The following is a 72,089-nucleotide window of genomic DNA, read 5'->3' on the forward strand; positions in this document are numbered from 1 at the left end:
ACAGAGTGGTTGGGCAATGCTCTCCAGACAAGTAGGAAACACTTATTTTGCTAGAAATGATGAAAGGTTGCTTTGGTCCAAGCTAGCAACTGTGGCCCAGGCTTATGGTGGCTCAGTATTAGCTTGAGATGCCTTAAAAAGACTATGCAGCTCACCTCGCTGAACTTTGCATAGACCTCAGGCTGCCAGAGCTGGCTGGGACCTGGGAAATCTCCAGATGAAGATGGCTTTAGAGCCAGGAGACCTTATCTAGTTGCAGCTTGGTGAGACCCATGACACATCCTGCTCCTCCCTGGGCCCCAGTTTCCCATCTGTAAGAAAAAGAGATTGGAGTGGGTGTTAGCATTACATGAGAGCTTAGGAGATGCCAGGTGCTGTGCCAAGTTCTTTACATTCGATGATCTCATTTTACTCCCAGCAACTCAGCAAGGTAGGTACTGTTAGAAGAGGAGCCATGGTTCAAACGGATGAGAGAATTTCCCTGAATGCATCCAAATGATAAACACAGGGGCCAGGATTTGAACCTAGGATTGCCCAACTCCAGAGTCCAACCTCTTGATCCAATGGCCTAAGATTCCATGCCTTAAACTGACTTTCCCATAAAGACAGCCACCAAGGGGACTAGGAATGTGAATGTGACTTTAGTGGGCTTGGGTTTGACTTTCTCTGACATTGTGTTCCTCACAATCTTCTGATGCTCTTGATCTCTTGGAGACTAGGCTTTGGATCCTACTCATTCTTGCATCTCTAGCATCCTATGCATTGCCCTGTGCACAGAAGCACTCAAGAAATATTTGTGAAGTCATTTCTTCGAGCATCTTTTGAACTCCTCTTATATATTGGGCACTGCCCTAGGTGCTAGGGATAAACAATGAAAAATAATAGTGAGAAATAATAATAGTATTCTTTGTCTTGTGCCAGGTGGTTTGCTAAATGTACATAGGAATGCACACACAATGTCAACTTGTTTAGTGCAAACCTCAAAACAACCCTACTATGCCCTCAATCTTTATATGAGAAGAAAGTTCAGGGAGGTCAAGAACTTTGTTAAGGGCACACAACTGATAAACAGTAGTGCTGGGATTTAAATATGGGTCTGTCAAGCTCCAAAGTACTCTTTGTCACTAAATCGTATTCTTGGCCAGGCGTGGTGGCTCAAGCCTGTAATCCCAGCACTTTGGGAGGCCGAGACGGGTGGATCACGAGGTCAGGAGATTGAGACCATCCTGGCTAACACAGTGAAACCCCGTGTCTACTAAAAAAAATACAAAAAACTAGCTGGGCGAGGTGGCGAGCGCCTATAGTCTCAGCTACTTGGGAGGCTGAGGCAGGAGAATGGCATAAACCCGGGAGGTGGAACTTGCAGTGAGCTGAGATTCGGCCACTGCACTCCAGCCTGGGTGACAGAGCGAGACTCCATCTCAAAAAAAAAAAAAAATTGTATTCTTCCATCTTCCCAATCTCTGGCCTCAAGTTACTCACAGATTACTTCAGTAGATAGGATATAGGCACAAATAACTAGAATAAGAGCTAAGAGGGGGTAGGTACCTTCAGAGAACTGTAGAGAATGAATGAATGATGCAGGTTGTGTGAGCTTAGGAGATGGAGAACCTACTTGTGGTTGGGAAAACAAGAAAGGTTTTAGGAAAACACAGTGGTGTTTGCATTGGACATTGGGAAATAGGTAGGATTTGCAACTGCAGAAATTGCAAGGGAAGAGATCAAGGTGGAGTAAAAGTTCAGAAGTGAGAAATTGCAGAACAGGTGCAAGAAATGTAGGTTGTGAGTTTTTGTGGAGGAAAAGAAGAGGCAGGGAAGGAAACAATAATGATTTGGACACAATGTGTCTTATTAACTTAAATAGTTTGTCAGTTGCTTCTTTTGCACTTTGTAGGTAGACAATCATATCACATATATATGTCTCTACCTTTTCAAACATCATACTTCTGTTTTTTTTTTTTTCTTGTCTTATTGCATTGGTTAATACCTGAAGTACAATGTTGAATTGCAGTGGTGATCTTGGGTAACTTCATCCTCATCTTGTATTTAAATGAAAATATTTTAAATATTTCACCAATCTGTATGTTACTTGATGAGATTTCATTAGGAACTGGAGTTGAAACAAATTGTATCTGAGACACTTATGAGCCTCATCAGATTCTCTTGTCTCACCTGCTTCCCAGACCTTAGCTGTTTGCTCAGCCTTAGTCGCCAAAAACAGCCAACTCACTCCACATAGTCTCTTGCAATTCTGCTGTCTAGGGCTGATCAGCATATTAGCCCTGAGTCTCTAGCTTTTCTTGTCACTTTTGGACTTAGGAGAAATATCACAACACAGTGTATGGATTCCCAAGCAGCTGCCAGTGGGGGTGTACGACACAGCTGAGAAATGCAGGGCAGATTAACCCAGGGGAGAATCTTTGACCAAGAGGATCAGAAGATAGGAATGGAGATGATCTGATGAACTCCCTCCTTATTCCTCTGGTGGACTACTCAGAGGCACACCCACGTGGAGGTGCCCTGCAAGGCTGAGCAGCCCAGTGGCTAAACAACCTGCTTTCCTTTCCCAAGAAGCAGTGAGCAGCATAGCAATATACCACCTTGCCTTGCTCCCATCTGCTCCTGCCTTAATTCCTTCTTCTCTCACTCTCACTGCCTTGGGTTTTTACCTTCTAAAAAGCTACTGTTTTCTGGAACCTGGACAAGGATGTTTTCTATATTCCTATTCAGCATTTATTGAGATAATCATATCATTTTCCTTTAATCTGATAATGTTGTGAATGTCATTGACACTTTGTTCCAAAACATGCTTGTATTCCTGGGATAAACCCAACTTGGTGAGCAGATCTTTTTGCAGGTGTGGAAGAGTCTGTTTTCCATACTGTTGTATACCTTGTGAGTGTGGCTGTGTGTGCACACCTGGCCATACAAAGTACCACAGCTTCTCTCGTTTCCAGCCATGTTTCTCCTCTGCAGATGGAGTCAGGCAGGCTGGCAGCTGGAGATGATGGAGGTGGTGGCAGCAGCTCTGAGGAGAGTGGGAGGGGGAGAGAGTGCAGAAAGGGTGGTAATTAGAAACCAGGCAGTATCACAAATCTCCCAGCCACACTGACACCCGGGGAGAGTGATCACACACTGGGAGTCAGCCCAGACAAGTGTGAAAGCTCTTCACTCCATCTCTAGGCAGTAAGAGGAAGGGGAAGATGAGGGCTTGGGTATCTACAGCCCCACCCCCTGCACTCAACCCAAGAGAGCCATGAGGTCATCACTGCACTCCCCCTCCCTCAGCTGTGACCTGGGTCAGGGAACTGTGACTCAGAGGTGTGGAGGAGCAGCCCAGAACCCTGCAAAGATAAGGCAAAGGTCCTGGGATGATGTGGCCCAGAGAAGGAAAGGTGAGGAAAGACTTCATCGTGGCATCCAATCAAGGCTAGGTAGACTTTAACAAGCAAACTCAAACTGACCCTCATCAGAAGTGGCAAAGCATGCTTCCCAAGGTTGAAAAATTAGTCCCTGAGGAAATTGGAAATTAGTATGGGTTGAAAGGCTCCTGTGTGTGTGTACCACACACACACACGAGAGTTAGGTTATTTCTCAACAATCCTGCTGTTTGCTGGATGAGGAAGTGGCAGCTCAGAGAGACTGCTTCCTTGACCCAAGGACACACAGCTCTGCAGTGGTGGAGGGGAGATCTCCCTACTTTGGAAGCCATTCATCTCCATTTTCTCCTAATAAACAAGTGGAAGCTCTCCCTGTATGGGACAGGTGCTTGGAGGCTCAGGGTGTTTTCAGCAGCAGGGAGGTGCGCAGGTGGTCTTTTGATTCTAAAACAATAAACAAACAGGAATGTAATCCCCCACCCACTGGAGTTAGCTTCTTTTTGGGCCAGTGACTTTTGTTCCAAGGGAATTATAGAACTAGAGAGTCTTCCTCCTTCTCTGGTTGCAGCAATTCTCAACCTGGGAAGGTGGCCAAAGTGAGCAGTCTTCACTGGCCACAGTGTGAGGCTCTATGGGTGATTCAGGTGTGCCCTTTCCTTCCCTTCTCAGGCCGGCTTCCTCTCTACAGTGGACATCTGGTAAGGAGTAGAAAACTGGGGAGGTGGGGACAGCCCATGGAAGGTTCCCCAGATCAGCCCAAGAATTCACGCTGAGGATCTGTAGTGAGGTGCCCCAGCCTCTCACCGACCTGCTTGTCACTTGGCTCCTGGCTTGTTCTTTTTCCAGAACATTCCAGAATGGCTTCTGGCATGGTGTTACAGGAAAAGAGTCCCAGTCCAGACCCCAAGAGAGGGTTCTTGGATCTCATACAAGAAAGAATTCAGGCGGAGTCCATAGAGTAAAGTGAAAGCAAATTTATTAGGAAAGTAAAGGAATGAAAAATGACTACCCCATAGACAGAGCAGGCCCAAGGGCTGCTGATTGCCCATTTTTATGATTATGTCTTGATGATATGCTAAACAAGGGGTGGATTATTCATGCCTCCTCTTTTTTGGCCCTTTTGGGTAACTTCTTGACATTGCCATGGCATTTGTAAACTGTCATGGCACGGGTGGGAGTGTAGCAGTGAAGATGACCAGAGGTCACTCTCGTCACCATCTTGGTTTTGGTGGGTTTTGGCCAGCATGTGCCACCATGACTGGCTAATTTTTTTATTTTATTTTTTGTAGGGATGGGGTCTCGCCATGTGACCCAGGATGGTCACAAACTCCTGGGTTTAAGCAATCCTCTCACTTTGGCCTCCCAAAATGGTGGAATTACAGGCATGAGTCACCATGCTCTGCCTTTTTATGACTTAATATATTTCATAACAATAAAAAATTCCCTGAGAGAGGGGCAAAAACAGTGTGTTCTTCCTGCTTTTAAAGACAGACTCACCTCAGATCTGGGCTCCCCCTCTAACTAGCTTTATGATCTGGGCATGGTGATCAGTTTGTCTCAGTTTTACTCATCCATAAACTAGGTTCTTACCTCCTGTATTTGCCATTTAAAAATGCTGACAGGGTATGATGACTTACGCCTGCAATCCCAACACTTTGAGAGGCTGATCACTTGAGGCCAGGAGTTTGAGACCAACCTTGCCAACGTGGCGAAACCTGTCTCCACTAAAAATACAAAAATTAGCCAAGCGTGGTGGCACACAACTGTAATCCCAGATACCCAGGAGGCTGAGGCAGGAGAATTGCTTGAACCCAGGAGGCAGAGGTTGTAGTGAGCCGAGATTGCATCACTACACCACATCCTGAGCGACAGAGCAAGTCTCGGTCTCAAAAAAAAAAATTTTTTCTTAAATAGTGAGACTGTTTCAAAAAATAAAATAAAAGATGTAGTGCAGTGACGGGGAAAATACTTGGAAAGATCTGAGGAGGAGGTAGTATTAATTCCTTTGTTTCTGTGGCTCCCCCGACCCCTCCCCTTCATCATCCCTGAATCCCATGGCTCTATGTCTTTGAGGAGGGTCACCACTCAATCTTCAGTGGAGACGCAGCATGTGCATGGATGCTACATACATGTAATGGATTTGCAAAACTAAGGAAGAATTTTTTAAATTTTTGGACACAAGGCAGCCAGCACTGGGGGAGGGAGTTGGAGGCAAGCAGGGCTGTGCACATATGTGTGAATATAAAGACATGCACATGTGTACATGTGACTGTGAATGACTATATGTGTGTGAGCCTGTGTCTAGGCATGTATATAACTGTGTGTGCATGTGTATGGTCTATGAGCAGATATGTATCCATGTGCACATTTGATAAGTGTGTGTGTGTGTGTGTGTGTATGGTGTAGGCATCTTCGCATATGTGATTGTGTATATGTATGTGGTTCTGTGCCTGAAAATATAAGAGTGGATGAGAGAGGTGCACACAAGCACATACATAAGTAAATCTTCGTTCACACATACAGGCATCTGAGTGTGTACCAATGTATATGTATTTGTGATTATGTGCATGCAAGTGTCTATACCCTACTAAAGATATATGTCTGAGTCTCTCTGTCTTCCTCCTTCCCACTTCCCCCACTCCTTTTCCTTCTCCTTTTGCCCAGGTGTGCTGGCCTAAGAATGACCACCTCAGGTGAGCCTCCTGGATCTCTGGCTTTGGGCATTCCCAGTAGGTGGGAGGCAGCTCAAGGCAGGCTCTTAGCAGGTGAAAATCCAGCTCCAGCCCCTGCTGAGCCCCAATGAGAAAGGAATTGCCTGCAGGCTCTTCCTTAATCCTCCAACGGAACCTCCCTCACTTACCTCTCTGTGTGGTAACAAAGGATCTTTCTGCTCTGGTGGTCACATTCCTGACAGCTTAGTTCAGAATGGGGGAAGGGACGGCAGGATTTTGGGGGGCAGTTGGGCAATTTCTGTTGGCCTGAGTTTCCTCCTCTGAGGAACTGACACAGAGTGGGAAGAAGACATGCAGTGGAAGGGTCAGTGGGCAAAACTGTATTGCTGACGTGGTTAAGTATTACCAACCTCTGCACTTGCCCATTTCAGACTTAGATGTGCTCAGCAGGTGTTTACTGAAAACCTGGTACTGGGGGCCAAAAACCCAGAGATGAAAGGCATTTTTCTATTTTGGGGAGGTGGTGTTGAAAGTGGAGATGGGAAAGGAACCTACAGACACAGATTGCCAGAGTCCTGGTCAAACATGTTCCAGGAGGCAGGTGGGGATTTAAAACCTTTCTGCAGGCCGGGGGCGGTGGCTCACGCCTGTAATCCCAGCACTTTGGGAGGCTGAGGAGGGTGGATCACCTGAGACCAGAAGTTCGAGACCAGCCTGGCCACACTGGTGAAACCCCGTCTTTACTAAAATTACAAAAATTAGCTGGGCGTGGTGGCGGGTGCCTGTAGTCCCAGCTACTCAGGAGGCTGAGGCAGGAGAATCACTTGAACCCAGGAGGTGGAGGTTGCAGTGAGCTGAGATCATGCCATTGCATTCCAGCCTGGGCAACAGGGCAAGACTCTGTCTTAAAAAAACAAAAAACAAAAAAACAAAAACCTTTCTGCAGCTCCATTTCACTGGCCTAATTAACGTCCATATTCTTTGCTGTGGCTTTCAGTGTCCTCTGTTATGGGGGGAGGGATAACTGGAGAAGGTTTCTTGTAGGTGCTGGTATGTGAGAGAGAACTGGACCCTACAGAACAGGTAGAGTTTGGGGAAGTGAAGATATGAGGGAGGGGCCTTTGGAAGATTGCTCATGGCTTAAGAAAGGGCTCAGCTGCTGGACCTTGAGTCTGGTTGGTCGTCAACCAAAAAAATTAGGGTGGTGACAAGGCTGTGCTAGATTCCATGTATTGATACTGGTGCATGGTGGAGAGTGTTCCAGTTGGCAAGGTGACTTCATTCCTGTTACTTTACCTTTTCTTCTCAACCCAGTGAGGCTGATGTTATTATGTCCATTTGACATTTGAAGAAATGGAAGAAAAGGAAATAGTAATGACTCACTCCAAGTCTGCACAGGGCTCAGGCCAGTGCTCCTTTTTCTACAACACAGCTGCCTGCCCTGCCCCTCTGTGAGAAGAAAGTCCTTGAGATCCCAGGGTTGGGAGATCTCTTGGAGGATGGTGGATTCCTGTTTCTTTTGTTTATAACTGCTTACCTCTTGACTTTGTCATCAAACATCTGTTCCTTAATGTCGTCACCAGGAACATGCTTCTGTTCCTATAAGTTCTCCCATTTATCCGGCCACCCATCCATCCACTCCTCTATTCATCTACATTTTTAGCACTCCTATACATCCACTCATCCATTTATTCATCCTCTTATCTACCTACTCATCCATCCATTCACCCATCCATCCACTCCCCCAACCCACACATCCTACTTTCTCATTCATCTGCCTACTCACTATTCACCCATTCATTTCCCCATCAGTCCATGTATCCATACACCCAATTATCCATCTTTCATCTATCTATCTATCTATCTATCTATCTATCTATCTATCTATCATCTATCTACCTACCTATCTATGCGTCCATACGTTCATCTATCAATGCCCTCCTGTCTGTTCACTCACTTATCCACCCACATACCCACCAATCTATACTCCTATCCATCCATCCATCCATCCATCCATCCATCCATCCATCCATCCACTCACCATCCAAATACCACCCATTCACCCATCTACCCACTATCCATTCTTTTACTTTCCCACTCATCCATTTATACACCACTGCCCCCCAACCTCTTTGAAACAGAGCAAGACCCTGTTTCAAAAAAAAAAGTAGGGGGATGGGGAGAAAAAAATAAACATGTATGCAGAGAGAAACAGGAAATGGAACACAGGAGCAATGGAGAGAGACAAATAAATGATCATATATTATGCGGGCGGCGGTGGGTGGGGAGGAAGCGGAGGCTAGAGTGTCCCTAGCGTCACGACCTGTCGCCCTCCCCTGAGCTCCCGGAAGCCCACGGGGCCGCGGCTAAGTTTCCCCGCCTCCCGAGGAGAGACCGAGAAGCCACGAGTCGCTGGGTGGGCGCGGCGCTCCTGGGCTCACCGGGGCGCAGTGGCACTGGCGGCGGCTGCGCCGGCTCGGCCGGCCCCACCATCAATTAAGCGACCGCGGGGTCCGGCGAGCGGCAGCGTCTGTGGAAATTACCTTTTGATTTCTTAATTACATTGTCCTCACCTGCAGCTCAACCCGCCTAGGAGAGGCGCACGCCGAGCTCGATTCTCCGGGTGCCATAAATTAGGACGCCAGTCGCCGGCGAGCGCTGGGGGCTTCCAATACCTCTGAGCGCAGCCCGCAGGTTATTTTTATCTCCCTCGGCACCTCGGCACCTTGGCACCTCGGAGAAGCTTCTACTAATTCACTACCCCGACACCTCGTCTCCCCCGCAACTAAACCCAAGTCTATTCCCAGGCGCAGGGGAGCTGGGTTCTCACAGACCTGGGTTCCAAACCCAGCCTCTGCCAGGCCCTGACTGTGTGACCCTGGGCGAGCGCATACACCTCTTAGAGCCTCAGTTTCCCCATCTGTAACATGAGAATAAAACATAGCTCCCATTTGTCTGGAGGGTAAGGCTTAAAGGAACTGCGCCTTGTGAAGACTTAGTCCCACTAAGCACTCTGATTCATTCGTTTCGTGAGTACACCTTGAGTGCCTACTGTGGATTTAGTGCTATCTAGGCTTTGCAGATAAGGAGATGAACAAAACAGTGTCTGCCTTCTTGAAGTGAGCAATGGTTATGATTTATTATTATTATTATTATTTTATCATCAAAGAGTTCCAGGGTTTTTGAGACTCTTGGCGGTGGCTGCAGATGGGTGCAGGGAGACACGAAGGTGCTGCTGGGGAGGGCAGATGAGGATTTAGGGTGGAGGAATTGTCAGATTGGAGTGGAGCTAACCCACAGCACAGACACAAAGGCATCCCAGAGATCAAGGCATTTGACAGATGGGAGAGTGACTTCCCCACGCCCGCTCAGGCGCTGGTAGAGTTTGGGTCTGACCTTTCAGTGTCTTCTCTCTCTATAGCTTGGTGATGCGCAAAATGTAGTTCTAGACCAGCAGGATCAGCCTCATGAGAATTTGTTAGAAATGCAGATTCTCAGGCCATACCCCAAGACCTCTGAAATTAGAATCTCTAGGGGTGCATCCAAGGAATCTATGTTTTGGCAAACTCTCAAGGGGGTTTTTATGCCCAGGAAGGTTTGAAAAGCACAATGTGGCCAGGTGCGGTGGCTCACACCTGCAATCCTAGCACTTTGGGAGGCTGAGGTGGGCGGATCACTTGAGGTCAGGAGTTGGAGACCACCCTGGCCAACATGATGAATCGCCGTCTCTACCAAAAAAATGCAAAACTTAGCCAGGCATGGTGGTGCACGCCTGTAATCCCAGCTACTTGGGAGACTGAGGCAGGAGAATTGCTTGAACCCAGAGGCAGAGATTGCAGTGAGCCAAGATCATACCACTGCCCTCCAGCCTGGGACGACAGAAAAAGAAAAAGAAAAGAAAAGAAAAAAAAAAAGAAAAGAATTGAATTGCCCAAACAAATGCAGGGTTTCCCTTGTTCACTGCCTTGATCTTGGAAAATGGATCACTGTGGCTCCTTTTATAAGAATTCAAGTTGCATCCAGACTGAGACATCCCATAAGCTATAAACATGTACTTCAGGGGCTCCCAGACCCGCTGACGCCTGGGTTAGAGCCTGTGTCATAGCCCAGGCTCACATTGGGATTACCTGGGAAGTCTGAGAAAGTTCAGATACCTAGGCCCCTCCTCAGGCCAATTCAATCTGCATTGCTGGGAGAGGTCCTGAGTGTCAGTCTTCCAAAGCTGTGGGTGATTCTGATGTTCAGGGAGGATTGATAGCAACTGCCAATGCAGAAGCTGATCAGAGTGGGAAGTCAGGAGTCTCCATTTCCAAGCCCAGTCCTGCCACTGACTCACTATTTGGGGCCAAATGTGGTATCCCCTTCAGCAACCATCTAGGTCATATTCTGTCAGTTTATCAGGTCAGAAGCGATTGGAGGAACACGCAGGAAAGGCAGGTTCTAAATGGGGTCCCCCTCCTAGAATTTGAGTCCTGTGTAGGTTTGAGGTAAGGCCTGAGAACATGCTTTTTATTTTATTTATTCTTTTTTTGAGACAAAGTCTTGCTCTGCCACCCAGGCTGGAGTGCAGTGGTGTAATCATGGCTCACTGTAGCCTCAACTTCCCAGTTTCAATGTGGTCCTCCTGCCTCAGCCTCCTGAGTAGCTGGAACTACAGGTGTACCACCACACCTAGCTAATTTTTGTAGTTTTTGTAGAGACAGATTTGCCCAAGTTGGTCTTGAACTCCTGTGCTCAAGTGATACTCCCTGCCTTGGCCTCCCAAATGCTGAAATTATAGGTGTGAGCCACCCTGCCTGGTGAGAATATGCATTTTAAAAGAGCTGCCAGGTAAACTTTGCTACAAATGTCTACTCTTTGAGAGATTCCATGGGAGCAGCAGAGCAGGCAAGTTAAGGACCTGTTTGAACCCTAACTTCGTTTTACATCACAATCCTGGTTGTCTCCTTTCCAATCCCTTCTCTCATCTAATTTAGAGTTACACTTTCTTCCTCTTTTGAGCATGTTTATTTAAACTCCTTTAAATTCATGTTTCTTGATATTTTTAAAATACTAGTTGATAGGCTGGTGCAGTGGCTCATGCCTGAAACCCCAGCACTTTGGGAGGCTGAGTCAGGGGGATGGCTTGAGCTCTGAAGTTTGAGATCAGCCTGGGCAACATGGCGAAACCCTGCCTCTATTAAAAATATAAAAATTAGCTGGGTGTGGTGGCACCTGCCTGTAGTCCCAGCTGCTTGGGGGGCTGAGGCAGGAGGATTGCTTGAACCCAGGTAGTGGAGGCTGCAGTGAGTCAAGATGGTGCCACTGCACTCCAGCCTGGGTGACAAAGTGAGACCCTGTCTCAAATATATATATTAGTTGAGGGAGACACTTTTTTGGGGGGATATAGAGGAGAAGGTTCTCCTCCTCAGTATATGTTTATCAAATATTGATCAAAATTGTCAAAAATGCTTCTACTAAGCTCTTGCTTCCTAAGCTCCTGCTTCCAGAAAAGGTGGCGTAACGAAGACCAGATTCGTTATCCTGCCAACTGGTAAACCAGACCAAATATTTATTTATTTACTTTTACTTATTTAGTTTTTACTTATTACTTATTTAGTTTTAACTTTTAATTTAGGGTCAGGGGTACATGTACAGATTTGTCAAATAGGTAAACTTGTGTCATGGGGGTTTGATGTTCAGATTATGATGTTGTCACCCAGGTACTAAGCTTAGTAATCAATAGTTATTTTTTTCTGATCCTCTCCCTCCTCCCACTGTCCACTCTCAAGTAGGCAATGGTGTCTGTTGTTCCTCTTTCTGTGTCCATGTGTTCTCATCATCTAGCTCCCACTTATAAGTGAGAACATGTGGCATTTGGTTTTCTGTTCCTGTGTTAGTTTGCTAAAGATAATGGCTTCCATCCATGTTCCTGCAGAATACATGATCTTGTTCTTTTTATGGCTGTGTAGTATTCCATTGTATATGTGGACCACATCTTCTTTAATCCAGTCTATCACTGATGGGCATTTAGATTGATTCAATGTCTTTAATGTAATGAATAGTGCATGAATGTACATGTGCATCATGTGTCTTTATGGTAGAATTATATATATTCCTTCGGATTGCTGGGTTGAATGTTAGTCCTGTTTTCAGCTCTTTGAGGAATTGCCACACTGCTTTCCACAATGGTTGAACTAATTTACACTGTCACCAACAGTGCATGAGCATTCCCCTTTCTCTGGCAACCTTGCCAGCTCTGTTATTTTTTTGACTTTTTCACAATAGCCATTCTGACTGGTGTGAGATGGTATCTCATTGTGGTTTTGATTTGCATTTCTCTAGTGGTTAGTGATGTTGAGCTTTTTTCATGTACTTGTTGGCTCCATGTATGTTTTCTTTTTTTTTTTTTTTTTTTTTTTTTTGAGACGGAGTCTCGCTCTGTAGCCCAGGCTAGAGTGCAGTGGCCAGATCTCAGCTCACTGCAAGCTCCACCTCCTGGGTTCACGCCATTCTCCGGCCTCAGCCTCCCGAGTAGCTGGGACTACAGGCGCCCGCCACCTCGCCCGGCTAGTTTTTTGTATTTTTAGTAGAGACGGGGTTTCACCGTGTTAGCCAGGATGGTCTCGATCTCCTGACCTCGTGATCCGCCCATCTCGGCCTCCCAAAGTGCTGGGATTACAGGCTTGAGCCACCGCGCCCGGCCTCCATGTATGTTTTCTTTTGAAAAGTGTCTGTGCATGTCCTTTGACTATTTATTTATTTATTTATTTATTTTTGAGATGGAGTCTCGCTGTTGTTGCCCAGGTTGGAGTGCAATGGCATGATCTTGGCTCACTGCAACCTCTGCCTCTCAGTTTCAAGCAATTCTCAGCCTTCTGAGTAGTTGGGATTATAGGTTCGTGCCACCAGGCCTGGCTAATTTTTTTTTTGTATTCTTAGTAGAGACGGTGTTTCACCATCTTGGCCAGGCTGGTCTCAAACTCCTGACCTCAGGTGATCCGCCTGCCTCAGCCTCCCAAAGTCTGGGATTACAGGCATGAGTCACCACACCCACCCTTTGACCACTTTTTAATGACGCTGTTTGTTTTGTGCTGGTAAATTTCAGACAAAATATTTAAAGGCAACAGTTTTAGGCACTGAACAACAGGCAGTCTAGGTCTGTGTCCCTGAGAGAAGGAAAAAGAGGAGCCCTCTGGGTTTCCAACCCATAGCACAGGGAGGGGAAACCCAAAGAGCTTGAGAACTTCCTGAGTGAACTCAAGATAGAGCTGGGAGTTCAAGGCGTCGAAGTGGGCAGAATTTATGGGGCAGGGGGAACTGGAGACTAGAGGTCTTCCTGGGGAGATAACTCCAGAAATCAGGAGAGGGGTGCTGTTATGTCCTTGGTTCTGGGTTCTGTGCATGTGCCAGAGGAACTTCCTGAAGCCAAGGAGAGAACCACCAAAAGGAGTAGGTAAAACAATTCCTAGATCTCACATAGGGCTGGGAATAGATCATGTGATCATGGACAACGCTCATAAGAGACCAGCCATGGGGTAGGATCCTCAGAAGAGTACAGCTGTAGGAGTGGGGATAGGTTATCCCTAGATGAAAGGCTGCTGCTTTGACACTGCCCTAAGAAAGCATAAAAACAAGATTTGAAAGCTACAATTGGTTCTAAGTAACTTAACTGTTTGCTAGAAAAAAACTCAACACTATTTAAAGGACTACAACAAAACTGAGCAACCAAAAGTAAAACTGTTTTTCTTATAAGGTTAAATGTACATTTATCGGATCCAGCAGTCCCACACTGAGGTAGTTATCCAAGAGAAATGAAAATGATATTTACACAAGGACTTATGCTGAATTATTATTATTATTTTTTGAGATGGAGTTTCACTCTTGTCGCCAAGGCTGGAATGCAATGGCATGTTCTCGGCTCATTGCAACCTCTGCCTCTTGGGTTTAAGTGATTCTCCTGCCTCAGCCTCCCAAGTTGCTGGGATTACAAGTGCCCACCACCACGCCCGGCTATTTTTGTGTTTTTAGTAGAGATGGAGTTTTACCATGTTGACCAGGGTGGTCTCGAACTCCTGACCTCAGGTGATCCACCCGCCTCCACCTGCCAAAGTGCTGGGATTACAGGCCTGAGCCACTGTGCCTGGTCTATGCTGAATTTTTTTCTTTTTTTTTTTTGAGACGAAGTCTCGCTGTGTCCCCCAGGCTGGAGTGCAGCGGCGTGATCTCGGCTCACTGCAAGCTCCACCTCCCGGGTTCACGCCATTCTCCTGCCTCAGCCTCCTGAGTAGCTGGGACTACAGGCGCCCGCCACCACGCCCGGCTATATGCTGAATTTTTTTACAGTGGTTTTACTCAATGTACCTCCAAACTGGGAAGAATCCAAATGTCCACCAATTAGTGAGTGGATATCAAGCAGTGTTACTTCCACATACAAGGGAATGCTACTCAAGAGTAAAAATAAAGTTACTACCGATGTACACCACATCATAGATGAATTTCAAAACCACAGTGCTGAGTGAAATTAGTCAGGAATGAAAGGTTACATAGTATATGATCCCACTGATATAAAATTCTAAAAAAGGCAAAACTATAGTGATGGAAAGTAGAACTTGGTTGCAGGGGGCTGGAGTGGGGTTGGGTGTGGGGTGGGAGAGGGAATGACACCAAAGAAGCATGTTTTCAAGTGATGGAAATCTTCTATTTCATGATTGTAGTGGTGGTGTATAATTTGCCAAAACTCATTGACTTGCACACTTAGAATTGGTTCATTTTATTCTATGCAAATTATACCTCAATAAAGCAGATTAATAAAAATGCTCATGTCCTCTGGCTGCAGAATTTTACTTCTCAGAAGATATCCCAAGGAAATATTCAGAATGTGGACAAGGATTTATGAACAACGATGGCCTTCAAAGAATTGTTTCTTGTGGTGAACAATTATATACAAGCAAAATATCCAGTTGTAGAGGTGGGATGAAATAATGATGATATGTGCATAGGATGGATTGCCAGGCAAATTATTAAAATAATTTAATGACCTGGGAAAAATATGCATGATGCAATGCCTGCTGAAGGACAAAACGTGAGATAGGAGTGCAGATACCTGTGTTGAATCCTGGCTCTGCCACACATTTGCTGTGTGATGTTGTGAAAATGCTTAGCCTCTGTAAGCCTTGATTTTCTCATCCTTACAATGGAGATGCCATTAACACCTATTGTACAGGTTGCAGTTGGGATTAAATACAATAACACTAGTAAAATTCTTAGCACTTGGCACATGACAAACATGATAAATGCTGGTGAAGATTATTTGCTATGACCAAAGTCTATAAACGGCAGGACAGTTGTCTAAAATAACACAGAAATATACGAGCATATTTAGCACAGTCATCTTTGGGCTATGGAAATGTAGTTTATGTTCTTTTTTCTCCTTATACTTGTCTTTATTTTTCAACTGTTCTATAATAAGGATGTGTTACTTGGAGAATCAGAATCAAACCAATAAGCGTTCCTTCGCATTCCTGAAATTCTACAAATGTACATAGGAGCATCATTCTAGACACAGAGTATTGATTAGGGAGTATAAGGTGGAGATGAGAGGAATACAAGGATGGGAAAAATATGATTCTTGCTTTCAAAGTGTTAGGTGGGTGTGGTGGCTCATGCCTATAATCCCGGTACTTTGGGAGGGCCAAGTGGGCAGATCACTCGAAGTCAGAAGTTGAGACCAGCTTGTCCAACGTGGTGAAACCCTGTCTCTACTAAAAATTAGCCCAGCGTGGTGGTATGCACCTGTAATCCCAGCTAGTAGGTTCCCTAGTAGGGAGGCTGAGGCAGGAGAATCACTTGAACCCAGGAGGTGGAGGTTGCAGTGAGCTGAGATCGTGCCACTGCTTTCCAGCCTGGCTGACAGCGAGACTCTCTCTCAAAACAAACAAACAAACAAAAACAAACAAACAAAACAAACAAAAAACCCAAAGTGTTTGCAACATGTTTGGGTATATGCTATTGTAAAACATAGAAACAAAGAATCCTAACACAAAATGGAAAGGACAAGTGGCAAGATCGGCAGAGGTACAAAAAGTGCTGTGGCAATGCCCTAGAAGGAAATATTGGTGTTGCTTGGGAGCAACGGAGTGGCTTCCCAGAGAATGAGTGATCAAGCTCGGCTGGGAGATGAATGGCACTCCCTGTGGAGGGCACCATGTGAGCAAAGGTCTGGAGCTGAGAATGTGCAGACCATCTTCAGAGGATGATGAGTTGACTGTTGAGGCTCGATTGCAGGGTGTGTATGACGGAGGAGAGTGGGGAAGATAGAGGCAGACAAACTCATGAAAGTTCTCGGTTCTAGTTTTGGGGCAGTGACGACGTGTCAGCACTGTTCTGAGCACTTCACATGTGTTTACACTTCTAAACTTACAAAACCCTGAGTCAGGCACTATTTCAAACTCCGTTTTACAGAGAGCAAACCAAGGCATAGACATGGGAGCAGATTCAGTCACACTCCCTGCAGCTAGTAGGTGGCAAAACCAGGACTCAAATCCAGGCAGTGTGGCTCCTGGTCCCTGACTCCTTGACACAGCCCTGCACTGTGGAGATCAGGCTTGGATGTTTTCTCTTTGCAATAGGAAGCCATGGATGGTTTCATACAGGAACTAAAAAGTGACATTAGCAAAGACACAATCCTGTTCTTTACATCAGAGTAATTGCTTTCTCTTTCTTTCCTACACAAAAAGATGTTCGGGAAGAAACCAAAGGTGATCTGCTGGCCAGGGGATAGGAGACGTGGATTTAACCCTTCAACTCTGACCCTGAAGGAGAAGCAAGACGTTTCTATTCTGTGTATGGATTTCTTGTCTTAATAAAGATGGAACTGGAAGGAGGAGGAGAAGAAAAGGGAGTGCTTTTAAGTGGGGACAAAAAAAATCCCACAGAACCCTGAAATTTCATCTCAGCCTCAAGTGGAGATTAACCATGCCAAAATCTGTGTTATTGATAACAATAATGATGACGATTATTATATTTTATTTTTCAATCCTGGTAATTATTGTACATTAAATCATTAGCATTCATTATTCCTACAATGTGTAATTAGGACAATGGTGGATAGATTGCTCTTGACTGTAATGAAGTTTTTATAATTGTAATTTATTGGCATCAAATTACCTTTCTTAAAATGAATCTGAACATCACATTCTTAATTCTGGGGAGGGGGTGGCAATTATTTTTAATTAATGTTTCTTGTTTGTGCCACACAGGGGGAGCTGTCTGACCAAGCCAATTTTCTGTGTCTGCAAGGAAGTTAACCAAGAATAGCAAAGGCATTCTTGAATCAGTCATCTATCGCGAAACATTTTCCTTTTTCCTGTCTCCCACCCTGGCTCCATCTCCCCTCCTCCAAGGCAGTGGCCACAGGGAAAAAAAAACCCAACCACTTACCAATATGATTAGCGGTGGAGACGGGAGACGATGACGCAGATTGTTTAAGCCAATTTGTTGCTAGGTTTGAGAAGAATATTTTTTTCTTCCTTCAGAAATGGCTCAATCGGGCCGGGTGCAGTGGCTCACACCTGTAATTCTAGCACTGTGGGAGGCTGAGGTAGGTGGATGGCTTGAGCCTGGCAGTTCAAGACCAGCCTAGGCAACATGGAAAAACCCTGTCTCTACAAAAAATACAAAAATTAGCTGGGTGTGGTGGTGAGCACCTGTAGTGCCAGCTACTAGGGAGGCTGAGGTGGGAGGATGGCTTGAGCCTGGGAGGTAGATGTTGCAGTGAGCCGAGATCACATCATCGCATTCCAGCCTTGGTGACAGAGACAGACCCTGTTTAAAAAAAAAAAAAACCCAGAAAGAAATGACTCAATTGCCAGCTTCTGTCTTGGGGACTATGTGTGTGTGTGTCAGGTGGGGATGGTTAGGGAGTGGCTCTTGGTTTTGTTGTCTGTAAATTTTGTTGTGATGATTCATGTAAGATGGCAAGCTCTTCTCTCTCACCACCCCCATCCAACAATTGGCTAAGGTGGCCTCTCCACATGAATTTACCTCTTGTTTCTAGAAAGGCCAAGTGAGAAGTCTTCGGGCACGTGGTTCTACTGTTGTAATATGAAGTTGCCTGTATTTGACTGGGTTTGACCTACAAAAAGGGCAATTTAATGGTTCAAACAAATATATCCACCAGGATGGTAATCAATGAAATAACTCCTTTCCAAAGATGTTGATTAGGAGGGACAGAAAGGCCATTCGTTTTTAGGCAATTGAGTGAGCAAGAGGAGTGTTTGTAAATAAGGAGCATAAGGAGAGAGGAGGGGGCAGATTGAGGACTACAGAGAGAAGAAGTGGCCTGGAGAGATGGACTGACTTACTCATCACCCATCCTGCACCAAGCATAGGTCAGGTCCTTTCTGTGCACATGTTCAAGGTGATAAGTGGCACTACCCTGGGTCTCTCTGACTTCCAGACACCTGCATTTTCTATTGTTCCAGAAATAGAAATAGCTATCAGTCATTCACATCTTAGACTAGACACAAGACCAGCCCAATGTTTTACCTCCTAAACTTGATCTTGGTTTCCTGGTAAAGGAACATTAGGCTTTGTTGAGCTGAAAGGGAAGTAGTTCTAGATCCTGAAGACTAAGGTTCTACTGCCCCTATTGCCAGACCAAAGGGGCAGATGTCTATTTCATCTGTGATGGTGATGTTCTTCATCCTGGTTTGAACAGGGATAATTTTGCCTTGTTCAGGAGGGATCTGGTGTCATGTCTGTGCTGAGGTTCCAGGAGAACACACAGCCTTTGATACTCTGTATGTGTAAAGGGCTTGCGACATTTGCAGTTGCCTGGTGAATATCGTTAAGGAGGACTGAATTCAGGATAGACACTTCTGTGGTTGGTGGTGGCTGGGGTAGGGCTTGGATCTGTGGTCAGGAATCAAGGGATCCTGACAAGTTGCAACAACCAGCACTTTGGGTCCAAATTAGTTAGTTGACAGAACCCATGGATAAAGCCATGGGCTTCTAGGAGATGCTGAGGGCCCCCTGGCTCCATGGAGATGTGGTACTGAGGGTCTTGGCTGGGCGCAATTTTCAGCACCAAGGACAGAGGCTAAGCCAACCCAGAACCGGGACCTTCTAATGTGAGTTACACATAATCCTACAGTTTTTAGAGATCCTCTGATGTCATTTTGCTCAAGCCTCTTCAGTTGGGCTTTCCTCCTTCTTGCCTCTCAGGGCAAGAATCTTGATTCTTGGATTCTGATATCTTATTTTAGCTCTGTCACTTATGAGCTGGGAAAGTTTGTAGAATGGGTTAATAATTGGTTGGTTTGAAGATTAATGAAATCCTGCCTATAAAAAAGCATAGCACAGTACCTGGCAAAGCACTCAATAAGGGGCATTTGTGGCTATTATTCTGGAGGCGAAGTTAGTAGCTATGATTAATAATAATGATGATAGCAACCTCCACTTATTGAGTCCTAACTATATTCTAGGCTCTGTCTTAAATGCTGTAAATGCATTATGTTACTCATTATCTACAAAAATCCTGTTACAGATGAGAAACTGAGGCACAGAAGGCTTAGGAACTTGGCCAAGGTCACACAACTGGTAAGTGGTAGAAATGAGATTTGAATGAACCCAGGTGGGTAGAGAGAGCATAACACTTATATTATTATGCCAATGACCTCAATATCTCAGCTATGAGCATTCAACAACTGGAATAATAATAATAATTATTATTATCATCATCATCACCACCAGTACCGACGTCACTTATCTATTACCATTAACTATTAATTGATTATCTCCCTTCTCCCACCTCTTCAAGAAGTTTAATCAAGGGGCATGATGGGCTAAGGAGGAAGGTTCCATGAGAGAAGGAGGAGATTTCCAAGAAAAAGCATGAGGCACAGTGCTGGGCACTTTGGAGGATGTAAAGACAGGTCCCAAATTTGGGGGACCTCAAAACCTAGTAGAGGAGGATTTTCCCCCGCCCTCACCCCCGCTTTTTTTCTTTTTGAGATGGAGTTTCACTCTTGTTGCCCAGGCTGGAGTGCAATGGCGTGATCTCGGCTCACTGCAACCTCCACCTCCCGGGTTCAGGCGATTCTCCTGCCTCAGCCTCACAAGTAGCTGGGATTACAGGCACCCACGACCATGCCCAGCTAATTTTTTGTATTTTTAGTAGACACGATGTTTCACCATGTTGGCCAGGCTGGTTGTGAACACCTGACCTCAGGTGATCCACCCACCTTAGCCTCCCAAAGTGTTGGGATTACAGGTGTGATGATGATCCACCATGGCTGGGCTTTTCCCCTTTTCATGTAGGTGATTTTCTAGTAAAAACTGAAAACCTGCTAGATAAATTCTTTTAAAAAGCTGTAACACTTAGTAGGGGAGATAGACAGTTGCACAAATAACCACAGCACTAAGGTATAAACTACCATAGGAAAGATACCAAATGCTATGAGGCATCAGGAAGACAGCTGTTTTCAGTTAGGGGTTAACTTTATGGAGGTCTTCCTGGGGGAGGAAGGCTCTGAACTAAGCATGCAAATACAGGCAAGATTGGGACATCGTGCCAATGAAGAGATGTTGGAAACCAAGCAGCCTGGACTGAGGCTCTTTCCTTCCTCCTCTTCCTAATTTTCTCCATCCTCCTCTCTATCTTGTCTTCTTTCTCTTTCTCCTTTCATTTATTCTTCTCTTCTTCCTCCTCCTTTTCTTTCTCTTCTGTTCTTTCTTCCCTCCATCCTTCCTTCTCCCTTCTCTTCCTCTTCTTATTCTTCCTCATCTTCTTTCTTCTCTTCCTCTTCCTTCCAGCTTCCCCTAATTATTTTATAATAATCAATTGACACACCATATTAGAAAATCAGCCAAGGTCTGAGGACATGAATGCTGGTAAACCTTCCTTCCAGCTGTTTGCTTCACACTTCAGCCTTGGAGTGGAAATGCAACTCCAAGCATAAATTAGGGCAAATTCTATTGTGGGTAAGGCAACTTTTTTTTGTCAAGGAGGACAAAGCTTAACACCCACCCTCAGGAAAGGCAATTAGAAGAATAAATCTGGTCAACCAGACCTTGACTCAGACCCAGCCCTGTCCTATTCTCTCTGTGTAACCTTCAGCAAATAGCTATACATCTGTTTCCACCTCTGTAAGATGAGGGTAAACTGGGATTCTCTCTTCACGGGGTTGTCATGAGGGTTAAATGAAATAATCGATGTGAATGTATTTAGCATCATACCCAGCACATAGTAGATGCTAAAAAAAAAGTTCACTTCCCATCTCCTTTAATTAATTAATCTCTATATTTAAAATGGGGTCTGTGGCTTTGAAGCGGGAGCGAGTCGCGATGGGGTTGTGCTGGCAGAAGAGATGGAAGGCAGGAGAGAAGATCGCGTTTCTGATGGGGTTAAGGTGGGCAGTGTAAATCTAATTTCTTGGCAAAAGCTGCAATTTGCCAGCCCTTTTAATTATTATTTTTTATTATGGATACAAATTAAAAATAAACTGTGTGTCTCAATCACAGCAGGGATTAAAATTGTTCCCTAATTGTTATCTTTGAATCAATCTAGCTTCCATTAGCTCTGCTTCTCAAGGTATAATTGAGGTGTGTGTGCGTGTGTGTATGCCTGTGTGCGTGTGTGAGCATGCATGTGTGTTTCTGTGGTTTGTGGGGAAGGCACCTTCCTCCATTTGATGCACCCCATTGTCTTCCAAATTCCAGTTTCCTTTTTCCTTCCTCTTTGCTAAAGACCTTGAGTGGCAGTGGAGTTGGTGAGGCTTGAACAGTAGATGCCTCTCCCTATCCCACCATACCTAAAATTTTTGTTTCAAAAATCAGCATACTTTGTACTATACTAGGAGCATTTTTTTGATTGGGTTGAAGGTGGGAGAGGAGTGATCTAAAATCAATACGTTTCCGATTGCTAAGCTCAATTTCTTCCTGAATATAGAGCTCTAGACTGCGAATTCTCTAGACAAGAAACAGGGCTTCTTGTTCATCTTGTTCTTGGCTATATTCCCAGCACCTAGAACAGTGTCTGGTACATGGTCAGTTCTCATTAAATATTGACTAATTAAACTCAATCAAGCATGTTGTACTAGAAGAAAATATGCGAAATGCATAGTAAACAAATACACGATCCCTGGTACATAGATAGTGCTAGTGAGCAATAACACAGCTCCTGTTCTTTTTATCACAGATACTGAAACTCAGATAGACCTGAGACAATTTTTCCTCTTAAATTTTAATTTAATATTTACAGTTTCATTAGTTGCCACTTATCAAGCTCTTGCTCTATATACTTGATGCTTTACATGTGGTATTGCGAATTCTCAGGCACTCTTACTATACCCATTTTACAGATTAGGAAACTGAGGCTCAGAGAGATGAAATCACTTATGCAAGCTCACACAGCTGGTGAGTGATGAGGCTGGGATTCAAACTCAGATCTGCCAGGCTCCTAAACATCTATGATCTCTCTTGTCACTATCCTTCCCTACCTTATGATCACCACCTGTTTATATTTTATTTTATTATTTTATATTTTTGGACACAGCATCTCTGTTGCCCAGGCTGGAGTGCAGTGGCAACCACCATAGTTCACCACAGCCTCAAAACCCTGGGCTCAAATTATTCTCCTGCCTCAGTCTCCCAAGTAGCTGGGACTACAGACATGCATCATCATGCCTGCCTAATTTTTGTTTATCTTTTTGTAGAGATGGGGGGGGCGGGTCTCGCTATATAGCTCAGGCTGGTCTCGAACTCCCAGCCCAAGCAATCACCCCACCTTGGTTTCCCAAGGTTCTGAGATTATAGGAGTGAGCCACTATGTCCAGCTTCCCACTTAATGATTTCTTTCAAGTAAGCAAGCTAAGTATTGTTGGCCTTATTCTTCATACGAAAAAAGTGAGGCCCCAAGAAAATTCTTAAGACTTGTGTAGGGGTGGGAGGTGTCACATGCATAAAGACCTCGTGCTAGTGGCCAGTGTACCATGTATGCATCGTAACCAGGGCATCACCCTGCCCTCCTATGCTGGGTATCCAATCCAATGGAAATTAAAATATGAGAACCTTGGGCCAGGCAAAGCGGCTCATGCCTGTAATACCAGCACTTTGGGAGGCCAAGGCAGGTGGACTGCTTGAGGTCGAGAGTTTGAGACCAGCCTGGCCAACATGGCAAAACCCCAGCTCTACTGAAAACACAAAAATTAGCTGGGTGTGGTGGTGGGTGCCTGTAGTCCCAGCTACTTAGGAGGCTGAGGCAGGAGAATTGCTTGAACCCAGGAGGCGGAGGTTGCGGTGAGCCGAGATCCCGCCACCGCACTCCAGCCTGGGCGACAGAGACAGAGACTCTGTCTCAAAAATAAAATGAAATAAAAATAAAAATAAAAATGAAAACCTCAAAAAAAGGACTTTAAATCTAATAAATAAAGTTCATATAGAGAGACCAGAGTGGCTGCATTGGGCTTTCAGCAAGAAGCTGAGCCGAGGTTGTATCACTTAAAAAGGGGTGCTTTTCCAAGTGCCACACTTGAAAAGACTGAAGCATTTGTTCATTCATGCTTTGCATTAATATTCTTTGAGCACCTGTTATGTGTTAGGTCTGCACGAAGATCTAGGGATACAGCAGGAAACAAAAGAGCCAGCCCCTGCCCTCAGGAGTTTATGAGCAAGGGGGAGAAACAGATTCAGCAAAATATTCCCATAATTATATAATTACAAACTGTGATAAAACATAGGAGGAAAAGGTACAGGGAATAACTAGAGGTTATACAATAACAAGCAGACACAATATCCCAGTGAGGGTGGGTGTGTGTGTGTGTGTTCAGGAAGGCTGGGGCACATTTGAGCATGGATGTGGAGGAAGAGTTAATTAGGTGGCTCTTCTTCTAGGCAGAGGGCACTGGTTGCAAATGAGTCCAGGAAAAGGGACGAAGGCATCTTCTAGGAACAGAAGAGTCCCTGTGAATGGGGCTTAGAGGATGGGGGACAAGTGTGAGACTAACCCTGGAAAGGCAGACAGGGGCCAGATCCACAGGGCTTTGAGGCCAAGGTGTGATGGCAACAGGGATCTACTGAAAATCTTGAGACCAAGAGATGCTTTAATTGGATTTGCGTTTAAAAGACTGAGGTGAGAAGATCACTTGAGGCCAAGCATGGTGGCTCACACCTGTAATCCCAGCACTTTGGGAGGCCGAGGTGGGCTGATCACTTGAGGTCAGGAATTCAAGACCAGCCTGGCCAACATGGTGAAACCTCATCTCTACTAAAAATACAAAAATTAGCTAGGCGTGGTAGCGCATGCCTGTAATCCCAGCTCCTCAGGAGGCTGAGGGAGAAGAATCGCTTGAACCTGGGAGGCAGGGGTTACAGTGAGCCAAGATCGTGCCACTGCACTCCAGCCTGGGTGGCAGAGCGAGACTCCATGTCAAAAAAAAAAAAAAAAAAAGATAACTTGAGGCCAGGAGTTCAAGACCAACCTGGGCAACATACAAAGACCCTATCTCTATTTAAAAAAAAAAGAAAAAAGAAAAAGATGAGCCAGCCATGGTGATGCACACCTGTAGTCCCAAGTACTCAGGGGACTAAGGTGGGAGGATCACTTGAGCCCAGGAGTTTGAGGCTGCAGTGAGCCATGTTTGTGCCCCTGTACGCCAGTCAGAGTGACACAGTGAGACTCAGTCTGAAAAGAAAATAAGCTCATTAAAGGGACACTTAGAACAGCTCTTCTTGTGTTTTGGTATCTTGATAATCTGTTTTGAAATGAGAAAGAAGGATCCATTCAAGCAGGGGTGCTAAAATAGACTGATGGTGTGTGAGGAGGAGGTTTACCTAGAATAGTTTCTGGAACACCAGTGGATTGGGGACAGCGTTCATGGACATCACTTTAATTTGGAAAGTTTTCTTTGTACCATCATAGTTTTGGGAGTCATCTGTGGTGGTCATTAGGGCTGTTCCCAAATGTTTTATTCTCTGCCTTCCAGGCATGTGGCAGGAATGAGCTTCTGTGACCACTTGAAGGAGGCCACTTAAAAAGATCACACTGTCATATCCAGGCTGAGTCTTTATGAACACTTACCTTTGCAGTCATGGAAAGTTGGGCCCAGATGATGCCTCCAACCACCTGGGTCCTCAAGTGACCTCCTACAGTCAAAGCCTCCTTGCTAACCCACAGTAAAACGAGACTGGGTGAGAAACAAACTACTGGGGCTGTTTGTTACTGTAGCATAACCTCGCCTTCCCTGACACATACAAAAGCTCTCCCACACTCTGCTTTGCCCAGTGCCCACTTCCCTCCTCACTCCCTCTCTCAGGAGGCTGCAGCCCCACCCGTATGCCACATTCCTTCCAACCCCAAGGCCTTCATTCTTGCAGTTGCCTCAAACCTGCACCACCTTCTTTCTCTCGTCCCTTGGCAAATCCCTGCACCTCCTTCAGGTCTCAGTTTCAGTGTCTCACCTCCCTGTTGGAGGTTTCAGAGGACATGAGATTTTCAGAGCACTGACCCCAGTTTGTGATCATGTCTTTTTATTTTATTTTATTTTATTTTATTTGAGACAGGGGATTGCTCTGTTGCACAGGCTGGAGTGCAGTAGTATGATCACAGTTCACTGCAGCCTCAACCTCCTGGGCTCAAAGCCTTCTACCTCCTCAGTCTCCCAAGTAGCTGGGACTACAGGTGCACACCACCATGCCCAACTGATTTTTTAATGTTTTGTAGAGATGGTGGGGGGAGGGGGGGTCTCACTATGTTGCCTAGGCTGGTCTCGAACTCTTGACCTCAAGCGATCCTCCAGTCTCAGACTCCCAAACTGCTAGGAATACAGGTGTGAGCCACTGTGCCCTGCATCCAATGCTTTTTGAATGAATAAGTAGACGAATGAAAGAAACCCATGTGATCTTGAATTGCCCCTCCCAGTATGGAGGAAAGAAGTCCCCAGACTTCCATTCCCCTTATCTTTGGCCAATTCCCCTTTCTGACCTAGGGCCACATTATGACATTCATGGGCTCTTTTTTCTATAAAAAAAATAAAAATTATATTTCATGACTGTGTAGGTATAAACATGAATAAAATCCAGCCTAGATCCATTTATATATATATACACATTATTATTATATTCATGTTTTCTTTTGATTTTAAAAGAAATTAACATTAAAACATTCAATTAACATTAAAACATTTATACGGACCCCTTGAAGTACTGTGAGCCCTAAACACTGTGCTTCCTGTGCCTGATGGATAAGTTGGTCCCTTCTGACCCAATTCCCTGTTCATTCATTCATTCCTTCCTTCATTCCTTCATTCATTCATTGTGTGAGAATTTATAGAGCAGCGTCTCAATGCAAAGACCAGCACCAGTCTTTGGCATGGGGGTGCTGGGATTCCAGACCCTGGGATCTGGGTCTCCTTTTTTTGTGTCTCTGATATTCTAGTGGGGGAGATAAGCACTGAACAAGTGCAACAAGAAATAAATGTGTAAGTGTTTCACACATAATGTGTTTACACATTTATTTATAAATGTATTTATACCTTATGAATTATAAGTTATAATGTTTCACACATTTATTGTAAATTACCAAGTTCCAGCGTCTTTGGAGGGCCAAGAACAAGGAAGTGTGAGGTGGTCTGTGGGAGAAGGAGGATTGCTTGAGGAAGCCTTCCCCAGTCGGAGCTGCAAGTTAACTGTCAGGAGGGTGGGGAAGCGCATCCCAGGCAGAGGCCTGGCATGAGCAAGGGTCCTGAGGCAGGACACAGTAGAGCATCTTTGAACGACTTCTCGACCAGCTTCTTCAGCATCATCAGAAAGTCACAACCATCCCTCAGGACTTCCGGATCCTCACTTTCTCTCCCGGCCTGTCCCAAACAGTTTGCAGCCTGGACCACAAGCTCTGAGCACCGGAAGAGCCCAGGAGGGCTGGTTTGATTAGATCACTGTCAGCCAGGGACGGAGGTTAATTGCTATTCTCTTTGTGAGTCTGGCTTGGCCCAGCAGCTTTGCCCATGGCTGTTTTTGTGTGCCTGCGTGTGTGTGTGTGTGTGTGTGTGTGTGTGTGTGTCTGTGTGTCTGTGTGTCTGTGTGTCTGTAGGTCACTTTGGCCTCGGGCTGGGCAGAGGCCGAGGGGGCTCGGGGGAGGGTTGCCCAAGATTTTTCTGTGAGTTCTGAGCCTTGTCTTGTCTGGTGTGTAGCAAAGAGGAGTGCTTAACAAGCATTAAGGGACACAAATAATTCCCCTTTTCTCCTCTCCGCCTATTCTTCCCTCTCTCTTTTCTTGTAAATCCTGCTTCTTGCATGTGAATAGCGGAATGGCTTCATCTAGGACCTTTAATCAGATCCCTGGTAGGCTCTAGGAGGGCAAAGTGCCGGAGGGATTACCTTTTATTTTAGGTTTTTCTCCCCTAGTTTTGCCATTCCCCTCTTCCCCTCCCCTGGCTGTGTTTTCCTCCCTGGCGTTTGTTCTCAGCAGAAGTAAGTAAGGAAGGCTTAAAGCGCGGGGGAGGGGGGCTTACAAACTTAAGGGGATCGGGCCCTATTCAGCCGGGCTTGTCCACAGACTTTCTGCTTTTGTTCTCGGGCCATTCTTCAGCTGATTTCTTCACTCCAGCAAAAGCACTTTAATTCCCTTTTAGATACGGAGAATCCGTCCTCTTCCCCTCGCTGCCCCCTCCCTCTCTCCACCCCACACACCCCATTTCACTTTTTCAGACCCTTTATGCTTCGTCCTCATCCTCCCCAACAAAGACCTAACATCCTCGCAAAGTATTTCTTTCACCGAAGGGGGAAGCTCTGGAGAATCAGGGGGAGGGGAAGGGGAAGAGGGAGAAGAGGGAGCTTCTCTGGGACCAGACCCCCAAGCCAGGCCAGGGGAGACCCGTGGCTTAAGACTGCACCCCCTTGGTCTCAGCTTTGCCTTGGTTGGAGAAGAAAGGCTCTGATGCCAGCACGAGCGTGTGGAAGGAGACAATGTCTGAAGGTGTGTCTGTGTGGTTGTGACAGGAGGGATAGAGACATTAGAGACCTGGTGTGGGCTTTGTCAGCATTCCTGAAAGGGGCAGGAGGGGTCCCAGAGAAACGTCCGTGCAAGGAGACGATACAGGGGCCTTCAGTCTCCGTCAGAATCCCCGAGACCTCCTGGGTACATCCCAGCGGAGCATCCCGAGGGTACCAGAGGCGCTGGGTCTGGGGCCCTCGCTGGGGCTTTTCAGCAACCAGGAAAAGGTTTGAGACCTAGAGGAAAAGGGTTGGCTGCAAAATAGGAAAAGAAAACCCCCAACTCAAAATTAATAAGTGCTTGATTGCAAGCCTACACAACGCATTTTATGTCAACTGCCCTAATAGTTCAATTTGACATTCATAAAAATTTCATTGCATATAAAAACAATTTGCGGGGCAGGTTTTCTTTTTCTTTCCATTCATGACCTCCTTCCCTCTCCCTCCCTCTCACCTTGCTTCCCTCCTTCCCAATAACCTAATGAATACCTGTGAACCAGCCACCCATCCCAACACTAGAACGTGCTAGTAACTTCCACTGACTGCACACACTGATTCTAACGCCCTCCCTCCTTGCAAGAAGTAACCATCTTCCTAAATTTTTGTCTTTCTCTTTAAAAAATAGTCGTTATCACCCATTTATATTCCTAAACAAAGTCCCTCTTTAGTTTGAGTTGAGATTTTCTTACTCTACCAGCACCGGTGGAATGGCTGAGCCATCCTACCAAACCATCGATTCAGTGAGTTCCTTACAATCAATTTACAAAAGGAAAATGTGAAAAGTTTTTTCAAACATTTTTTTATAGCAAAACCAGCTCTAGGAAATGGGTGTGTTGTGCTTTTAGTGGGTTTGTTAATGATGCGGGGAGGAGCCTTCAAGGTAAGAATGTCTAAGTGCCTGTAAATCACTGAAAATGGTTCTGCCTCCAATCCTACTTTCATTAGGGGAGTAAGTGTATAGTCCATTACCAGCCTTGGCTTCCCCATCTATGAAATGGGAACAACAAATTAGCTCATCTTTTTATTGAAAACATAAAAAGTGAGAGCACGCGAGAGAAGCAATCTCACTGCCTAGCATCCTAGAAAGATAAAACGAGCTTTCCCATCTTCTCTTCTTTCTGTCTGAGGCTGAGAAAGATGAGTTTCTCTTCTTCAAAATGTCGACAAATCGGTGCAGGGCCATTTAAGGGAAAGTGGGCCGGGGCGATAATAGCCCAATTGGGAGTTTGAACGGCAGAAGGGCTGGCTCCCTCTCCGTGCCAGAGGATGGGCAATTACTGTGAGGCATTTTTCGGGCAAAATAGAAGGCAGAGAAATAGCAAGTAGGAGCCCCAATTATCGGGAGTCATTCTCAGGACGAAAAACACTGTCTCATTCTCCTGCAGCAAACTGTCGGCAAGACGTGGGGCGGTTAGAGTGGTTAGGAGAAGATGGTGGAGATTCAGCAGGGATAATGTCTGGCCTTTCTTAGTAGGGGTGGAGGAGGACGGATGGATGGATACTTTGAAAGCCGGTGTAGCTTGCTTCTCCCTCCTGGCTGCTGTGGGGCACAAGTATGGCATTTGATTCTCTGCATTGTTTCCATCTCCCACACCTTGCCCCAACACAAATAAATCAAAGGTTCTTTCCCTCTCTGTGCTTCTAGATAGGCAAACAAAAAGGACAGTGTGTCTCCAGCCACCACAAGGGCTTTAGGCAGTGGGGTGTTGGTAAAATATTTAACAGCCGGCTCTACAAAGAAACCCTGATTTGCAGAGTTTGTCAATTTCTTCAGTGTAAATATTCCCATCTGACATCACCAGATAGAGTTTGGAAGAGATAGGCAGTCGCATACCGTTATAGAGTAGTTCTACCACCCAGAAACAATAGATAGAAATAACCTCAGAAGCACAGATCATAGTAAAACTTAGACAAATAATCAGGATGTGGTGAGTTTGGAGTGTTTATTATCTTTGCTTTAATATGATTGATTTAATCGTAACCTTATTTAAGTTAATTTTTAATGGATGGTTGAACACCCGGCTTGCCAAATTCCTGTACATGTGCTGGTCGGCTCTTGGGAACCTGCTCGAGCCGGCTGCAGCTCACTGCCTGCTTGCAGAATATTCTCTGTTTGCTCAGGGCCCACACACTCCTGTGTGCTTGTCATTGCTACATGATGTCAATCAGCAAATTTATCACTTCGTGATAAAGGAAAATCAATAGGCACTTTCCACTCTTCTTCCTGAAAAACAGCCTTCCAGGGGACCCTGGGAGATTGTGTTTTCAGATCAGGAAAGTGGAGTTCACTGCATTCCCCTGCCTGGAGCTTATATTTTAGATTGCAAGACTGCGGCCTCATTCTATGCCCATGTGTTCATTCAATAGCAAACCATGAATGCCTACTGTGTGCCAGCCTCTGGGAGAGGGAGATGGTACGAACTCAGTTACAGGCATTCTTCCCTTTCCAGAGAACCATCAACTCAGGAGCAGATGGCTGGCAAGAAGGCAGCTTCAGCCTCCGTGGGTTCCCGCCCTTCTCTATGAATCGGGGTTCCTCAGAAAGCCTCCCTTTGAGGACTTGCACTTCCCTCTTGCATCTCCCATTTTCTAACAAGATTTCTTCCCTTTGATCCCTAGACTGTTCCTAAGTTAGCTGATAGACTTAAATATAAAAAATACTCCTACAACTTCATTGCAGAGCTACTGCTTGCTAACTATGAGATTGACACAGATTAGAAACCTGAGAAATACAAAGTGTTGGTGAGGACGTGGGGACACAGGAACCCAGCTGCATAGCACATTCTGGCATGACTTAGTCAGATTAAGTCTACAAATACTTCATGCCCCAGTAATTCTACTGCTGGGCATAGAGGACAGGTACATCCCTACTCAGGTCCCTCTTTCTTGCTTCCTGGGATCACCGAACCAATAAGGGTCTAGGATGGGCAGAGAGCAACGCTGATGGCTTTCTTTGCTTTCATCCACCTCCTGAATCTGTGTCACCTGCATAAAACCCATTGAATGAGAGAAAAGATAAATTTTCTAATTTTAATTTTTTATTTTTTTAGAGGTAGAGTCTCTCTGCTACCCAGGTTGGAGTGCAGTGGTGTGATCACAGTTCACTGCAGCCTCAACCTTCTGGGCTCAAGCAACCCTCCCAGCCCAGCCTCCCAAGTGACTGGGACTGAAGTTGTGCACCACCACACCTGGCTAATTAAAAACAAAACAAAACAAAACAAAAGACCTTTTTTTTTTTTTTTTTTTTTTGGTAGAGAGGGGTCTGGCTATGTTGCCTAGGCTGCTCTTAAACTCCTAGCCTCAAATGATCCTCCTGCCTTGGCCTCCCAAAGTGCTGAGATTTCAGGTCTGGCCACTGTGCCCAGCCCAAAAAGAATTGTTTTAGTTCCCTTTTAGCAACCATAATAAAATTTATTGAGCACTTACTATGTTACATGTGTTATCTCATGGAATCCTCACAATCATTCTAAGAAGGGGATATATGTTTCCTCCCAATTGAAAGTCAAGGAAACTGGGGCTCCGAGACCCATCATTTCTTGCCCAAGGTCACATAACCAGTAGGTGCTGGAGCCTCCTGGGGTATCAGCCCTTTCTGAACCTAGAGCCCATGGGCCCTTTCCCCTCACTTGTCAAATTGAGTTACAACTCTCTGTTTATGGGTTCTTGAGGGCACGATCTGGGTACGTTCACTGCCTAACCATAGTGTCTGGCATGCTATAGGTGCTCAATAAATGTTTTTTGTTTGTTTCTGAGACAGGGTCTTGCTCTGTTGCTCAGGCTGGAGTACAGTGGTGCAATAATAGCTCACTGCAGCCTCAACCTCCTGGGCTCAAGCAATCCTCCCACCTTTTGGAGTAGCTAAGACTATAGGTGTGTGCCACCACACCCAGCTCATTTTTGTTTATTTTTTGTAGAGATGAGGACTTGCTATGTTGCCCAAGCTAGTCTTGAACTCCTGACCTCAAGTGATCTGCCCACCTTGGTCTCCCAAAATGCTGGGATTACAGGCATGAGCCACTGTGCCTGGCCTCAATAAATATATGTGAAGTTAGCAAGGGATTGAAAGAGAACATTTTTCCTCATCTTGCTATTGGGAGGATTAAAGGAGATAATGGAAACAAAATACTTAACACGTGCTCAACAATTTTTTTTTTTAATTAGCTATATGATGGTCTTGATCTTCCTGCAGACTTATAAATAACCAGGTTTTTGGGAAAAGTCCCAAGCATAGGGAGTTGGGGATTTGGGGAGCAGAAGAAAATACAGTGTGAGGAAATTTTCAACACTGAATTGTTGAGCCCAGGAGCAAATGCACAAATCATGGACCCATACAAAATCAGGCCTGGCAACAAACATTCGAAAAAATGCTCAACATCACTAATGATCAGGGAAATGCAAATCAAAATCACAAGACACTAATACCTGGATGTCTGGTTCCTGGGCCACTTCTTACTGCCACCTGGTTGTCCCATGAGTATCATTTCTCTCCAGAGTGGGAGAATAACTTGCCTACCCCATCAGATTTTTCTCTGACTTCCTTCTCTACTTCCCTTTCAAGGGCTAGGGAAGAACCAGGCTCCTAAAATTTGACTTGAGCATCCATTGGTGAAGCTGCTTTCCTAGAAAAGAACTGGGTCCAGAGCCTCCCGAAAACTTGAGGACTCTGTGTAAAGGTGGAGCAGGGGCCATCCCTCCATGGGGACTGAGGCTGTCTTCATACGTGGCTTAGAGGTCTTATGGCTTCTTTGAGGTCACCTCTGGGCTGGTTGGAGCTCTGGGAGGAGTCAGAAGGCTGTTGGTGATAAAGAATACAAACTATGGCAGCAATTTGTCAAGGACACCCAACTCCTGCAAGGCTGCTGGTGGCAGCCTCTGGGGAGGAAGGCTGAGCACAAGGTGGTCGCCTAAACTGATGGGCACGGGGCAGCGAAGGGATGGAGGAGGGGGAATGATGGGGATGCAGGAAGTCAGTCCAGCTGCTGAGAGCATCTCTGTCCTCTCTGTGCCTCTCTTGCAGAAGGAAGGTCCTGTCGCCAGCCTTCCTTCTGTTCCTTGCATGCCCCAAGCTTTCTCCTGCTATGGGGTCTTTGTCCTGCGGTTCCTTCTGCCTAGAACACTGTCTTCCCAGATCATGGCAGGCTCCTTCGCATCATGTGAGTCTCTGCTCAAATGTTATTCTCTCAGATCAGTGAATCCAAAGTCATCTCCCAGTCAGTCACTTCCTAGAACATCCCCTTTCCATTTCCTTTGTAACTCTCAGCACTATCTGCAGGGAATTCCCTCATTTTTTGTGTGACTTTGGGCAGTTTCTTAACCTCTCTGTGTCAAATTTTTCTTATCTGTAAAATGGGCATATTAGTACCCATCGCATGAGACTGTAATGCTGATTAAGTGAGATGATGTATGTAAGGTGCTCCAAACACTGCCTGGTATGGAGTAAGCAGTAGAGAAGTGTTAACAATTATTGCTATTATTACTATTATTATTATTATTATTGTGTTTGATCCATTGTCCTCTATCCCCAACTAGAACATCATCTTAATGAGGACACATACTTTGTGTGTCCTGTATTCTAATGCCTGGTACAGGGCTTGGTTCATAGTAGGTGCCCAAGAAATATTTTCTGAGTGAATGAATGAATGAATGAATAAAAGTTCTAAAAGAAACTAAGCCACAGTTTTAATGAAACCAGGCAATGGATATTAAAAGCATTGGGGTTTGATTAGGCTCTTGGATACATACATGGAGGTAGGCACAGTGAAAGCAGGAAGCTGGGGCAACTCCAGATGCCTGTCCCTGGGGCTGGGCCCTTCTTTCAGGTAAGGAGGCAGGAGGAGGAAGGAGCTTTCAGGACATGGGGGGAGGTGCAATGTAGATTTAGAGGGGGTTCTGATGGGGCTGTAGGGTTCTCCTCAGTTCTAGGAGCATTTGCTGTCTCAGGTATGCAGTGGATCTATGATCTGGAAGGGACTCCAGAAGGAGAGGAGTGAACTCAGGAACCTCAGTTTATCCTCTGCCCACCTGCCATCTTGCAGAAGAGGAGGCTGAAGTCCAGCCCCAGGATTAACCCAGCATCCTGGCAGCAGGGTTGTGTCAGTCCTTCCCTGGCCCCACATCTCGGGTGTGTGCTTGGTCTTCGTGCAGCATTGGTACCTTCCTAGAATTGAGCTCCTCCCTTTTCACCCTGGCGGTGGGTAGTTTAGGGGTCTATTTAGAAGATGTGACCTGAGGCTCTATACAGGAAGCCCCGTGATCCCTGAAAGGTCAAACCTTGGACTCCTGGAAGACCTTCTCAAGTGCTGGAATCCATCTGCTGACATTTGCCCTCCGGGCCTTCACTGTGACCAGACCCCAGGAGACAGCAATGGGGCAGGGCCTGGAGGGGGAGGGGCCTGTGCCAGCCCAGGTCACAGGCAGTAATGGCGATGACCCCTCTGCTTCAAGTGACAACAGCAGCAACAGTAACAACATAACAGCACTGATTTAAATATTCATAATACTGGGCCAGGCATAGTGGCTCACATTTGTAATCCCAGCATTTTGGGAGGCTGAAGCAGGAGGATCACTTGAGCCCAGGAGTTCAAGGCCAGCCTGGGCAACATAGTGAGACTCCGTCTTTTAAAAATTTTAAAAATTAGTCAAGGTGTGGTGCTGCACACCTGTAGTCTCAGCTACTTAGGAGGCTGGGGTGGGAGGATTGCTGGAGCCCAGGAGGTCAAGGCTGTAGTGAGCAATGTTTGTGCCACTGCATTCCAGCCTGGGCAACAAAATAAGATCCTGTCTCAAAAAAAAAAAAAAAAAAAAAGGATATTTACTGAGCACTTACTCTGTGCCTGACACTGTCCTAAGGGCTTTAAAATATTACTCATTTATTTCTCACAAAGCATATGACATGTATGTTAGATAAGAGAATCGTGGCAAAGTCAAAGTTCCTGAATTGGATAATTACATGGTGGTGATGCTGTGATTAGGAAATGCGCCCTAAGAACTTCATGGTGAGGGGATACAAGGCTACCACTTGCAAATGGCTCAACAAAATGAAGTAGATAGGAACGCAGGTAGATGAACTGATATGGAGAACAAATGTGTCAAAATATTAGCAACCAGGGAATACAGATAAGAGTATGCAGATAAGAGTTCACGGATCCTGCAACTTTCTGATAGGTTTTTAAATTTTTTTAATAAAAAGGAAAACTAAAAATGTAAGGACAGCACTAATACTGTCCCCATTTTACAGATGGGGAAACTGAGGCACAGAGAAGTTAGCACCTATATTAGACAATGTAGAAATATCAGCTGTTTTATTATTTACATATGATGAGGCCAAGGCTCAGAGACACTCTGTAACCTGTCCACTGTCGCACAGCAAGAAAGTGAGTGAGTGACTTTGAAGGGTTCTATCTCTCTGACCTGCTAAGGTTACGTGGACCTCAGGCTGGCTTGGCTGGGGCAGGGGCGAGTGACTGGACTCTCCCCATGTCTTCAAATGAGGCCCCTAGTGTCCTCCCAGCCTTGTCGGGCCCCTTAAGACAGGGCGAATCTTTGTGGAGCCCCTTTCCTCCCTCCCTCCTTGCCCCTGCAGGAACCTCTCCTGGGAACCCTTGCAGCCCTCCCTGATCTCCCCCATCCTCTGTGCACCAGCAGCCCCATCGGAGGGGCTTGACAGGGTGGGGATATTTGCCAGCAAATACAAGCTATGTGTTAAACACTCCGCCAGCAGCTTCTCCACACCCGGCAATGTTTGCTCAGCAAACATCACTAATTTTCTGGTTTCTTGGGCTGTGCTGGAGCCCCCAGAGCAAAGCTTGTTGTTCATCAGCTCCGCTGACAGTTCCCTGTCCCCATGGCCACCAAACAGGCTCGGGGCGCAGAGTTGAGATCTCCTCCCAACACAAAGTCCCAAGAAGATCTGTGGGGAGAGAGAAGGCTTCTCTGGTTTTCTGGGACAGCATCTTTAACCGGAATTCCTCTAGTGCTGGGATTCTGGGATGTAGGAGAGGGGGCTTCAATTATTTCTTGACCTTGAGTGTGTTTGGGGAGTTCTTCTCCTCCCTTCTGGTCTCGGTCCCATCCATCCCCCAAGATTCAGGAAGCCAATTCATTCCAGTTCATATCCATCCATCCATCCATCCATCCATCCATCCATCCATCCATCCGGTATTTTTTGAGCATCCCTTGTGTGTCAGGGAGGGCTGGGTGCTGGTGAAACAGCAGTGCATATGACCAGCCTGACCAGCATGATTTCTTGCCTTCCTGAAGCTGATATAATAAAGCAGTTAGAGGCCGGACGCAGCGGCTCATGCCTGTAATCCCAGCACTTTAGGAGGCCAAGGTAGGCGGATCACCTAAGGTCAGGAGTTCAAGACTAGCCTTGCCAACGTGACAGAGGGAAACCCCGTCTCTATTAAAAGTACAAAAATTTACTGGGAGTGGTGGCGGGTGCCTGTAATCCCAGCTACTCAGGAGGCTGAGGCAGGAGAATTGCTTGAACCCAGGAGGCGGAAGTTGCAGTGAGCCGAGATCCACTGCACTCCAGCCTGGGTGACAGAGCAAGACTCTTTCTAATTAAAAAAAAAAAAAAAAAAAAGCAAAAAGAAAAAAAAGCAGTTAGTAAATAAATCAACAAGGCCATTCGAGAAGGTGAAGAAAACAAAACAGGGTGATAAAGCCAGTGCTGCTAGCAAAGGTGGCCAAGAAAGCCCTCCTGGAAGATGGGTTATGTGAGCTCAGCCAGTACAACTGACTTTTTTTCCCCCTCAGGCTCTGTATGGTTCAGCCTGGCACTGTTACAGGCCCTGTCTTTATTTAAAATGTTGATATCTTGTTCGTCATAGATTTTTAAAGTGTAAATACAATTTACATAACATAAAATCCATTCTGACCATTTCAAAGCGAACAATTCAGTGGCATCTAGTGTATTCACAATGTTGTGCAATCATCACCGCTATCTCACGGCAGACCATTTTCATCACCCAAAAAGGAACACCTTATCCACTCAGCAGTCACTCCCCAGTCCTCCTTCCCTCTCCCCTGACAATTGCTAATCTGCCTCTGTCTCTGCGCATTTGTCTATTGTGCAGTCATAGAAATGCAATCTGCGGTCCTTTTGAGTCTGGCTTCTGAGTGTAATGTCTTTGAGGTTCATCCATGTGGTAGCACGTGTCAGTGCTTCACTCCCTTTTATGGCTGAGTCATTTTCTTTTGCATGGATAGACCACATTTTGTTTATCTGTTTATCTGTTGCTGGACACATGGTTCATCATAATTTTTGTTGTGGTTTTTCATTTTGAGTTTTAAAAATATCACATCAAAATTGCATCGGTCTATGGAAGAGGGTTTCAGAGAGAAGGAAACCTGCATAAGGGCCTTGAGGGGGGATTATGAGCTTGAAATCATTTTGGGGGAGGGAGCTCCAGGCAGAGGGAACAGTCAGGGAAACCCCTGAGGCAGGAGTATGCTCTGGGCAGTGGAGGAGCAGCAAGAAGCCCAGACTGGCTGGAGAGGAGTGAGCCGAGGGAGACAGTGTAAGACTAGGCAGGGGTGGAGGGATACAGGTGAGGGTGACAGGTGGCTGGACCAGGTAAAGCTCTACAGGCCAGGGAAGGGAGTGTGGATTCCATTCTGAGTGTGAGGGAAGCCACTGGTTGGTTTTGAGTTGGTGAAATTATGCAATCTAGTTTCAGTTTGCAAAGCTCACTGGCTGCCCTGAGTAGGTGTGGAAAAACAGGAGGCAGGCAGGCTTGCTGAGGGATAGTGCCAGGCAAGGAGGTGAGAAACCATGGGGGGTGGGCTTGTACCAGGGTGGTGGTGATGGCAATGGACTTGGAGAGAGCTGTCAGCTGCCATATAGATTTTGAATGCATAGAGAGATGATCCATTCATCTATTCAGTTGGCAAGCAATTACTGGGCACTAACTATGTGCCTGGCAGTGCTAGATACTAGGAATATAGGCAAAAAAAACAGACAAGGACCCAGTCTTCATGGAGCTCACAGTCATTAAGCAAGTAATTACAGATATGCTCAGCTATGAAGGCCAAGGTGCAGGCATTTTGGCACTATCGATCTATGGCTGTTTCCGGAAATGGAATCCATCGCTCAGAGGAAGGCCCGCTGTGTCATTGGGAGATATGCCAAAGAAAATTCTGCTTCTCTCTGATGATGCGATCAACCAAGGAGTCATTCCCAGTGTCCTGCAACATGGCAGCATCCTTGGGATAAACACTTTGAAGGGGGAAACAACTGCTTTGGATGGTTGTGTTAAAAAAAGAACCCGGGACTGGGCGTGGTGGCACACGCCTGTATTCCTAGCACTTTGGGAGGCCAAAGTGGGTGGATTGCTTGAGCTCAGGAGTTTGAGGCCAGCCTGGGCAACATGGTGAAACCCTGTTGCTACAAAAAATACAAAAATTAGCTGGGTGTGGTGGCATGCACCTGTAGTCCCAGCTACTAAGGAGGCTGAGGTGGCAGGATCGCTTGAGCCCAAGAGGTTGAGGCTGCAGTGAGCTGTGATTGTGCCACTGCACTCCAGCCTGAGTGACAGAGTGAGACCCTGTCTCAATGAAACAAAACAAAACAAAACAACCAAAAAACAAAACACACACACACACAAACAAAAACCAGGACTCTCCACCCATCAGCTCCTCTCCCTCTCTGGTCTGTAGAGGAAATCTGGAGGCCTGCAGGGAAGCTGGAAGAGGCCCATTAGTTTCCACCAAGCCCCGTTCCCTCAGCTGTCTTCGGCCGCAGCCAGCTCCTCTGCAACCGATGATGAGTCATGGCAGGGGGCTGATTTGGAAGAAACGAGGCCAGGAGACCCCTCAGCTCTTGCACAGGAGACACCCCATTAATCTTTAACAAACATGAAGTTCCATGAGGCCGGGCCCTCAACTAATGAGGCCTGGTTTCCCAGGGACGCCCCCGGGGAAGAGGAATTAACCACCAGAGGTACCACAAGCAGGGAGTGGATCTTCTGAATGAGGGCGGGTTTTTCCCTAGACTTGCTCATCAGGGGCCACCCTGACAGTTCCCCCATAGACTCAGGCCATACATACCACTATTCTCTGAATATGCTTCTCTATAGACACTTCCTTTTAAAAACAGCCTTACGTAGGTGTGATTGACACGGAATAAATCGCGCTTATTTAACGTGTACAGCTGAGTAAGTTTTGATATATTATACAACCACGAAGCCATTGTCACAATCAAGGCAACAAACATATCCGTCACCTGCAAAAGTTTATTCTTTGTAATTCCTCCCTCTCATTCCTCTCTTCCATCCCCAGGCAACCACTGATCTGCTTTTTGTCACTACAGATGAGTTTGTGCATTTTCTAAGGTTTTATGTAAAAGGAATCATACTCCTTTTCTTTTTTTTTGGTCTGTCTTCTTTGCCTCAGCATAATGCTTTGGAGAATCATCAATGTTCATCATTGTTCATCCCATCAATAGTTCGTTTATTTTTATTTATTTTTAATTTATTTAAAATTTTATTATTATTGCTTAGAGATGGTCTTACTCTGTTGCCCAAGCTGAAGTACGGTGGTGCAACCACAGCTCACTGTAGCCTCCAATTCCTGGGCTCAAGCAATCATCCTGCCTCAGCCTCCTGAATAGCTGGGACTACAGGAGCACCCCATCTCGCCCAGCTAATTAAAAAAACAATTGTGTAGAGATGGGGTCTCACTATGTTGCCCAGGCTGATCTCAAACTCGTGCCCTCAAGTGATCCTGCTGCCTCAGCCTTCCAAAGTGCTGGGATTATGGGCATGAGTCACCACGCCTGGCCCATTCCTTTTTATGGAGGAGTAGTATTTTGTTGTATGGATATACCACCAGTTTGTTTATTGATTTCTGTGTATCCATCAGGACATTTGTACATTCATTCTCCTTTTCAAAAAATAAATGTATAATTTTAGAATAGTTTTAGACTTAGAAAGATTGTGAAGACAGTACAGAGACTTCCTATATAACCCCACTCAGTTTCCCTTGTTATTAACATCTTAAATGGTTCATTTGTCACAATTAATGAAACAATGTTGAAACACTGTTATCATTAACTAAAGTCCGTACTTCACTGAGATTGCCCCAGTTTTTACCCAATGTTCTTTTTCTGTCCCAGGATCCATCCAGGATCCCACGTTACATTTAGTTCTCACGTCTCCTGAGGCTCCTCTTGGCTGTGACAGTTTCTCAGGCTTTCCTTATTTTTGATGGCCTTGACAGTTTTGAAAAGTACTGCTCAGGTATCTGGTAGAATGTCCCTCAATTAGGGTTTGTCTGATGTTTTTCTAATGACTAGCCCAGGGCTATGGGCTTTAATGAGGAAGACCACAGAGCTGGATTGCCATTCTCATTACATCATATCAAGGGTATGTCCACTATCATCATGACATGCCATTGTTGGCACTAACCTTGATCACCTTCCTGAGGTTGTGTTTGTCAGGTTTCTCCACTCTAAAGTTACTCTTTTGCCACTCTTTCCATACAGTATTCTTCAAAAAGAAGTCACTATGTGCAGGCTGCTCTTAAGAAGCAGGGAATTGGCTAGGCATAGTGGCTAGAATCTGTAATCCCAGCACTTTGGGAGGCTGAGGCAAGAGAATCTTTTGAGCCCAGAAGTTTAAGACCAGCCTGGACAATGCAGTGAAACCCCATGTCTAAAAAAAAATTTAAAAAATCAACTGGGCATGGTGCTGTGCACCTGTAGTTCCAGCTCCTCTGGAGGCTGAGGCAGGAGGATCGCTTGAGCCTGGGAGGTTGAGGCTGCCAAGAGCTAAGATCACACCACTGAACTCTAGCCCGGGCAGCAAAGCAAGACCCTGTGTCAGGAAAAAAAAAAAAAAAAGAAAGAAGCAAGGAGTTATGCTTCACTTCCCTGAGGGCTGAGTATCTACATAAATTATTTGGAATTTTTCTGCATGGCGATTTGCCTTTTCTCACCCATTAATTTATTATTCAATCAGTTATTTGTTTATGTCAGTATGAACTCATAGATATTTATTTTATACTTTGGGTCATAATCCAATTCTACTCTATTAATTTTGTTGCTCAAATTGTTTCAGGTTTGGCCATTGGAAGCTCTTTCAGTTGGATACTGTATCACATTGACATGGTCTCATTATTCTTTCTGTGTGTGTGTGTGTGTGTGTGTGTGTGTGTGTGTCTGTGTCTGTGTTTGAGCACTTTATTACTTGCTGGCATGACAAGATGCTCCAAGCTCATTTTGTATATTTCCTTCCCCAACTCCAGAATGAGCCATTTCTCCAAGGAATCCTGGTTCCTTTTCTTGGAATAGTACTAAGCCAAGATCTGGGCACTAAACTGTGCTCATTGCTTCTGGGATGTTGTGTCAAGGCCCTGTTGGCTGACAGAGCAACGAAATGTAGGCATGCATACATCTCTCTCTCTCTCTCTTTTTTTTTTTTTTTTTTCTGAGACGGGGTCTTACTCTGTGGATGACGCTAGAGTCTAGTGGTGTGATCATAGCTCATTGCAACCTCAACCTTCTGGGCTTAAGTGATCCTCCTACCTCAGACTCCTGAGCAGCTGGGACTACAGGCATGCATCACCAGGTGTATAATAATCTACCTGGCTAATTTTTAAATTATTTTAGAGATGGGGTCTTACCGTGTTTCCCAGACTGGTCTTGAACTCCCAGGCTCAAGTGATCCTTCTGCGTTGGCCTCCCAAAGTGCTGGGATTACAGGCATGAGCCACTGTGGCAGTGTCTCTCTCTATTTTTATATGTATCTATCAGTATCTATATTAAGCTGAACAAGAGTTCACACTGATGTCACCAATGCTGATGTATAATACTTGGATCATTTAGCTTCCTCCCCTTGCTTATCTGAAACTTTTCACTCCGACAATGAGAATTCTGGCTCCCACCATCTGTCTTCCATTTGCTTAATTGTTTAATTCCAGTATACATGTATAGTGGTTTCAGAATTGTTAACCCATATGCTTGTGGGAAACAAGCTTATCAACTAGAATACTGTGCTTGCATACAGTTCCTTTTGCCTTTAGTTGTTTTTTTTTTTTTCCAGACAGGATCTCACTCTGTCACCTGGGCTGGAGTACAGGCATGATCATGGCTCACTGCAGTCTTGACCTCCCCAGGCTCAAGTGATCCTCCCACCTCAGCCTCCTGAGTACAGCCTCCTGAGTCTACAGGTGAGCGTCACCATGCCTGGCTAATTTTTCTATTTTTGTAGAGACAGTGTCTCATTATGTTGCCCAGTCTGGTCTCAAACTTCTGGGCTCAAGTAGTCCACCCATCTCAGCTTCCCAAAGTACTGGGATTACAGGCCTGAGCCACTGTGCCTGGCCCCATTTTGAGTTAACTTTTGTGAATCATATAAGGTCTGTGTCTTCCCTCTTCTTGTTATTATTGATTCATGTATTTATTTTTAGCATTTGGATGTTCAATTGTTCTAGCATTGTTTGTTGAAACAAATGATCTCTTCTTCACTGAATTGCCTGTACCATTGTAGAAAATCATTTGACTGTGTGTGTGTACAATCTACTTTCTTTAGAATTTAAATTTACTTTCAGAAGAAACTTTACAAACTTACCAGCATCTCTTGCCATAAATATAAGATTTTGAAAATAAAATAGAAATGGATATTATGGTTAAATACTCTGCTGTCTGCCATGATTTTGGGGCTGGGGCTGGCAGCATCATCACTGAGGGGAGGTGAGTGTGTGTGTTAGAGAGGTGTTCATGTGCGTCCGCTATCTCGTCCAACAATTCAACTCCTGGGTAGATATCCAAGAGAAATGAATGCTTATTTGCTTAAAACATGTACAAAAATATTTATAGTAGCCCAAATTCCACTAACAGGGGGATAAAACAACAAATTGTTGATGGAATGCTATATAATTATAATATTATGTATAAATAAGTATATATTACATATTACAGTATTATTGTATAATATAGTTATTACTGCATACTATATATGGTTTGACTGTGTCCCCACCCAAATCTCATTTTGAATTGTAGCTTCCTTAATTCCCATGTGTTGTTGGAGGGACCTGGTGAGAGGTAATTGAATCATGGGGGCAGTTCCCCCATGCTGTTCTCAGGGTAGTGGAAAAGTCTCACGAGATCTGATGGTTTTATAAGGGGAAATCCCTTTCACTTGGTTCTCATCCTCTTCTCTTGTCTGCCACCATGCGAGACGTGACTTTCACTTTCTGTGTGATGATTGTGAGGCCTCCCCAGCCACATGGAATTGTGAGTCCACTAAACCTTTTTCTTTTGCAAATTGAGTTTATCAGCAGTGTGAAAACAGACTAATACAATATATATAATGTATATATTACACTACAATATATACTATACTATATAGCATAACTTATAGCATATTGTATAATACCTATTATACTACAGTAAATATGTAGTAGTAATATAATAATATATAGTAATAAAAATGAATAAACTACTGATGCATATTGTATTAGGCTATTCTTGCATTGCTATAAATAAATACCAGAAACTGGATAATTTATAAAGAAAAGAGGTTTAATTAACTCGTGGTTCTGCAGGTTGTACAGGAAGCACAGTGCTGGCATCTGCTTGACTTCTAGGGAGGCCTCAGGAAGTTTACAGTCATGGCAGAAGGTGAGCAGTGAGCAGGCATGTCACATGGTGAAAGGAGGAGCAAGCGAGGGTGGGTCACTTTGAAATGACCAGATGTAGTGATAACTCACTATCAGGAAGACAGCACCAAGCCATGAGAGATCCACACCCATGATCCAAACACATTCTACTGGGCCCCAGCTCCAGCATGGGGGACTACAATTCAAATTGAGATGGGGGGGGGAAATACCCAAACTATATCACATACGAAATGGATTAATCTCAAAAACATTATACGAAGCTGAAGAAGCCAGAAACAGGAGTTCACCATGTATAATTCAATTTCAGTGAAGTTTTTTTTTTTTTTTTTTTGAGACGGAGTCTCGCTGTGTCTCCCAGGCTGGAGTGCAGTGGCGTGATCTCGGCTCACTGCAAGCTCCGCCTCCCGGGTTCACGCCATTCTCCCGCCTCAGCCTCCCAAGTAGCTGAGACTACAGGCGCCCGCCACCACGCCCGGCTAGTTTTTTGTATTTTTAGTAGAGACGGGGTTTCACCATGTTAGCCAGGATAGTCTCGATCTCCTGACCTCCTGATCCACCCGCCTCGGCCTCCCAAAGTGCTGGGATTACAGGCTTGAGCCACCGCGCCCGGCCTCAGTGAAGTTTTAGAACCAAAAAAAAACCAAGTCTACATTGATTGCCATTGGAACTGCACCTGGCAAGGCAGAACTTGAGACAGGAATGTGGCAGGCTGCTGGGTGGAGGTGGGATAGAGGGTGATGTAATAATAACAAGGGGGAACATTTACTGAGTGTGAACTCTGTGCCAGCCACTGTTTTTTAAGACCTTGTATGTATTAATTCATTTAATCTTCCCAGTAACTTCATGAGTGAGTACTGTCACTATCCGCATTTTACAGTGAAGGAAGCTGAGGCACTAGGAGGTCAGGCCACTTTCCCAAGGTCACACAGTGAAGTCAAGAAGAAGTAGGATTCACACATGGCCTATCAAGTTCCTGCATTTTTCCACTCATTGTGCTGCTTCTTGAAGAAGCAAAAGAGAGACTGTTGGGGTTTAGTGGCAGAAGATGGAGTTTTGGAGTCAACAAGCTCATTGGAGTCCTGACTGGGCCTCTTGCTACCTGTGTGATCTTACGCAAGCCTCTTAACTCAATTCCTCATGTGAACAATGGTGCTACCAGTCACTCCTACTATGTTGGATTTGGGGATGACACCCAGCATGTAGCCACAGCCCAAGGAATGGTAGTAAGAAAACAAATCATCTACATTTCTATAGCTATGCTGGGATTGCTTTTGGAGTTATAACTAGTGAGATTACTTCTCATTTTGTGGATGTGGAAACAGAGGCTCTGAGATGAGAAGGACTTTCCCAATTTCATCTGGCTGAAATTCACAGCTTCTGGCTCCTAGTGCAGTCTAGCACATCTCCAAGGGAAGTGTAGAAAACAGTGAGCCAGGAGGGGCTGCAGAGAATTCTCCCATGTCACTAATGTACCCTCTAAGATTTTCTAACAGGACAGCACAATAGAAACAGTAGCCATAGAATGAGGTAGGAGAGATGATGTCAGATGAATAAGAGGGGATATGGAGAGGTGTCTTTCATTCTTTGTTCACTTATTTATTCATTCCTATTTATTGGGTGCCACTGTCCAGGCATCAAGCCATAGACTGAGGAGGTAGTAATCCCTACCATCATGGAGCTTATGGTTTCGAGAGGGAAGTTACTCGAGCAATTATACAAGTAAATGTGAAATTCTAGCTGTGGCAAAGTGTCACAGAGGTGAGAAACACGATGCCATGCGCATCAAAAATAGGAGGGTTTGACGACTTGGTCGAGGAGATCAGGGACGGTTTCTTTGGGAAGGCAATACTTGAGCTAAAATCTGAGGGAAGAGTAAACCTGTGGAGTAGTCATCAGGATTGTTCATAAATATTTGATTCCTTCTCTTCGTCCAAGGACATGCATGGTAGGGTTGCACTTTCCTGCCCCATTGAACCCAAGAATGGTCATTGCTTCAACCAGTGAAATGTGAACAGAAGCAATGGCTCACTTCCAGGCAAAAGACCTCAGAGACAGTACACATTTTGCAATATTCTCTTTTTCCTCTATCATAGTTGCTAGCAATGTTTCAGATAGTGCTTGCCCAGGGGCCTGGATCCCAGAGTGCAAATGAGAGTAAAAATGCAGGGCAGAATGCCCTGCTAAACCATGACAAACATGGAAAGCGTACAACTAAAGGATGCAGTGATGAGTTTGCCATTCATTCAGCAAGTATTTAGAATGCCTACTGTGTCCCAGATACCAAGTCTAGCAGACTCATCCTAGATGGAATGACGAAGGGGCGGGTGGTATCTGAGCTAGGCTCTGAACAAGACATAGGATGTCAACTGCTTTAGAAGAAAGGCACTGGGGAAGGCATTTCAGGCAGGATAAATATCACTTGCAAAAGCGCAGGTATATGAAAACTATCAGCTTGTTGGAGAGACAGGTGGAGGAGTGCAAACTGAAGACAGAAAAGCAGGTGGGGCAAGGCCTTGAATGCCAAGCTAAAGAACTGGAGGCCTTTCATCTGAGAGCCATAGGGAGTCACTGAAAAAGTTTGAGCTTAGGACAGTCATCAGAGAAGCTGTTCTTGAGGAACTGGCTAGGACGCAATGCCCTATGATGGCAAGGGTCAGAGAGTACATATGGGAGCACATTTCAGGTTGGAGAACTGTTTGAAAACTGATTCTTATAAATTGCTCGGAGGAGAGAAATGTCCTAAAGGGCTGTGATCATTGACTTAAAATGTTCAAAAATCTCCAAGTGGGTGGGTGAGTGAGTGGGAATCATGGGTAGTCTAAGAGAGCAAAAGTGGGTTCAAAGATAGTGATGGCTGGAAGGTAGATTTGTTCCAGCAAGCCAAACTTCCTGACGATGATAGCAACTATATTCATTTTCTTTTGCTGGCCTAACAAATTACCATAAACGTAGCGGCGTAAAATGACACAAATAGATTTTCTCATAGTTCTGTAGGTCATAGTTCAGATGACCTTGGCAGGTCCCCTGCTTAGGGTTTCAAAAAGCCAGAATCAAGGTGTCATCAGTGCTGCATTCCTTCCTGGAGGCTCTAGAGGGGAATCCATTAATGTAGTTGGACAAATGCAGTTCCTTGCCATTGTAGGAGTGAGGTCCTCATTTCCTTGGTGGCTGTCCACTGAGGGATTGTATTTGCTCTTAGAGGTTGCTCACATTCCTTCCCATGCTTTCCATGTGCTCCCCACATCCCCTCCACCGCAAAAGCAGATGGCATTTTTCTCATGCTTCACCATGCTCAGGCAGGTGGAGACAAATTTGATTTCTTTTTTTGCCACATCTCCCTGACTCTAGCTAGAGAAAGTTCTCTGCTCTTAATTTGTCATATAATTAGATTATATCTACCATCTGAGTAATCCAGAATAATCTCCCTTTCTTAAGGGCGAAACTTTAATTATATCTGCAAAATTCCTTTTGCCATGTATTTACAGGTTCTGGAGAATAAGATGGGGGCATGATAGAATTTACTACAGCAACACAATAGGCTGCTTCAGGTTGGTAGTGAGCTCCCATTTCTGGATGGCAATAAGTATTCATTCATTCACCAAACATTCACTGGACACTTACTCTTTTTAATGTCATTCTGCTTAAATTCCATTGTGTATGTTATTAATATGGCTTCACCAACTTTGTTTTTGTTAGTATTTGCCTTGTACTTCATTTAATCCCTTTAGTTGTACACGTTCCGTCATTTCTTTAAACAACATATAGCTAATTTTGTATTTTATCTGACTTGAGAATCTCAATCTTTTAATGGATACATTTAGACCATTTACATTTATTGTAAGTTATGTGGTTATAATTATTTCTGTCATTTTATTTCTTATTTTCTGATTACTACACTTTATTATACTGTGGTATATGTGTGTGTGTTTCTGATTACTATACTTTTTATTTTCTCTTCCCCTTTTCCCTTCTCTGCTTTCTGTTGAATTGATTGAGATCACTGTTCCTTTTACTGCTTTGGAAATTATATATTGTATTTTTTTTTCCTTCTAGTGATTCTACAATAAAAAAATTCTTATTTGCTTGTGCTTATTTAACACCTATTCAGTGCCAGCCTAGTTGTAGTTATGCCTTCAGTTGGCAATTCCCTTTTGAGATTGTTGGAGAAGGAACTGCTACCTTTGGAAGAAAGAAAGAATGAGCTCTAGAGTCCTCTTGGCTTTAACATCTTAGGATTTTAAAAATCTGTAATTCTAAGATTTTAAAATTCAGTAATTCTCACACTCTCTACATTTTATTCTAATATTCTATTAGTTTAATATTCTAAAATTCTGTGGTTCCCTGTTCTTAACATAATTCTGAAATTTCAAGGACGTGAGACACCCTATATCTAGTACTTACAAAATTAATTAGTTTACTATTTTAGAATTTTTTAATTCTAAAGATTTACTTAGGTTTTAATTAAATTAGTAGTTCAAAATTACCTAGTTAAAACTAAGGTTTTAAAATTTTCTCTTTAAAACTGAAGGTTAAAAGGAGTTTCATTTTTAAAGCTTTCTCTAGTTCTAAAATTCTGTGGTTCTAAGTTTCCTATAAAGCTAGAATTTTAGAGTTTATTGGTCTAATATTTTAGATACGGAGTCTCACTCTGCCACACAGGATGGAAAGCAGTGGCATGATCTCTGTTCACTGCAACCTCTGCCTCCCTGGTTCAAGCGATTCTCCTGCCTCAGTCTCCCGAGTAGCTGGGACTACAGGCATGTGCCACCACGCCCAGCTATTTTTTGTATTTTTAGTAGAGACGGGTTTTCACCATGATGGCCAGGATTGTCTCTATCTCTTGACCTCGTGATCTGCCCGCCTTTGCCTCCCAGAGTGCTGGGATTACAGGGGTGAGCCACCATGCCTGGCTGAATTCTATAATTTTAGATGTTATTGTTGAGTCTTCTAAAATAATATGGTTCTAAATGTCTCTTGAGCTAGTTTTTAAAATTCTCTTGCTCCAAGAGTCTAAGATTCAATCTTAGGTCTCTTGCAGAATCTGCGTCTGGTCTCTGCCTAGGTCTCTTGCAGAATCTTGCAGAATCTCTGAGGAAGCTGAAGCCAATCAGTCTACCTTCCTCACACTTGATCCCAGTGCAACCAGCTTTGTCCCAGGTTCTCCTGGGGCTGACTAGTCCAGCTCTGGATTAAAGCCAGGCTCTGGCACCTGGCCCTGGAATAGTGTTTGAAGATCAGCAGTTTCATGTGGCTCCATCACAGGCCAGGTCTCCCTAAATGCAGTGAGGCCTGGTTCCCCTGGACCCATGAGCCCTCAGTATCATGGAGGTACTGAGCAATTTAATGAAGTGGCCAACATCTGGTTGATGATGGGTCCTTTACAGAGTATGACACAGGACCAATAAGTTGTGCTGAGAGTTGCTTAGATGGCAGGTTCTTGTACCTGTGTAGATGGAGATATGACATGTTTCTTCCACAGCCTTTCCACCTTTCCTATTTTGAAATACTGCCTGGAGCCAGTCCTTGCTAAAGGCCAATTTTCTTCTCCATCTACCTACAATTTATGGTCCTTCCAGATTGCTATCTTTGCTAGGTAATAGAGATGAGTGAACAAGGTAGGTGATCATCTTGGAGCAAATAGAGAAGTCAAAGCAATTTCTTCTCATCCTACCAGTTTCTTCCTTCACATTCCTTACATCTCTTGGAGAAAGCATATCAGGCAGGAGTTTTTCAGTTGCAAAATCAGGAACCCCACTCTATCAGTTAGAATTATACTTCCTTGAAATGCAAATACAGTAGCTTAAATAAGCAAAGTGTTTATTTTTTGTAAGTATTAAGAAATCCAAAGATAGGCATTGCATTTGTAATTCAGGCAGGAAAAAGGCAAAAGGGCGAAGAGCTTTCTTTTAGGGTCTTGTCTTTTTATTTGAGAATGACATTTCTCCCAAGGAGTCATTACCCAGAACTGGGTCACATGGCCCCTTAGAGGTACAAAAAGTACAAACAAGTGTTTCAGACAGCTGCATTGCTATACGAAATGCCAATAGCATTGGAAAGGGAAAATGAATTCTGATAGGTGACCAGCAGCATCTGCCACACCAATTAAAACTTATGTAACTGGAAAACAACTCTGGGTATATGCAGGCTTCAGGCATAGCTGGATCCAGGGGTTCAATGTTGCTAGATATAGTGGTTACTCTTTGTGGCTCCATTCTTGGTGGCAAAATGGCTCACAGGCTGGGTATGAACCCAGTACTATAATCCCAGCACTTCGGGAGGCCAAGGCTGGAGGATCACTTGAGCCTAGAAGTTCAAGACCAGCCTGGGTAACATAGGGAGACCCCATCTTTGTTTTAAAATAAAATAGAACAACAACAACAAACAATAACAACAAAAATGGCTACCAGAAGCTGCAAACTGACATTACATTAGTTTAGCAATCCCAGGAATTGAGAACACTCTTTTTTTTTCTCTCTCTCTCTCTCTGATAGTTCCAGCAAAAAGTCTAGACTTGTCTCATTGTCCTGGCTTGGATCACATGTCCATCCCTGGATAATCCATTATGCCTGGGGACAGAGCTTGTGGTAGAAAATATACTCTGATTGGCCACGGTTGGGCAATGTCTCTCCCTTGGAGCTTCAGGGTAGGGTCAGCCTCATTGAAAACATAAGGACTGAGACCAGGTGAGGACCAAGCACCACAAAGGAGAAGGGATATTGGGCAGGTAAAAGTCACTAGTTCCCACTCGGGCATGTTCATGTGCTTTCTTCATTACACCAAGTCAGCATCAACAGAGGATCAGCCAAGTTATTGGACCTTGAGTCACAAGTCACAAGGTTTGGGTTTCATTCATTCATTCATTCATTCATTCATTCACCCATTCATTCATGTATCAAATAGTCCTTACATTTCCTGTGTGATTCAAGCTGGCCACACTCCTTTCCAATGGCTTCAGTGTCCCTTCTGGCATAGGAGTAGATATTCCCATAAAATCCCATAATTTTTAAAAGTGTGAACCCCAGCTCAGACACTTTTGTTTCATTCCAGGTTCTGCCACCTCTTTGACCTTGGGCAAGTCACTCCCCCATTTGGATCTAAGTTTTCCCAATGTCCATAATTCCACCTACTTATTGGTTGTTTTGAAGAGGGTGAATGAGATCATGAATATGACGCACGTACCTGGGTCCTGGGCTATAGTTAGCATTTCCTATCTGGTGGCTATCATCATCATCATCAGCAGCAGCAGCAGCAGCATCATCAGCAGCAGCATCAACATTGTTACCTGTCTCAGGACCCTGGCCAGGAATACTTTCATAGAATTGCAAAGCATCTCAATCAAAAACAAACCACCAAACACCAAAGTTCAGTACCCCCTGTCTACCCCTTGTCCTTCCCCAATCACCCCCTTTTACGTTTTTCCTGGGCCAAGAAAAGAGTCTCCCTGTCCTAGGAGCTCTGGGGACGGTACGCTGACCCCTTCTTTAAATTCATCTCCCTCAGTATTCCAGGCCCGTCCCTGTTGGAAAAAATGACTCTCACAAAAGATCCCTCAGCAGCAATTATCTAAATGGGAGGCTGCGAGGGGGAGAACCATTTAGAATCCACTTCATTGCAGGATTAGCTAATTAATTAACGGTTTCACTGACAACTCGTTGGAGAAGTGTATGTTAAACAGGAGCACAGTGGGGCGTGATTTATAGACTCTGACACCCCCCCACCATCCCTGGCCTCTCCACCCGGGCTCCCTCCTTCCCATCCACCCCACAGCCCCTACCCTTCTGCTCACCCCCAGAGCAGGGAAACCTGTGGGGACCCTCTTACAAGCTCCCTCTGGAGTTCCAGGTCTGGGCTGCTGGCCGAGGGGGACCCTGTGGAGATGACAGAAGGGCAACTGACGAGGGGGTAGGCTGGGGAGACAGGAGACAATGAAGAGATAACAAGAGGGCTGAGGCCCCAGGGGTGGCTGCATCTGCCCCTTGCCCCCAGCCCAGAGCCCCTCCATCTGTACCCATCCCGGCACGTGGGGCCCTGTAGGCACCTGCTGGCCGCTGCTGTTTCCTTGCTCCTAGAGTTCAGGGCTTTCCAGAGCCCCACTCACTCTCTGCTTGGAAGAGACAGCACTGTTCGGGGAGCCCAGAGACTTGGCTTTGCCTTTCTTTTGGGAAGGGGGTTTTCAGAAGACGTAAACTAGACTAGGAACTAACGGCAGGATGTCAAAACAGGGCGAGGAAAAGGAGAAGCCAGAAGTGAGGACGATGGACAAGAAGCCAGTGGGAACATCCTGGACGAGGGTTTCTCAAAATACACCCCATGGGCCACCTGCATCAACATCAATGCGGTGGCACATGAAACACACAAATGTCTGACCCAGACAGATTTCATAGCAGCCCAATATCAAACCCTGGTATGAGGGCTGGGTATCTGACTTTTAACACCCTGATTCTGAATGCCATGGATGTTTAGGAGCCTGACTTAGGGCCAGGTGCGGTGGCTCACACCTATAATCTCAGCGCTTTGGGAGGCCGAGGTGGGTGGATCACTTGAGGCCAGGAGTTCGAGACCAGCCTGGCCAACATGGTGAAACCCTGTCTCTATTGGGGGAAAAAAAAAATAGCAAAAGAAATCAGCCAGGTGTGGCAAAGTGTGCCAGTAATCCCAGCTACTTGGGAGGCTGAGGCAGGAGAATCAGTTGAACCCAGGAGGCAAAGGTTGCAGTGAGCTGAGATCACAACATTGCACTCCAGCCTGGGGGCCAACAGAGTAAGACTCCATCCCAAAAAAAAAAAAAAAAAAAAAAAAAAAAAAAAAAAGCCTGACTTAGAAGCTTGCTAAAGGAAAACAACAAATTTGCTGTATACTGAGAGCCCACAGCAAGGCAGAGCCTGCATTCCAGCTTTGGATCCTTTCTGCTACCAATGAGGTTCTAATTTCAGTTTCAGGGGAGCTGGGGGGAATATGGGAGCCCCGAGGCTGCAAACAAAACGTTCTTAATGTAGACAAGTATTTTTCTGGGGAGAGGGTCTGGAGCTTACATAATGCTTAAAGGGGAACATAACCCCAGATAAGGTTAAGCATCTTCCAGTTAGCTTCTCTGAGCTTCAATTTCTTTGGCTGCGATTCTAGAAGAATCACCTCCATCTCACACACCATGGGGGAATGTGAGCAAAAACACCAGCAGAGATATACATGCTCTCCGACGCAAGGCATGAGGTGCCTCAAAAGGGATCCTCTCACCCTATCCTTGGAAGATCCCATTTCTCAGTTATTAGGGGTTTGGTCAGCAGTACCTGAGAGAGGAAAAGGAGGAGGGAACCTGGGCTGAGTCATGTCACCTGGGGAAATTCTCCAAGGAGGAATGCATCACAGGGGAATGAATGGGAATCACCTTGCTAGGGACTCCCAGGGACAAGGGTGGATGGGAGAAAAGGGGCCACACCTGCCAGAGCCCAGCATCGAGGCATCTGGAAGGGAAGGAAAGGAATTCATGGTGCCCTATGCATCTCCATTTTATAGATGTGTAAACAGAGGCATTACGAGATTAAGTGATAAAGCCAGTAAATAATGGAGTTCCATAAATGTTTGATATATTATAAACATTCAGCGAATGCTTGAATATCATAAAATATATATCAGAAGATTAGAATAGTTTCTGGCACATAGTAAGGGCTCAGTAAATGTTATTATTATGCATCATGTTTACCTATATGCATAGACCCCACTAGATGGCTGACCCATTTACTGGTCACAATGGCCTCCTAAGGTATCTAGTGTAACGTTCTCCACTGCATAGGCAGGAAACTGAGAAGGTAGGGGACTGACTCTCTTCTAAGGTGGCACAGCCTAACCTTGGTGGAGCCTGTCTGAGTGTTTCTCTCTATGTGAAAGGACAGGTTAAGGGTCCCAGCCTGGCCTCATTGGGCACCCCAGAACCCATAGACCAGAACTGTGCTGCCAGGGCTGACATTGTGTGACCTTGAGGCCAGCTTCTCTGCGTGTCATCTGTGAGACCCCTTCCAGTCCTCTGGTTTTGAGCTTTTTTTTTTTTTTTTTTTTTTTTTTGGAGACGGAGTCTTGCTCTGTAGCCCAGGCTGGAGTACAATGGTGCCATCTTGGCTCACTGAAACCTCCGCCTCCCGGGTTCAAGCGATTCTCCTGCCTCAGTCTCACGAATAGCTGGGATTACAGGCATGTGCCACCATGCCTGGCTAATTTTTGTATTTTTTAGTAGAGACGGCGTTTCACCATGTTGGCCAGGCTGGTCTCGAACTCCTGACCTCAAGTGATCCACCTGCCTCGGCCTCCCAAAGTGCTGGGATTCGAGGTATGAGCCACCGTACCCGGCAAGCATTTTATATAAATACATATATATACACACACATATATACACACATACACACACACATACCTACATGCATATTATACATATACATTCGTTTTTCTTTTTTAATATATGAGAAGGGATCTCACTATGTTTCCCAGGCTGGTCTTGAACTCCTGGGCTCAAAGTAATCCTCCTACCTCAGCCTCCCAAGTAGGGGACTACAGGTGCTTGCCACCATGCTCAGCTGTTCTGCTGTTCTTCACTTGATCTTAGCCAAAAGGCCAAGAAGCGATTTTGCTGCTGTTCTTGTTGTAGAGAAGGGGGTCTCACTATGTTGCTCAGGCTGGTCTCAAACTCCTGGGCTCAAGCCATCCTCCCACCTCGGCCTCCCAAAGTGTTGGGATTACAGGCCTGGGCCACAGGCTTGAGCGCCCGGCGCCGGGTGCACCCTCTGGTTGTCCGGTGGGGAGGTGGAGCTCAGAGAAGTCCGGGCACTTGGCCCAGGTCACACAGCACATCAGGGCAAGCGGAGGAGAACCTTGACCTCCTGCCCTCCCCTCCTCCCCAGCTCCCACCACCCCACCCCCACCCCTTCCCCAGCTCGAGTTCAAGGACGCAGAGGACGGGAGGGGGTTAAAGCCCATTCAAACGCGCAGCGCCCCCCGCCCCCGGCTCGCCCCCCACTCCCCGCCGGCCGCCCGCATCTGGGCGCGCAGAGGAACAGATTTCGCGTTTCACACAGCGCACAATGGCCGCCCTCAAAGGCGCGCCGCCCGCATTGTTCGGCCCGGCGCCCGCGCGTCCTACCTCCGCGCGCGAATTAACCCCCGTCACCCCGCCATTGTCGCCGCGCACTTCGGGGCCGGCCACAAAGGCGCCAGAAAACCCTGCCGTGTTCGGAAGGGTGGAGGGGTGGGGGGTTGGGGGGGTGGGGGGAGGGAAGCAACAGGGACTGGAGGGAAGGGGGCACTGGAGGGATGGGGAGGGCTTGGAGGGGAGGGAGGCCACCGGGGAGAGGGGGCGGACGCAAACTGGATGGGGGAGCCTGGAGCAGGGCGTGGGGGCGCAGGCTAGGAGAGGGGGCGCTGGGAGTAGGCGGATGGGAGGGAAGAAGGGGGTGCACAGGCTGGGAGGGGTGGGGGGCTCTTACTGGCTAGAAGGGCTGTCGGGGGCGCCAGCTAGCTGCAGGGCGGAGGGGCTTGGAGGCTGCCTGTCCACCCCTCTGTCTTCGGGTCTCTGATTAGCCTCCTTTATCTGTTCTGTCTCTGGCTTCTCTGTCTCTTCCTCCGATCATCTCTCTCTGTCTTCTTTCTCTTGCTGTCTCTATCTCTGTGTCTATTTTTTCTTTACCTCTGGTTCTTCCTCGCTTTCTCTCTCTGCCTCTGATTATTTGTCTCTCTCCCTCTCTCTCTCTCTCTGTATCTATTTCTTCTTCTCCTTTCTTTCTTTTTTAATTTAGGGGCTTGCACACACACGCGCGCGCACACACGCGCCTTTCACTTGCTCCTCCATGGTGGCAGAAATCAGACCCATTGTACAGATGGGGAAGCTGAGGTTCAAAAGATACACCCACCCAGGGCCACACTGTGATTAGAGGCCCTCTGACTCCTGGGCCTTTGCACCCATCTATAGGAGGATGGCCAGACCTGGTTGGTGAAATTGAAGTACCCCCCCTACCACTCAAGGTCATCACCTTCCCCAAAGACGAGGCCACAGCTGCATTTGAATCCTCTTCCAGTGCTGGCAAATTACCTTCTGCATTTAGCCTGAGTTACTCATACAGCAAAGTGCCCTCAGGCCCCAGACTCTGGGCCTGGCTGGGGAAAACGAATAATGCCCATGCCCAGGCAGTATTTGCCATATGCCGGGCAGCATTCTAGGGAATGTTTAACTAATTTTCGTATCTACTTTAAGAGGTTACTGATGTTATCCCCATTTTTCAGATGGGAAAACTGAGGTACAGAGTGTTTAAGTAACTTGCCAAGCTTACACAAAGCTGGTGGTTTATACTGATGGCATAAACAAGGTAGATTTGGTTCTAATATGTATGTGTATATATTTATAGGGACAAATATAGATACATATGTATATGTGTGTGATATATATGTAAATATCTCTATAGATGGATATAGACATATTCGTGTGTGTGTTAGTATTGTTATTGTTATTGTAGTCACAGTTTTTAGGCTTAATCTGTTTGAAAAATGGACTGATTCTTGAGCACGTTTCTGTTCCTCTAAGGCTTTGTGATCTTTTTCCCTACAGGGGCATTGGGAATCTGGGGAATGGACCTGTAGGGCCCTGTAGACTTTGTATTTTTCCACCTCTTGAGCTGATGAGCAGCTAAGAGAAGCGTCTCTTCTCCATTTCCCCAACCATGCCGGCTCCAAGTGCCCCCTAGGCCAGGCCCTTGAAGAAAAAATCAAACCCTAAATTTGAAGGTCACTGAAGCTGTCCCTCCACTCCCTGTCAATTTACTAAGAGAGGGCTAGAGGAAAAGTAACCCCTTCACAACAACGTCCAGAGATGTGTGTGTGGCCCTTGGTCATGAACCAAAATGGTTCTATTATCTCATGTAATCCTTATAACAACAAGAGAAGACAGGTGCTATTAGGATTTCAAAAAACAGGTCTACTCTAAGCCCCTGACTGATGAGGATCTCTAGGTGACTTCTCTGTTCTCTGCCCTCTGCTCATGCCAGTATCAGTGAAGCATAATGGGAAGTTACCTACTGCGTCCTAATAAGTCGATTTACCAGTCTGTAAAATGGGCATAATGTTGCTGCTTCTCCCTGGGGCCTTGTGAGGATTAAATGTGGGGAAGCAGGTGCTTCAAGAAAGTGTAGTTTGGACTGTGTTCTCTCCTTCTCTCACCATCTTTCTCTGTCCTACCCCTCATCTGCTTGTTCCTCCCAGTATCACCCATCCATCCCTTCCTCCACCCCTGCCCCCCAGCTCCCCGAGTCTATATTCATAAAAATAACTAAGTTGACCAAGTGTGACCTGCAGCATCCTGGGACATTCTTCCTTTCTGGCTGGTGCCTTGGGTCTCCTGGACAGGCAGGTCCCTATGTCCCCCAGTCCCCCGTCTCGGGGACAGCTTGGTGGGACCTCAACTCACTGTCCCCTGCTCAGCTGTGGATGCCCTTCTGACTGCCCTCACCCCTCACTTGACTCTGGTCCCCCAGTGCACACAGCTGGGATGTTGGCTGGAGCCTTCTACTAGGCTGGAGCGGGGTGATGTGGAGGCGGGGGACAGCCAGCCAATGTGGCTGCACAGCGTCCTCCCCCTGGAGAGAGAAAGCCCCCAGCCAGGCCTGCTGTGGGTTAGATAAGGAGCGCAAGCCACACTGCTTGTCCTCTTTTTTGTAATCTCCTCCACCTCCACCCCTCCCTGCCACCGACTCCCCGACTTTTTTTTATGTCATCTTTATGGCTTTGGAATGATCTGGGCTGACACTGCATTCACTTAGCCAAGGGCAGGTGGGGTGGCAGGAGGCAACTTACTCCTACGTGTATATATTCGTGGGGACCGATAAGGGAGTAGCCCCACCCTCTCCTCCCTAGTGGGGAAGAGAGAATGAGACTGGCTGGAGGAGAGGTTGGGGACGTGGTGACAACCAGTTCACGGCAGAAAACAGATTTTGAACAGCAGAAACCCTGCAGTGGCAGAGACCAGCTCTCAGGGAGCTGTGGCCAAACCTCTGATGGGAAGAATCATTTAAGGTCGAAAGAAGCACTGATTGGCAAAGGAACTGAGTTTTTAAACTTATATTCCCTGCCCTTCCCTTCCCTTCCCTTCCCTTCCCTTCCCTTCCATTCCCATCTTCTTTAGATGGAGTCTGTCTATGTTGCCCAGGCTGAACTCGAACTCCTGGGCTCAAGTGATCCTCCTGCCTCGGCCTCCAGAGTAGCTCTGCCCAACTCGATGAACTGAATTTTATCTCTAAATATTCTTTTCTTCCTTCCTCCCTCCCTTGCTCCTTCCTTTCCTTCCCCCTCCCTCCCTCCCTTCCTCCCTCCCTCCCTTCCTTCCTTCCTTCCTTCCTTCCTTCCTTCCTTCCTTCCTTCCTTCCTTCCTTCCTTCCTTCCTTCCTTCCCTCCCTCCCTCTCTCCTCTCTCCTTCCTGCCTTCTCCCCTCCCTTCCTCCCTCCCTCCCTCCTTCCTTCCTTCCTCTTCATTCCTTCTTTCCTTCCCTTCCTCCCTTCCTTCCTTCCTCCTCTTCCTTCCTCCCCTTCCTCCCTCCTTCCTTCTTTCCCTTCTTCCTCCCTCCCATCCTCAAGCAATAGACCTTGAGTTTCAGACATGGTTTTAGTTGTTACCTGGTTCAAGCCTGGCCTGGCTTTTGCAGGCTGTGTGACACTGGGTAAGTGGCTTCATCTGTCCGAGCCTCAGTTTCCCGATCTGTAAAATGGAGACAGTAGCAGAGCCCACTTCATTCTGTCTTACGCGAACTAGATGAAGAAATTAATGAAAGTGCTTGGCACATAGTAAGGGCGGAATCATTGCTACCTGTTATTTTCCTAAATTATTATTTATTGTGTGCATCTCATGTACCAGTGGGGCACAGAGACGAATCGCACAGCCTGTGCCCCCAAAGGTGCTCACTGACATGACAGCTCTCATAAGCAACCCCAAATTATGTTTTTAAAATAGTATTTTATGTCTGGGCAGGAATACAGATACATTCACAGCGCTCAAAAGAAAAGTGATACTGAACTTATGAAGCAGATAAATTAGGGGTGATTATTCTCATCACAAAAGGATACACTACAGGGATTCTTTAAGTGGTAAGTCCTCTAATACTGGAAGCGTGGAAGTCTTAGCTGGAGCTCTCTCTGCCCTGGCTCCCCCACAGAGCAGTTAATGGTGGTGAAATGAGAGAGCCTGGCCTGAGACAGGAACTCCGAATTTGCACCTCATCACTGACTGGTCAGGCAGCCTGCGGCAGGCAGTGTCCCCTCTCGGACTTTCAGTTTCCCCTGATGACTGGACGACTGGATGGGATCGTATCTCTGCAGTGTCCCCGTCCCCATCTGAGCCCAGATGACAGCTTCCCTACCGGACTCTCTGCTTCCACTCCTCCCCCAATCCCTTCTTCATATCACAGCTGCAGGGATCTTCTAAAAGCCCAAATCAGGTTCCCCTACATAAAGCCCTCCAGTGGCTCCCCTTACCCTCAGGACCTTACCCTTCCTTGCAGCCCAGCTCATCTCATCTGCTCCCCTTTCCACCTTGCTCCTGCACCTCCAGCCACCCCCGTGCATTCCTACCCCAGGGTCTTTGCATTTGCTGGTCCTTACTGGAACTTTGCCTCAGGCCCCTTGGCTCTTTTCTTGTTACTAAGTTTCCGGTTGAAATGTCACCGTCTCAGGATCCCTCATCTAATAGACATCTAGTACTCACTGGATCATTTTTGTTTTATCTTTATTATCTTAATTGTACTTGGCACCGATATAATCATGTGTCTTTGCTTATTTAATGTCTTTCCTCTCCCAAGAATGTCAGCCAAGGACAGAGACTGGGTCTGTCTTCACTGTTGGCTTCTCAGCACCTTACCTGGGACCTGGCGCTTAGGAGGGGCTCAGCAGGTGTGTGCTGAAGTCATCATTGGACTTCGATGTTTCAATATGCTCGGTTTAGGTGTGTTTAAGTTTTGTGCAAAGGAAGGAGTGATTGGTTTCCTAACTTTTGGAAAGTAAAGATGGTGTGAATCCAGTCATATAGGAAAGTCTCCCTGATGCACCTGCGGTCAGGCTCGTGCTGTCTTGGGTCGAAAGCAAAGGAGTGGACTCAGAACCAGCCCCAAGGGGACACGTTACCTTTGGGTGCAAATAGCATAAGGATCAGGGGCTGCTCGCCACAGATACTGTGATGGAAAAGGTCACCAGCAACTGGCCTGCATGGTTTCCACATCTTGGCCACGTGGTTCTTTAATTATTTTTATTTTCATTTATTTGTTTTGAGACAGGTTCTTTCTCTGTCACCCAGGCTGGAGTGTAGTGACTCAATCATGGCTCACTGTGGCCTCGAACTCCTAGACTCAAGTGGTCCTGCCACCTCAGCCTCCCAAGTAGATGGAACTACAGGTATGTGCCATCACACCTAGCTAAGGTTTTTTAATTTTTATTTTAAAAATTATTATTATTATTATTATTACTGTATCGTTTGTAGAGATGACGTTTCACCATCTTGCCAGGCTGGACTCGAACTCCTGGGCTTAAGGGATCCACCTGCCTCAGCCTCCCAAAGTGCTGGAGTTACAGGCATGAGCCACCACTCCCAGCCTTTATTTTTATTTTTTTGTAGAGACAAGTTCTCACAATGTTGCCCAGGCTTGTCTTGAACTCCTGGCCTCAAATGATCCTCCTGCTTCAGCCTCCTGAGTTGTTGGGATTACAGGCGTGAACCACCACACCCAGCCTGGCCACATGGTTCTGTGGGTGACTTTAGTCAACCAAGACAGCAGCAATGCAAAACAAAATGAAGGTGCTCAGAGAGACACATGGGACATGCTGAGGAGCCCTGAAGGAAGGGGAGAATAATTCTGCTGGGAGAGATCTGGAAGGATGAGGCTGGAGTGAGATGGAATGGTGCAATAGCAGGCAGGGGATTGGGCTTGCTGGTACCTGGTTCGGGGAGGGGAGGCTGGGTCTTTTCTTTCAGACTCCTTTTGTTTGGAATTGATTCTGATGCTCTTAAAAGATGGTTCACCTGATCCCCTTGAAATGATCATACTGAAGTACGTGCCAGAGGGGACCAATAGTTGCAAGAACTTACCATGTGCTGGACCTACATAAAATATTTTACTTGTGCTGTTTGACCTAATCTTCACATTGGCTGATGCCAGCCAAGTGATTGTATCCTCGTTTCAGGGATTCGGAAACAGGCCCAGAGAGGTTGTGACTTTTCTAAGCACACACAGCAAATAAACGCTGAGACTGGAATTTGAACTCAAGTCTGCCTGGTTTTGGAGCCAGTGCTTGCTGGAGACATCAAGATGTCTCCTGAATTCAGGAAGGGAGGAAGGGTGATGCTGGGTGCTGTGAGAGCAGGGATAAGATTTAGGAGCAGAAGGTACAATGAAGAGGGGGTCATAGGTGGGGGTTCAGAGGTGGAAGGGAAGAACGTTCTGGTCCCAGAGAAGACTCCTGCCTGCCAGCTCCCAGCCCCACTCCACCCAGCCCTCTCTGCCCCTGGCCTGGAGCAGCCCCGGGTGGGGGACGTGGGGAGGAGAACTAAGCATCATGTAATTGCCCTGGCTCTTCTGTGAAATTTGTTTCGGGACACATTAGTTCCAGTGAATTTAGCCGAACAGCGGGGAGCCCTGAGAAATGATTTGCAATTAGCCGCGGCCCCCCATTGGGATGCGAGGCTTGGGCACTGAGTGGGGAATGGCCAAGGGGGTGCAGCCGCCACCCAGTGCCCGTGGAAATGCCAGCAAGCAGGCAGGAGTGGCTGAACTGGTGAGTTTCAGACCTGACATCTCTCTAAGCCTGGTGGAGGCTGACAGGGGATGAAGTAGAAACATTTGACCCCCAAACTGTCAAGGCCAAGACTTAGCCAGGCCAGGGGGGCGTTCGAAATGATCAAATCCAATTCTCCTGCTTTGCAGAGGGGGTGCAGGAGGTGGGCATTGCACATGTTCGCCTCTGTAGGGATGGCTCCTGGAGCATCTCCTTGTAATCACTGTGCCCCTCTGTGTCCCCAGCACTGTGCCGGGCATTTCTCTCATCATAAATCCTCCCCAACTCTCAGGGAAGCAGGGAGATGATGCCCATTTTGCGGGGAGGGAAATGGATGCCCAGAGAGATGAAGGGGCTCTTGCCAGGTTAGCTGGAATGTGGCAGGAGGAGGACTTGAACCCAGTTCTCTTGGACTCTCTGCATCGTTACACCTGCTTCCTATCACGGCCTCTAAGGGGAGGCAGAATGGCAGTCATTAGGGCCCTGAAGCCAGGCACACCTGGCACAAGTCCCAGCTCTGCCACTTTCTGGCCTTGTTACCTTGCACAGGTCACTTCTACTCTCCGAGACTCAGTTTCCTCATCTGAAAAATAAGAATGCGCTACCCATGTGATAGTGTATCTTCTAGGATTAAATGAGAATATAAAGTGTTATGGCAGTGGGAAGAGCTCAATCAGTAACAGCCATTACTATTACTGTCATTGATTGATTGATTAGAGACAGGGTCTCACCCTGTCACCCAATCTAGAGGACAGTGGTGCAATCATATCTCATTGCAGCCTTAAACTCCTGGGCCCAAAGGATCTTCCTGCTTCAGTCTCCTGAGTAGCCAGGACCATAGGTGTGCCCCACCATACCTGGCTGATTTTTAAAACATTATTTTGTAGAGATGGGGTCTCACTACGTTGCCCAGGCTGGTCTCTAACTCCTGGCCTCTAGTGATCCTCCTGCTTCTGCTGGGATTACAGGTTGGGATTACCCCATGGCCACCCATTATTGCTATTGTTATTATTGCATCCTGATCAAGCTTAACTGTAGAGGGGAGAAGGGAGTGGAGAAAGATCCCATGTTCCCAGGAGGTGGCTGCTTGCCCACATACATAGCCTCCCCAGGTCAGTCAGTCCCCTCTGTCTTATTCATTGGGCGGGCATGGAGATGATCAAGACATAGTGCTGGCCTCACACAAATGCTTCTGGAGTGAGCTGAGCAGTTGCAGCTGTGGGCCTTCACGGCACACAGAGGTCTCGTTACTGGGTAGTTAGGGAGGGCACCTGAGGGGAGGTGACTTTGTCCCAGTATGATCCCTATTATATTGGTGGATCCCCATTGTACAACCCCAGGGGGCGCCCTTCACATTGTGTTTGATGCCAAGCAACACAGTGACTGGGATTTTGATAAAAATGGCAGACACTTGCCATATGCCAGACACTATTCTAAGCACCTTACAAATTTTATTAGCTAATTTACTCCTCACAGTAATATTACCAGATAGGCCCTATTATAATTCTACTTTTCAGTGAGGAAGAAAATAAAGCAAAGAAGGCTTTTGCGCCCTTCTTCTCCCTGGTCACACAGCAAAAGGCATTGCTGAGACTCAACCCAGGCTAGCTGGTTCTAGAACCACCCTAACCACTACACTACCCTGCCTGCTTCCCCAGGGCCCTTTTTCCCTCCTGCTGGTCACTTGCCATACTTTGTCCTCCCCATGAATAAAGGAGGCAGGACAAGAATGTCAATCTGGGCCTGGAGCGGTGGCTCTCGTCTGTAATCCCAACACTTTGGGAGGCCGAGGTAGGCGGATCACTTGAGGTCAGGAGTTTGAGACCAGCCTGACCAACATGGTGAAATCGCGTCTCTACTAAACATACAAAAATTAGCTGGGCATGGTGGTGCGCACCTGTAGTCCCAGCTACTCGAGAGGCTGAGGCAAGAGAGTCGCTTGAATCCAGGAGGTGGAGGTTGCAGTGAGCCGAGATTGTGCCTCTGCACTCCAGCCTGGGTGACAGAGCAAGACTGTCCCCCCCCCAAAAAAAAAAGTTTATGTGTCACTCAGTTCAAGAAGAAAGAGCTAGACAGATGAGTCTTCATGGCATGCAGAGGTCTCTGTGGGCTCGGGTGGTCAGGGAGGGCTTTTAGGAGGAGGTGGAATCATCCCTGTTATGGTGGAAGGCTTCACCCTGCACAACTCCGTGGGGCTTTCACCTCCCTCCATGGAGGCCAGAGAGGTAATCTCATCTTTCTCAGGTCTACAGATGAGGAAACTGAGGACCAATTGCCCAATGTCACGCAGCTAAAATGTAGGTTGACCAGCCCTTCTGACTTGCCTGGGGCTGTCTGGGTTTAGCACTGAAATTCCCACATCCTAGGAAATCCTTCAGTCCCTGGCAAACTGGGCTGGTTGTTCACCTCATTTGTAGGGACACGGCTGGGATTTGAACCCAAGACTGGCCGACCCCCACATCCCCTTGTCCCTCTGCACCATCCTCTGCACCATTCTTTTTGAATTCGCTCCTTCTTCCTCTTCTGAATTTATCAGCTCTGGCTCCCTTGGTCCCCTGAGAACTGCCCTGTCCCACGCCTTCTGTGGATCTCCCCAGTGCCTGGGGCTGTGCTTTCTCTCCCTCCAGTGCCTTATCTTCCCTTGTCTTCTTGTGGAAGAAGAGATAAAAGTAATTCTTATGGCCGCTTCTCCACTGGCGACGGCCGGCCCCGTCCCCCTCCTGCTGCATTTCCCTGGTCCGGCCAGATAAAGGGTTAGGCCTAAGCACATGTCATTTTCTTTGTGTGAAATCAATATTCAGCAAAGTTTATCTGCCCGACATAGCAGGAAGTGCTAATTTCATCCGCGTCAATTATTTTGATGAATGTTCATAATGCCCGGGGTGTGAGTAGAAGATAAAAGAATTACTGGAATAACGCATACGTACTCCTTGCACACACACACATGCTTGCCCACGAGTTCACACTGGGGCACACACAGACCTGACCAGGGAAGGTGTTGACTAACAGCTGCCCTGTCCTCCTCAGCTGCTGATGGTTCAAAACATCTCCGAAAGAGGGATCAGGAGAGGGGATTTGTGCGGGAGTGTTATCAGTCCGTGATTTTTAGGATAGAACAGAGGTTCTCAACTAGGGGGCGATTTTGACCCCCAGGGGACTTTTGGCAATGTCTGGAGCCATTTTTCTTTGGGGAGGGGAGATGCTACTGGCATCTGGTGGGTAGAGGCCAGGGTTGCTGCTAAACATCCTGTAATGCCCAGTATAGCCTGAAAACAAACAATTCTCTAGCCCACACTTCAGAGGTGTTGAGGCTAAGCAATTAGAATGGAGTTTTAAAAAATTTTACTTTTAGAGCATTTCTCTGTAAATGTATGTTTCTAATTTCTAGCAATACTGGCAAGAAAATATCTGTGGGTTTGCACATATAGTTCTAAGATAGGATGAAGAAACAAGAAATCAGATGTTAAATACAAGTAGAGAAATATTTTTACTTAGGTAATTCCACCTCCTGGTGATTCCCTGCGAAATTTAAAAAGATATGGTAGAATAAAGACAAATCTGAGTTTTAAAAACTGACCTGGTAGAAATTCTCATGGGCTATAAGCCATGGGCCAAGCCATAGTCAACAGAATAGGAATGCTAGGAATGAATTCTGGAGGGTCTGAGAGTCTCTCTTGGATGTGTGTGTGAGGCTCTGCTGGTGAGGGGACCAAGACCCTTGGTCTGCCCCTGGGGTCCTGCCATGTGTGAGTGGAGGCAAACATCACCCCACGCATATTTGTCATTGCAGAACATGTACACAGACAAGAGGACCCCTGCCTTCTACTTAGAAGCAGCGAAATTTGAGCATCTTGTTGGACAGCACGTCTTAAACTCTAACGTGCTCAGAGATCACCTGGAAATCTTATCAAAATGCAAAGTCTGATTCAGCAAGTCTGGGGTGGGTGGGGTCAGAGATGTTGCATTTTTGACCAGTTTAGTGCAGGAAGCCAAATGCTTTTTCTATGATTCTGGTCTAAACTACATGTCATAGATGAGGTGCTACAGGCTATGTGGTGCTGGGATTTTTCTACCTTTCTTCATGTCAGCCTCCAGAACCTGTGAAAAACTCCTTGCCTTCTAACAAAAGTCAGCAGCACATATAAATATATATATATTTTTAAACAAATATATCTGAAGATGCCCCTTCTAGGATGAAATGCTGCGTGTCGATCACATAATATATGATGTTGTGAGCAGATGTCATGATATTATATGATAAAATATTATGAGCAGATGATATGCTATTTATTATAAGCAGGTGATATATGACGCCATATTACGGTTATGGATGATGATGTATTGTGTATCCTGGCATATGTGGGAGATCATGTATTCACACGCTCTGGCACAAAGAGTCTGATTTAAGAACTTCCTTCAACTCACCTACCTCTGGCTCTGCCAATCAAAGTCTCTCTGCTGAGTGGGACAGATGATCAAAACTCGTCAATCCTTAGGACTAAACATGGATTTGAGATTTCTGGGGATTTTAGGCCCATGGGCCACGAATTCTGAATATTCTGCAACCTGCTCAGGGCTTTAGGTCTGCAGGAGCTGGTTCTCAGATCCATTTGTAGCATGAATAATATTAAGAATAAAATTTCTGCAAGCCAATGGCCGGTCCAATGCATGTAAAGAAAAAGCTGGATGTACTCATGATCTTGAAACTAAATTATAATAAGCAAAAATGGAATCAAGAGGGAATATCTGAAAGTAATAACAAGAACCCTTCAGAGTTCATTTCATCAAAGCAACCATCAGGTGAATACCAATGCAAATACTCTGTAGATAAACAATCACTCCTTGCCAATTTGGAGGGAAGGAGAGAGCAAAGAGGAGTTTGAATGAATAGCAGGTCTGAAAACTAAATATCCTCCAATCAATAAAAATCCATTTCCTGCACATCAAATTCTAAGTTCTTGCATTTTTAAATGCAGAGATGAAATTCACTGGTAATTAACAATTGCAGAGGCAATAAGGGGCAGCGCCTTGGGGTGCAGACTCTGGAGGCAGCCGGCCGAGGTTCAAGTCCAGGTTCTACCATTTCCTGAGTGGGTGACCTCAGGCAGGTTGCAGAATCCTTTGTGCCTCTATTTGCTTGCCTGTAAAATGGGCGTAATGGCAACTCTTGTCTCAGGAGGTGGTTATGGGGATTTAAGAGACACAAAGTGCTTGGGGCAGTGCCTGGCATGCAGGAAGCACTCAGCAAATGCCCAATTTTTATGTTATTACCAATGAACCTATCTACCCAGCAATGAAAGTGCTGCACTCCTTAGACAGTTCCTCTGCTGAAGAAGCCGAAATGCGCTCCCTGAAATCTAGCTTCAACATCAAAAGTGTGCCCAGCGCACTGCTGTTGTCGGTGGAGTGGAGGTGGACCTTCCCCCAGTGGAAGTGGCATTATTGTCAACAGTCAACTGAATGGAGGCTTTGGTGACTTCAGGGTCAGTGAAACACTGAAAATTTGTGTTGACAATGACTTGATATTAATTACACTCCCCATTCATGAAGTCGCTATTAAAAAGAAAATAATAACCCAAGAAACTTAGGAGAAAGGGCTAAGCCATAAGCCATAAGCTTAGGAGAAAGGGCTCTCTTACTGATTCTCACTAAAGTGGATATGGCCACCTTCGATGACCCAAAAGAGTGATCTCTTTTCATCCCCAAGCTCTCTGTCCACCTTGTTCCACTTCCCCTGAGGCTCAGCCCCATAGGTGGCTTGGTTTTCATCCAAAGCAGGATTGTTCAACCTTGGAACCATTGGTCTTTTGGGTCAGGTGATTCTTTGTCATAGAGGTGCTGTCCTGTGCATTTTAGGATGTTTAGCAGCACCTCTGAACTCTACCCACCAGATGCCAGGAGTGGCATCTCCTGTGTTGTGATACCCAAAACTGTCACCAGACATTGTCAAATGCTCCCTGGGGAGGTAAAACCATTCCCAGTTGAGAACCACTGATCTAACGACTCCCAGGGTCCTCAGGGGGCCTGCCTACTGTCTTTATAGGGACCAACTGTACCCTTTCTTTGCAGGCTGAGGCAGCTAGCTTTCTTGAATGCTATTCAAAAGACAGGCAGATTCATAGGCTAGGATGTCACCCAAGCAATTGGAATGGGAGGCTCTTCACACAGCACTCTCAGTCTTTGATGAGTCAACTAGATGGTAAAGGAAACAGAGAGGATGATCTCAATAAGACAACTAATAAAGGTAAATGAAGTGAGGCAGAAGGAGAAAGTGTGGTGGAGAGAGGGTGGATTTTGGAGACAGACCTCTTGGGCTCAAATCCTGGCTGTATAAACCTTGTTATTTAAGGTTTCCAGGCCTGAGTTTCCCTATTCATATGGCGAGGATACAGGTGTCAGTGAGTTCTCTGGAGATAAGTGAGGTGATGTCTATAAGTTGAATACTGCAGTGTCTGGTCCTTCTCAAGTATTCAGTACTAAGAAGCTATTGTTACTAGCTTTATCAATACATATGCATACCTCTGTATCCTACAGACAATTGTGATTATGTAATTGTTTATATCGTTTTTATTTTATGCCCGTCTTTCCACTAGAACATAAGCACATAAAGGCAGGAGCCAGAATGGACTTTTCCACTGCGGTATCCCTAGTCCTAGCACATATTTGCTGCTCTGTGTTTGCTGGATGTTGAATACACTTTCAGATATGCCCTATAACCTAAGGGAACTCTGATTCTGCAAGTAGTTGAGTTTCTATTCCTATGTCAGGGCAGTTAGCTGGAGGTATCTGCAGTGGAAATACCATCAGTCGCCCTTGTGAGCACACCCTATCTGCCAGACTCTGTACTTAGTACTCGTATTGGTTATTTATTGCTGTGTAAAAAATTACTGCAAACTTACTGGCTTATATCGACACATATGTATTATCTCACAATTCTGGGGGTCAGGGGTCTGGGCATGGCTTAGCTGGGCCAGGGTCTCCCACAAGTGTGCAGTCAGGGTGCCAGTGGGTACTGAGATCTCATCTGGAGACTCAACTGGGGAAAGATCTTCCAAGCTCACGTGGTTGTTGGCAGGATCCGATTCCTCATGGGCTGTTGGACTAAGGTCCTCAGGGGTGCTACCCTCTGTTCCTTGCCATGTGGGCCTCTCCATAGGACATCATACAACATCAAAGCCCATGAGAGAAACACTCAGCTAGGAGGACAGAAGTTAGAATCATGGAAATGATATCCCATCACCTTTGTTGTATCTACTGATTTGAAGTGAGTCCTAGGTCTTGCCAACACTCGGCGGGGAGTGGGGAGGGGGAACATTACACAAGGGTGTGGACAGTAGGAGGTGGGATCACTGGGGGATGTCTTAGAGCAGGGATGTCCAATCTTTTTTTTGTTTTGAGACGGAGTCTCGCTCTGTCACCCAGGCTGGAGTGCAGTGGCCGGATCTCAGCTCACTGCAAGCTCCGCCTCCCGGGTTCACGCCATTCTCCTGCCTCAGCCTCCCGAGTAGCTGGGACTACAGGCGCCCGCCACCTCGCCCGGCTAGTTTTTTGTATTTTTTAGTAGAGACGGGGTTTCACCGTGTTAACCAGGATGGTCTCGATCTCCCGACCTCGTGATCCGCCCGTCTCGGCCTCCCAAAGTGCTGGGATTACAGGCTTGAGCCACCGCGCCCGGCCGGGATGTCCAATCTTTTGGCTTCCCGGGGCCACACTGGAAGAAGAAGAATTATCTTGGGTCACACATAAAATAAACACTAATGATAGGTGATGAGCTAAAAAAAAAATCACAAAAAAATCTCATAATGTTTTAAGAAACTTTACAAATTTACTTTGGGCTGCATTCAAAGCCATCCTGGGCCACATGTGGCCTGTGAGCCATGGGTTGGACAAACTTGTCTTAGAGTCTGGCTACCATAGTTCCTTATAAATATTACCTTGTTAAATCCTCACCACAACCCCATGGGACAGGTTTTTGTTGTTGTTGTTGTTGTTTTGTTTTGAGATGGAGTCTCGCTGTGTCACCCAGGCTAGAGTGCAATGTGCAATCTCAGCTCACTGCAATCTCCACCTCCCAGGTTCAAGCAATTCTCCTGCCTCAGCCCCCTGAGTAGCTGGGATTACAGACATGCACCACCATGCCCAGCTAATTTTTGTATTTTTAGTAGAGATGAGGTTTCGCCATGTTGGCCAGGCTGGTCTTGAACTCCTGACCCCAAGTGATCTGCCTGCCTTGGACTCGAAAAGTGCTGGGATTACAAGTGTGAGCCACTGCCCCTGGCTTCGGACAGGTCTTATTCCCATTTTACAGATATGAAAAGAGGAAAGTCATGGGTGTCACAATGACATTGTGACTCAGTCAACAATGACCAAGGAAGACAGCATTGTCACTGTGGTACCTGTGGTATTGGACAGAGTCCACATTGCTGCGGCCACTCCAATGTGCTGTGATTTTCAGCTTAATCCAACTTGGGGTGTTATATGACTGAGTTCCTGCAGAATACCATAGGCTCCAGGAGACAGAAAGCTTAAAGGATGCAGCTAGTTTAAGCATGGCCAAAACTGGGAGTTCAGGTCCCCTTTGAGAGGAGCTTGTCTCTGTCTACTCCACAGGATACCTGGTAGAGTTGGGACATCTAAGATGTCATCACCACTCACATGGCACCTCAGCAAGGATGTTTTTCATGCAGGTTTGGCTGCAACTGTTTGACTGGGGTCACATGTCTGGGGCTCAATTCTTGACCTTGGCCAAATTTCTTGGTCTTCCTCTATGACATCTCAGGTTCTCTTTCTCCCCACATAACCTGTCCATATAGTCTTTCTAGCAATGTGGCCAGACTTCTTACAAAACAGCTCCAAGAGGGGACATTGCAAGTCACAAAGAAGGAAGCTGGAGATCTCTGAAGGCCCAACCTTGGATGTCACACAGCATCACTTCTAGCACATTTTGTTGGTTAAAGTGAGTCATGGGGCCAGCTCAGATTCTATGTAGGAGGGAACTGGACAAATGCATGGCTACCAGGATACCTGGCTCACGGGGGACTGTGTAGGAAGAGTTAATGTAGCAGGTCTGATTATAGGGCTGGTCCTTGGCTGGCATCTGGGAACTTGGCTGTTGGAATGTTCCCTATGCTATAAGGTTATTTTGCCAAGCCGCAGGCACCAATGCCAGCTTTCTTTCTGAGAATCTGGAATTCTGAGTATTGTGGCTGTCTACATGATGAGCCCCCAATAAAAACATGAGCTTTGAGTCTCAGATGGACTTCTCTGGGCAGAAACATTGCACATGTGTTGCCTCATCTTGCTACTGGGTAAAGGAGCACTCTCAATGTCCCTTCCTGGGGAGGGAGGGAAAGAGCATCAGAAGCCTGAGTGTGGAGCCCTCCAGATGTTACCTAATGTGTCTTTCTCTCTTGCTGATCTTACCACTGTAATAAACTACAGATGTAAGTATAACAACCTTCGTGAGTCCTAGCTAGTCATTGAATGTGTGGATGATCTCAGAGACCCTTGAAACAGGGACCAACTCTCAGAAACAAGCTACCACAAATGGGTGCTACCAAGGCCCATAATGGGAATCAGAATTCCCTTTGGAGGCCAGATGCCAATGTCAGGTACTGCTTAGGTCTCTGACCTACCCCACCCAACTTCCTGGAAAATGAGAATCTAAGAGGTTTGATGAAAAGGAAGAATATGAGTACTTCTGGATACTCCCCCATAGGGGGCATTCTGCCTACCCATGGTTGAGGGCAGCATCTTTACAAAGGTGGTACCAAAACTTGAGTTGCCTCCAACCCCTGCAATCTAATCACAGTGCAGTTGGTCATGGTAGTATTATTGACATGAGCAAAAAATAGAAAACAGCTTAATGTCCAACAGTAGAAGGCTGGTTAAGTAAATTATGGTACATCCATCAGATCTGGTCACTGAAGTGAGGTTTATGGAGAGGTAATGGCAGGGATGTGCTTATGATACATTTCTAAGTTTAAAACAATTAAATAATTGCTTAAATGTGATATTATCACCATGGATCTCTGCTGATGTCATTCTAATTAATTAATTAATTATAATTACCTCTTTCCTACCAGGCTGTGAGCTCTTTCAAGTGGAGATTTTGATTTGCATTTTGTGTTAATGGCAAACATTTATTGGGCACTCACTATGTGGGTGGCAGGTACTCTGTTAAGTATTTTACATGGTTTAATCCTCATAACAGCTGTGGTAGAGTGACTACATCAATGGCCCCATTCCCTGTATCCCACTACTTTGAAATGTGACTTTGTAATTCCTCCCCTCAAGGGTTGGAGCTAGTTTCTCTTCCCCTGGAGGTTGAGCTGGCCTTTTGACTTGTTTTGACCAATAGAATGAGGCAGAAATGATGACATGCTAGTTCTGAGCCCAGACCTCACAAGAGACCATCTAACACTTCTGCTGTCTCTTGGAGCCCTGTCTCTGAAACGAGAACAAGCCTCGTCTAGCCTCCTGGAAAATGAGAGACCATGTGGAGCAGAACAGTCATTCCAGCTGAGTCAGCCCCCAGCCAAGCCACCAGCTGATTTTAGAACTGCTCAACTGACAGTAGACTTAAGGACCATGATAAATGGTGATTGTTGTCAGCAATTGAATTTTTTTTGAGGGGGAGGGGGTGTTGGGGTTTG

General features: G+C 46.0%; 1 long non-coding RNA gene and 1 other non-coding gene across 2 annotated transcripts; both read right to left on the reverse strand.

Annotated features, from left to right (window-relative positions):
• Window positions 1-20,351: 20,351 nt before the first annotated feature.
• LOC114671173 (U7 small nuclear RNA) lies at window positions 20,352-20,415 on the reverse strand. The gene has a single exon (XR_003721062.1). It is a non-coding gene; the product is annotated as a U7 small nuclear RNA (small nuclear RNA).
• Window positions 20,416-26,585: 6,170 nt separating this feature from the next.
• On the reverse strand, window positions 26,586-55,484 carry LOC114671077 (uncharacterized). Its single transcript, XR_003720981.2, has 4 exons — window positions 55,120-55,484; window positions 51,435-51,516; window positions 50,828-50,956; window positions 26,586-28,279 (listed from the first exon to the last, which is right to left on the reverse strand). It is a non-coding gene; the product is annotated as an uncharacterized LOC114671077 (long non-coding RNA).
• Between the last annotated feature and the right edge of the window lie 16,605 nt (window positions 55,485-72,089).

This window comes from Macaca mulatta, chromosome 11 (genome assembly GCF_049350105.2).
Source record: "Macaca mulatta isolate MMU2019108-1 chromosome 11, T2T-MMU8v2.0, whole genome shotgun sequence".
NCBI lineage: Eukaryota > Metazoa > Chordata > Mammalia > Primates > Cercopithecidae > Macaca > Macaca mulatta.